The 72089-nt window shown below is 38.5% G+C and overlaps 2 protein-coding genes and 1 pseudogene across 2 annotated transcripts; all 3 read right to left on the reverse strand.

Moving 5' to 3' along the window:
- Positions 1 to 7236: 7236 nt before the first annotated feature.
- On the reverse strand, positions 7237 to 18034 carry LOC143878857 (tetraspanin-8 pseudogene; annotated as a pseudogene).
- A 14677-nt stretch (positions 18035 to 32711) lies between these two features.
- Positions 32712 to 33137, reverse strand: LOC143878858 (uncharacterized). The gene has a single exon (XM_077381073.1). It carries the CDS (start codon positions 33135 to 33137, stop codon positions 32712 to 32714), a length of 426 nt encoding a protein of 141 aa, XP_077237188.1.
- Positions 33138 to 35077: 1940 nt separating this feature from the next.
- On the reverse strand, positions 35078 to 38213 carry LOC143878859 (uncharacterized). The gene is made up of 5 exons (XM_077381074.1): positions 37990 to 38213; positions 37687 to 37893; positions 36741 to 37581; positions 36057 to 36410; positions 35078 to 35086 (listed from the first exon to the last, which is right to left on the reverse strand). Exons 1-5 carry the CDS (start codon positions 38211 to 38213, stop codon positions 35078 to 35080), a joined length of 1635 nt encoding a protein of 544 aa, XP_077237189.1.
- Between the last annotated feature and the right edge of the window lie 33876 nt (positions 38214 to 72089).

Genomic DNA, 72089 nt, shown 5'->3' on the forward strand with positions numbered 1-72089 from the left:
TTATATCCGAAGTGCCTTGAACATTTGGAGTGCGGATCAAGTAAAAGAAATTGCCAGATAAATACTTTATGCCTTTCACTTGCCTATCTATATAGTATATATATCATCATTGTTTGGTAGTATCTGCATGAATGAGATGTCAAACCTTAATCTTAAAAATCACTCAATTAGTACTCTTAGCCTTCTTAGTTCTCTGAGATGGAGAGGTACCTTCATCTTAATTAAAATACCTAACACTTTGGCATTATGCCAACATCTCGATCATGAACAGGTATATATGTGCATTGCTTGGCTATATATTTTGTACCATAAGCATTGATTTAGGGGAAGTACCTCACTCAATCATCATTTACACTGCTTATCATGCTAAGGTTTCACACTTGTAATATCTCATGCTATGTTTTTCTTTTAAAACAAAAAACAAAAAAAGGGGGAGTTTGAAGGCTAAATTTACTACCACATGCTTATACATCTTAGTTTTACTTCATTCAAAAGCCTAAGGGGGATTTTTATAGCTAATCAACATGAATTACTTCTTGAATATATCCTTGTTCATGTATGCGCTTAAAACTTGATAAATTCACCTTTTTGTCGATGACAAAAGGGGGAGAAGTTTGGAAATTGATTCCATATATACTATATGTTTTTACTTGTTATCGTTTATCATTGTGCATATATTGAGGGGGAGGTCCTACATTCACTTGCCTATTATGTCACTCCACATACACCTCATAATCAATTTTGTTTGTCATCATAAAAAAGGGGGAGATTGTAAGCCCAAGGGTCTACTCTCTTATCTTGTTTTGATGATTCTAAACACAATTGATTATGTTTTTGAATACTAATCAATTTGCCTTGAAGAATTGTGATAAGATAGGTTGATCATAGAAGGAACTATCACATCACCTGGTCGTGCTTGAAGATGTACCACATAAGAGTCAAAGGAGCTAGAGACCGCATGGGACAACTTACCTTGGAAGAACAATTAATGTGGAGCTCACCTCAACACACTCAAGCAAAGCAAGCACACAATAGAAGATCTATGAAGACCAAGACCAAAGAGGAGCGTAGTCATATTTAGACTTGTTGTACATCCTCTCTCTTTGATTTCTAAGTCAAGGCAAACTTTTCAAATGTATTTTTTTAAAAAGACTAACACTCCCCATATTAAACTTAATTGGTTAAGTGAATGGTTATGTGGTGGACCAACATGTTGGGACCCTCATAACATTCCAAATTATCATAAGAATAAGAGTTCCAAAATCCCAAAATGAATCGGCAACAAAAAGCAGAAACAAATTGCTACTTTAGGCTTCTCGGAACTCCGAGATTTTTCTCGAAGCTACAAGCTCGGAACTCCGAGAAACCTTCCAGGAGGTTTTTTAAAAGTTCTGTTTGATTTCTCGGAACTCCGAGAATCCTTCCAGAATGTGTTCTGGTTGTATTCTCGGAACTCCGAGAGTTTTTCTCGGAACTCCGAGAACGTCGTGAAGCAAAAAAAAAGTCGTTTTAATTCAACGGCTAGTTGCCTTTGGGGGTCTTTTGATACATACACCCCCAAACGGTCATATCTTTTTAAGGGGTTATAAATACACATTCAAGAGGTCAATCTACCTCTCTTGAATGATTAGAAAAACAATCTTAAGCATTCAAAGCATTTGAAAATCCTTTTAGCTTGAGCTTTTGTTTTCTTCTCCACCAAATTTGGCTTGTACTTGCAAATCATTAGTGTTTGGATTTAGGACCTTCACTTTAGGGCTGGCAATTTCACCCGGGAAAGCGGGGATCCACCCCGACCCGTCCCGCTTGGGGAGGGGATTCCCCGATTTGAGAGGGGAAGGGGAAGGGGAAGGGGATTTAAAAAATTCCCCGGTGCGGGGAAGGGGAGGAGAAGGGGATGGAGTTGGCCCCGCCCCGCCCCGCCCCGCCCTGCATTAATGCCATTTTTTTTTTAAGTGTTTTTTTTTTTTTTTTGGGAAAACTACTAGAGACCCCTTGGATCGAAACATATCTACAAGATTCCCCCAAAATTTTCGTAATTTCCATTAGTACAGTTTGGTCCCTGAAATAGCTTTTTATGTTTTCTTTTTCCCATAATCCATTGGGCATTGTCCCTCATTATATTAGTATATTACCCTTAGAAATCCCTAAAATCTCTCCATCGAACCATCGTTGTAAGGCAACATTAAATCATTTGAAAATCCCCCTCCCCCAAATAAAGGCAACATCTCTCTGATGAGTGATGAGATTTTATATGGTGTGTGCTCGTATAGTCCATTATTTTTCAAAAAATAATGTATGGGCTACGCCATAGAATGATCCAAACCGTCCATTTGATAGGCTACAATTTAAAAGTACTTTATAGGCCACACCATAGATATCCAAACCGTCCATTTGTTGGGCCATAACGTAAATAGATTGCGGCCCAATAATCATTTCCATAGGCTGATTGCAACCCTCCGATCTATAGAAGGTACCATAATATGCAATTCCTCTATAGATCCGAGGGTTGGGATTATCCTATGGAAATGATTTTTTGGGCCACAACCTATTTACGTTGTGGCCGATCAAATGAACAGTTTGGAAATCCTACAATGTGCCCATCAAGTAGGAGGTTTGGATCATCCTATGCCTATGGTAGTATGGTGTGCCCATCAAATGGACAGTTTGGATCTTCCTATGGTGTGGCACGTACTTCTTTTTGGCAAGTGGGATTGGGAATTAGGGATCTGCTAGGGACTATCGATCAATTAAATGAATATGAGAGCTACCACCTTGGTCGCCAGGTCAATAAAATGAATAAGACAAAATCTTAGCCTGTGTGGGTTGTGTGGCTACTCTCACATGCAACAGCCAAGCCGCAACATGCCTGAAGTGATTGTCCCTAGCAAATCTTTAGTTTTAAACCTAACATTTAACAAAGTAAAGTGATTGTCCCCAAAGGATGCGGGGCGGGGAAGGGGAGGAGATGGGGATAAGATATTCCCCGTGGGGAGGGGAGGGGGATTCCCCATGATCCCCGCAGTGGGGAGGGGAAGGGGAGGGGGGGAATTCCCCGCAAAGGGGAAGGGGTAGGGGACCCCAACATCCGGCCCCGACCCGCCCCGTTGCCAACCCTACTTCACTTGCAACCCTTTCTTTGTGTGGAGAATATTCAAGGAGCAATCATTATGCATCAAGCCTTCAAGAGAGGCCAAGCAATCTTCTTTCCATTTATTGTAAACGTGGCTAGGGCATCCTATTCTAAATACCCTAGGGAGAAGCGCTTAGAACTCGGCGAAGAAGGAGAGTCGGTGTAAAGGTTTAAGGGCACCCTCATTTAATACCATTGGAAGTGTAATCGCCTCGGAGCCGGGCGTCGTGGAGGTCTCATATAGTGGAAATCCTTGAGGACGATCTCAAGAAGAGTGGAGTAGGGCTTTGCCTGAACCACTATACATCGGTGTGTTTTTCTTTTATTCTTGCACTTTCTTTTTTGTATTTGGTTTAGCACTTCCTTTGTATTTTGATATTAGGTGAACTAACCTAAACTAAGCAAGAAAAAGAAAAATTGAATTAGGATAAAATTGTGAATTCAAAAAGAGATAAATTTTTGTTAAAACCAATTCACCCCCCTCTTGGTTACATAGACCCATATTTCAATTACGTAATTCACAAGGGTTGACCTTTTATATCTCTTAGGCATTGTGATTGTCGCCCCTATGCGCTAAGCCGTGATTTTCCATCTCTCGCGTTTTCCGAGTCATGGTTTGTTTTGTGCATTTTATTGTTTCATCTTTCTATCTATCAAATAAACCAATAGTGGTCCCTGCCTAGCTATCCCCTGCTTACCCATTAAAAAAAAAGAGAGAAAACCGCTACCAGACCCTTGTTCAGGGCTAAGATGTACTAAAAAAATTCCCATATAAACAACTTCAAGTGAGTTCCACACTTATATTTAATTTATAATTAAATATTTTAAAATCCTGTTTAATTGCTTTGGGGCCGGGTGTTTCAAGAGGGATAAATATAGTAGAAATATCTTTCGTTTGGAAACCTAGCCCGAAAAATGGGAACTAAATGGATAAAGAAATGACGGGGCTAACAAGGTTTGTCACTTTCCTTATTTTTTAAAGAATCTTCATTTCAAGAAAAATGAAATCCAGGTTAAATGAGTTAATCAAATCACAGAAAACTTATTATTTTAAGGAAAGTTCTTTTCAAGAAAGAAGAATCCGTAGATTCCAACATGCCCTAACAAACATTTTTTTCCCACAGAATAATAGTTTATCAAGTGCTGAGAGAGTGCTTGAGAAGAGGGTGTGAGGTGAGACATGAGAAGGCGTGAGTAAGAAGTGGGTAAGAAACCGCGAAAAATATGGAAAAATAAATTGTATGAGCCGAAAAAATGGCACAACAACCACATATAGTAAAAGGGAAAACTACACAAATCATATTCTGCCACATCATCACTAAATAGATTTTGAAAATCCGAAAATGCTATTCTCAAGTGCTATATTTGAAAACCTTGAATCTCAAATGGCAAAAGTGTGTGATTGGGACGGTTGATCTGGTAGGCCATTGCGAGGCAACCCACGTGGTTTCGATCCCATTCATAGTAAAAGAAATTCCATGAAAAAGTAAAACGTTAACTGATTTTTTGTGCACACCCTATCTATGTAAGGGCCTTTCAAATGAATGCTTTGGATGATCCTACCAATGTGGGCCCACATGAGTTTTGGGCCCTCTAGCGCATGGAAACTATATGCGCTCGAGCGCACAATCTTTTTCCTCATTTATGTATATTATTTTCCTCTTGTAAACTTTTTTACTATCAAACATCGGAAACGATATGAGGACACCCTCGGGGAAAGGTTGTCCTAAAGCACACTCCTGATATTGCCGAAGGTGTGTGATAGTGAGAATATGTTTCGTTGTGTTGAGATAAACTAATGTGTTTTGAAATGCTGCCAGCTGCCATTTCGTTAGCTGCATGCATTTACTTCCTCAATGACAAGACCAAAAGCATAGCCAGAGCTTCCATTCTTGCGTACTCCCATGATCCCATCTGTTCTATTGCAGCCCACTTGGACGCTTGAACTCCTCACCGCTCTTGTTTGCTATGTTTTCTTGTTTCTTGCCTCTACTTTTCTCAAGTGAACATCTCTACACTTACATTCCCTTCCTTCCTGTTAAGCTAAATCAGATGAGATTTTTTTTTCTCTACGATTCTTGTTTCAGTGATAATCAAGGAAGCAGGGGCCGGTACTCTTCGGAGGCCATGCACCCGTAATGGATGCGTATTGGGTGCTGGTGAGCCCGGGTATGCCCCGGGTGCGTAGTGTACTGGGTACGCATCCAAACATCATCAGGTGGATAAAGGCATACCCGGGCACACTTGCACTCTTCAGAGGCCCTCATAATTCGCCATGGGTGTGTACCGGGTACTCTCCGGAGGCCCACTCACCCGTATTGGTAATGTTATTGTTATTTGATTGTTCTCCAATTAAATTGTCTGAATTCTTTAACAAAATATTCATTTTTTTAATTTTCATAAATATATAATAAAATATAAAAATATATTATATTCAGTGTACCCCACAACGTACCGGTATTCTATTTTTCTTTTAAATCACATATCCACGTACGTGTATCGTGTCCTACCCACACCATGTACCCGTATCCGTGCTTCATAGGTGATAATAAATCATGAGATGTGAGGTCTTATTTCGGGTAATTATGTTAGTATATTAGGTGCCTCACTGCTATTTTTCTTTATAAAATTTAACATCCTTTTTTAGTTTTCGCAGTTCGGTTGGTCGCAGGCAAACCCAAATAAAGCATGGGCAGGCCTTTCACCGGTGGGTCCCCCGATTTCTGCCAATAGCAAAGTAATAATTTTATATTTATTTCTTTTATTTTTTTAATATTTTCTTTATGGATTTGCTAGCGTCCATCGCAGAAGGCATTTCACGGATGGTTTGTTGCATGTGTGGGCCACCTTGTGAATGAAGACAAAAATCTGCTGAAAAGTGAACCTGTGGCTTGTCTCACATGTAACAGCCCATCCGCGAGTTTGCAAGCCACTTTTGCACCCCAGTTTGGGATGCTGGTTTCCCATACGTGAACTGACACACCACAGGTCGCTTATTTATCGGATAACGTCATAGGTTTTCATGTGCAAGGAGATGGAGTCTGGGCTCCCTTATTTTGATACTGGCACTGCTCTTTCTTCTAAAAGAGGAGTGTCGATATCAAAATAAGAGAGCGTGATAACATCTCCCATGCTTAATTGTCTGTTGAGTTCAGAATTCTTGCTAGATAAAGGGAAATGTTATCAACACTACTGTATTTTGATGAGGGCACTCCTTTGTTTATTAAAAGTACGGTATGGCCCGCACCATAGGATGATCCAAACCGTCCATTAGATGGGCCACAGCCAAGATAGGTTGTGCCCAAAATCATATCCATAGGTTGATCCTAACCCTCCACCCTCTAGCGTTCAGATCAGAGGGTTAGGATCAACTTATGGAAATGATTTTGGGCACAACCAATCTAGGCTGTGGCCCATCTAATGGACGATTTGGATCATCTTATGGTGGGGGCCATACCGTAGTTTTAATAAAGTGAGGACTGCCCTCATCAAAATACACTTAGATAAAATGTGAAAGAAAAAATGAATTTAAAACATTACCCTCCGTTCTTCAGCCTTCTCATTCTCCTTGGAACATAGGAAATAGGTGGGAGCAGAATTGCTTGGAGAGAGACTCAGCCTCTACTGAAAAAGCAATGGTAACCAGCCAACCACTATGCAGAAAGTCACTTTTACAGACATTTGTAAAAGGCAAATTTCGATTCTCTGTGAGAGATCAAGACTGATGATCTTGTAGAATACAGTCAGGGAAAACCAATCTCAATTGCTTATTACCTTGATCGATCTGGACCGTCAATGAGGTCGGCCCCACCTTCGACAATCCTTAGCATACAATAAGTGCCTGTATTGTTATTTTGGACCACATGAAAAGATCAGAAGGTCCACTTTCAATACGCAGAAAAAATACTAACTGGACGCTAAAGATCATCAAAGCAGAGTAGAGTTTTAAACATGGGAAATCCACAGTGGGCCCACTAAATTGGGTTAGTCACATAATTGCAAGACATAATAAACGAAAACCATTCAAATTTTTTTGTAAATAAATTAAGAAGGAAAATTCAACAGTGCAACGATCTAATACGGGCTACTCTGTGATAGGGAGATCAAAGTCTCTGGTAGCGGTTATGGAGTTGATTATTCCTGAAAGCGCAACATCCAATGGAGTAAAGAACAACGAGGAAGATGAGGATGGAGACATTGAGGATCAAAAGCTTCCTCCATTGCTTCTTAAGGTTGGCAATAAATCCAGCTTTGCATGATGAACAGTCATAACACAATTCATCTTGATTGTTACTCCATTTCCTACAGTCGCCGGAGGGATCGGCCACGCTGGATTTCGGAGCAGTCCAGTAAGTAGCATTTTTGTAAGTGAAACCACAGTAAATAGGTGGTTTGCAGCAACCTGACTGCAAATAAAGAAGACAGTGCATGGATAAAATTGTAAAAATAATTTACTAATTACAACAAAATCTCCTTAATGAAATTAACTAGAAGAACCCAATTAGAGCCATGATTAGAGCCGGGTAGATTCCTTTCACATTTTTCATGAAATTTTTCTAAAGGATTCATTTAGCCGACCCCAATTAGTTTGGGACAAAGGCTTTGTTGAGTTGAGTTGAGTTGAGTTGAGTTGAGTTGACAACAAAATCTCCTCTCTTCATATTAAAAGTCTTGAGCCCCATCTTGGATTGCTTATGGCCCAAAAAATTTTCCCTGTTTAAATGATTCTAGGCCTAGAAAAAATGGGGTTTAGATATATACCAGAACATACTAGTCTTCTCTTAGATATCGAAATGAAGGTGGGGGCATACTTGAATTGGATAGATAAGCTGGTCCGAATTTATCAATCAAGGGCCTTAAATTTTTAATCAAAAAGAAAAGAACCAAAACCGCAATAGTATAAAAGTAAAAAAATACTAATCATAAATAAAATAACATTCAAAATTTGTAGGGAAATGATATCAGCACAACCATATTTTGATATTTGCACAAACCCATCTGTCTTTTCTTCTTTAAAAGATTATTACATTTCCCAAAAAGCTCTCGCGAGCCAATTAAGAAAGAAAAGACAGCTGGGTTTGTGCAAATATCAAAATTCGGTTTTGCTGATAACATTTCCCAATTTGTAAATATACATAGCTGTTGGTTTTTAAGCTAAAACTCTTTATGAGTTTCAAACGTTTTTAAGCTAAAACTCTTAATGAGTTTTAAACCTTTGAACTTTGAATTTATGAGGCTCTAATAATGGTAAATATTCTACATTCATTGAAAATTAATATTTTAATAGTTTCAATGTATGTGGAGATTCATGCATTACTCTTGGGATTAAGGATTCATGAATGACTCTTGGAATACTTTGAACCTATGAAGAGTCCCCTAGAATTCTATGAACCCATGAATAGTCACACTAAATGAGTGTGTCTCTTCAAGAAGTTCTTTCGTTTTCCAATGAGACCTTTGGGTTGCTATTTGAACTCTATAAATATAGCTATCAATCTAGCATCCAGAGATAAGAAAAAGAGAGTACTCTAGAGCCTCTAAAATTATAGAAGGTGTCTGATTTCAAAGAAAGCTTGCCTTATCTGATTGTTAGGCGGTGCATTACAACAATCTATTTTCCCGGTGTTCCTGGAGGTGGTTCGGTCGTGTGATCCCTGCACTGGAGTTGGGCGTTCGAGGACGTACGACAGTATCACAATCGAGATTATTCATCATCCTCCATTCAAGTTAGTAGATTTTTATATTTTGCATTGTTTTTTCCTAGTTCATTGTTTTCTACTGCTTGCTCCAACAATCTTAAAGTGTTACTTGTTGGAAAGCAATGGATACTACTACTATGGGTTTTAGCAAATTGGAAATGTTTGATGGTTCTAATTTCAATGATTGGCCCTGAAAAGTTGTTTTTGGCATGCAATTGCTTAAAATATATTATACTGTGACCGACGCCTGACCTGTGTTTGGGGAGGATGATGCTGCCAAAGATGCTCAATGGGAACATGACAATGAATTCTGCAAGAGCTATTTGTTAAATTGCCTTTCTAACCATCTAGCAAATGTCTACACCCAAAAGGATTCCGCTAGGAAAATTTGGGATGGTTTCGTCCAGCAATACCAGGATGGGGAGAAGCTCTCCAAAACCCACCTCATTGACAAATTTTTTGATACGAAATTTGAAGATAACAAGGAAGTTCTACCTTAAGTTAAGGGATTGGAGAAACTCGTTTAGAAATTAAGGAAGAGAAGGTGGAGCTAGACAATATTTTTGTCGCTGGAGCAATTGTAAATAAGTTGCCTCCATCTTGGATGTCTTTCTCCACTGAAATGCACCACAGAAAGAACGAAGTGTCACTTTCTGATTTGAAGTGGTTCATCAGGATTGAGGATGAATTAAGGATTCAATCAAAAAATGAATTGCTTGCCAATCAAAAGGCTGTTGAGTTAGTGCCCTAAAACCCAGTATATTTCGCATGTTAATCAATAAAAGTTTCTTTTATATGACATTTATGGGTACTAAAAGTTAAATATGTGTGATATGTTACTTGTTATTGACACATATTTGTCCTTAGGTAGCAAAGTAGGAAACCCATGCTCATGGATTCACATATCCTAGAGAGCAGGGAGATATGGGATTTCGGTTCTTTGCAGGCCTTTGTAGTTCCTAGTTGGGGTTGAGGTTGGACACCTCCTCCTATATACAACTAGCATCTATCTTGCCTACATGCACGAGAAGTGAAGTGACTTATCTCAATCACCTATTTACATGCATGAGATTGTGTACTGAACAGGACCACATTAGAATAGCTTGTCGACAGGAGAACATTGAGCTAGTCTACCAGACAGGACCCTTTACATGTCCTTTGACTTGAGAGGTCATATTGGTCATTGACGAGTCTCTCATTTTTTTATCTATCTAACCGTAATTCTTATTTGAGTCACCAGAGAGTAGTACGAGAGTGTTGGACAAACCTTCGAGATCAATAGTGATACTCGACATAGAATTATCTGCCTATTTAATAGCATAACATCTATAGTTTTAGTCAGAACAGTAGGCCTAGAAAAATACCTGGCCAGGTGGATTTGATAAGGTGTTTATCAAAAATGATTTCACAAAAAAAGTTTTGAAATGGTTTTAGAAAATGCATTTGCGGGCCGACACTACTTGACTAAAAGGTATACCATGAGTGAGCCCAGGGGGTAATTAATGTCCACCCCCCGTAGGACTCAACTCGGTAGATGTAGACTTCGAGAAATGACTTGCACATTTGATGTGATTAGGGGTATGATGATTTGACGGTTATCTTCAGGGTTATGTCTCGATGGAAACCACTGATTCAATGAGATTGTAGCATTAGCTATGGAGCAATAATCGCAGTGGGGGCCATTTGTGGGTTCTGCAAGATCTACTGTTAAATCCCTGCCACGATCCCACTCACTACTCGATTGACCTATTATAATCTATTAGATAGAGGTCCTGCATTTATTTAGTTGTTCACACTAACTAGTTTTGTGGCAGTGGACGCATTGAAAGGATATACACAATGTATATATTGTATATACACTATGAGATACATTGGGAATACCAAAATGGTTAAGTATTAACTATAAGGGTATTTTGGGAATATCATAAATTATATTGGAGCATTAATCCTATTAGATAGGATTGGATTGCATTAATTTAATTGGGAATTAAATAAAATGCAATGGAAATTTGAATTGGATAAGTGGACCCACATGGGGCGAATTTGGGTGGGACCCTTATCCACACGCCACATGTGATGTGCCATTATCAATTTGAAATTCAAATAATATTTGAAATATTATTGCTAGATTTATTTTTCCAAATTAAAGCAACACATGTGATGAAATTGGAAAGAGAGAGAAGGAAACAACTGAACAAACAAAATTAGAAACAATGAAACCACATGAGGCAACCCAAGGTTGGTTGGGCAGCAAGTGACACCACCCTTGGGCGTCCCATGTGGGTTTCCTAAGTGGGGTGCTTGTTTCCCCAATTGGAGCTTCCAATTTTGACTAGTTTCCTTAATTTTTGGGATTTCTCTAGAAACTTTGGATTGTGCAAATGGAAATTGAAAACTCTATAAATATAAGACTTACTGCCAGAGTTTTTTAAGAGCTCTCCCATAATTCCATGTGCTAGAAATTGGTAGAGACACCCCAAAGTCGATCTTTCCTCTTCTTTTTTCTCTCAATTCTATCAACTAGTTTTGTCTTTTGAAGGTCAAAGACAATCATCCAACTAAGCTCCATTGATCTAAATATATATTCTCATATCATAATCTGATTTAGATCAGATTATAAAGTGAACAAATGGTTGTACACAAGATCCTTTATGCAACAAAAGGAATCCATCGATTCAACTTGTGATTTCGCGTCGATTAGATTGCCGGCGAATTTTTGAGGAGTAGAGGTCAAGCGGACGTGTTATTCTTTACAGCAACTAAAGGTATTTGATTTATATTTATATCTATTAAATCACCATAAAATCAATTAGTCCCTAGGAATCCTGGGTTAGAGTAAAAATTTTATTCTGCTCGGTTTATTTTTCCGCTACGTATAACGATTTTGCTCGGAGTTTTTCAACCTTTCTAGCAAAGGCAACTATGAACATGGTCGTTCAGAACACTGGTGAAAGCCAGAAGAATAAGAAGAAGCAAACCAAGTTCCAGTAAAAAAAGGCGGTAGACCAAAAGTCTAACTTAAATGTTCAAAAGAAGACTTTCAAGAAGAAGGGAAACTGCTACAACTGTGGAAAGCCTGGCCACTATGCTAGTGATTGCAAGGCACCGAAGAAAGAGTCTGTACCTGTAGAGGAGAACTTCGTGGCAATGGTCTTGAAGGCAGTGGATCCCTCTAATGTTACGGACTGGTGGCTAGACATGGGTGCTACATGTCATGTCTGTGCCAACAAGTTCCTCCACCTACACTGCACAACCAAAATCAATGGCTTTGGCATACCGATCTTCAGTTGCTGTACTCGGGGTCGGAACCGTGGTAGTGAAGCTCACATCTGGAAAAGCTCTTAAACTGAAAGATGTGAAACTTGTCCCCTCAATCGCCAAGAATTTGGTATATGGGAGTCTGCTTTGCGTTGCTAGAATGCGCTTGGATTTTTAAGGCGATAAGGCGGTGATATCCTTTAAGAATTTGTACTTTGGAAATGGGTACAAGACTAATGGAATGTTTAAGATGAGCGTTGTAACTTATGCCCCTGATTTAATAAATGAAGTTTCTGCTTACTCCTTTGAGTTGTGGCACAATAGGCTAGGTCTTGTTAATTACAGAAAGTTACATGACATGTGTAAGCTAGGTCTTCTGTCCAACTGCGGGTGTGAGAAACCAGGCAAATGTGAGGTCTGTGTGAAGGCTAAGATTACGAGGAAGCTTTCCCCAATGTCTCGAGGAGTACAAAGGTGTTGGATGTAATCAACTTTGATACATGTGACTTCAAGAGTTTTGTTACAAGAGGTGGCATGAAGTACTTTATCACCTTCATCGACGACCGGACAAGGTTCTGTCATGTCTATCTACTAAAGTCCAAAGATGAGGCTTTCAACAAGTTTGTCATGTTTTGAACTCGAGTTGAGAAGCAGTTGGGGCGTTCAGTCAAGAGGCTTCAAAGCGACAGAGGAGGTGAATACCGCTCTAAAGATGCTGAGGCATACTTCAAAGAACATGAGATTGTCGCTGAAATGACTGTCCCTGATAATCCTCAGTCATATGGGATAGCAGAAAGGAAGAACCATACTTTGACCGAGATGATGTATTCTATGCTTCTAACGGCTCGACTTCCAACTTGTTATTGGGGTGAGGGGCTTCTTGGGGCCAACTTCATCTTGAATAGAGTTCCTTATGCCAAGACGAAGACCTCTCCATATGAACGCTGGTTCGGGTATCCACCATCTTTTGGAATGCTCAAAGTGTGGGGGTGTCTGGCTTATGTTCAAGTGCAAGATGTTAGAAGGCCAAAGCTTGGAGCCAAGGCAAACAATTGTGTTTTTCTTGGAGATGCTGTGGACAGTGATGCCTGAAGATTTCTTCATATCAGCACTAACTCTATCATTGAAGCTTAAGATGCTGAAATCTTTGAAGACAAGTTCATGAACGACAAGTCAAACTGTTTAAAGGACTCACCTGAGAATGTTAGAGAAGTGGTTCAAGCTAACCTGACGCTCTTGCTCCTCCCTCTACCTCTCAACAAAATAAAGTCTATGATGACCCTGTTGATGTTCATGTAGAAGAAGCTGATGAGCCGAGGCCTAAGCGACAAAGGAAGCCCACGTCCTTTGGCAATGACTTTATCGCCTTTAATATTGAGAGTGATCCTCAGACGTTTGAAGAATCTATGCAATCCATAGATGCTCTGCTCTGGAAAGAAGCTGTGGAAGACGAAATGAGCTCTTTGATGGAAAACAACACTTGGAAGCTCGTGTATCTTCTAGAAGGTGCTCGACTTATTGGCTGTATGTTGATTTTCAAGGGGAAGCTACGTGCGGATGGTACCATTGAGAAGTATAAGGCAAGACTAGTTGCTAAGGGTTTCACTCAGAAAGAAGGCATTGACTTCTTCCACACCTTCTTACCAGTCTGTTGGATTGCAACCATTCTAGTTCTTATAGCGATAGCTGCAATCGAGAAGATGATGACACATCAGATGGATGTAAAAACAGCCTTTTTAAATGGTGACGTAACTAAGGAAGCGTACATAAAGCAGGTAGAGGGTTTTGTGGTCAAAGGTCTTGACAACAAGTCTGCAAGCTTATCAGGTTTCTCTATGGTTGAAAGCAAGCTCCAAAGATGTGGCACGAGAAGTTTGACAAGGTTGTCCATGGGTATGGCTTTCGAGTCAATGGATCTGACAAGTGCCTTTATAATAAAATTGACAGAGGCAAGGTGGTGATCATATGCCTGTATGTTGAGGATATGCTCATAGTTGAGAGTGACATACTAATTGTGACATCTATAAAGAAGTTTCTCTCCACACAGTTCAGAATTAAGGATCTTGAAGCTACTGACACAATCCTTGGAATCATGATCTTAAGGACTAAGTCTGGGATTGCTCTATCAATCTCACTACATAGAGAAGATGCTTAAGAAGTATGGATACTTCAACTTACCAGAACTGTATGTGCCGTATGATTACAACAAGGATCTCAGATCCAACACTCGGAGGATGATCAGACACCTGGAATACTCGAGGATGATTGGCAGTTGATGTAAGCCATGAGTTGTACTGGACAAGATATAGCCTTTGCTGTTGGGATGTTGAGTCGGTTTAGTAGTAATCCAGGAAAGGCACATTGGGATGCTATTCAAAGACTGATGAGATATCGAAAAGCTACCTTTAATCATGGCTTGATCTATTCTGGGTATCCTGCACTGGTCGAAGGATTCTCAGATGCTAGTTGGTGCTTAGAACAGGATGAGTGCAGATCGACGACAGATTTGTGTTCACCATGGGTGGTGCAGCCGTGTCGTGGAAGTCTAAAAATCAGACTAGATAGCACAATCATCCATGGAGTATGAGTTCTTCGCCCTTGCAAGTGCAAGAAATGAAGCATAGTGGCTTAGAGATCTCCTGTTGGATCTTCCATTACATAAGGAGCAATTGACTGTGATCACAGTGTATTGTGACAATCAGGCTGCTAGTGCTGTTGCTGAGAACTCGTTGTTCAATGGAAGGAAGAGGACAGTTCAGCTGAAACATGGCTATCTAAATGTGCTGATAAGTCACAGAGCATTGATGTTATAGACGTCCGATCTTCAGTGAACTTTGCAGATCCCTTGACAAAAGGTTTGAAGAGGGAACTGATTGAGCAAACGATTATCGGAATGGGTCACATGCCTATGTAATCTATTTGTATTTGTATCAACCATTGAACTATGTTAATGGTTCAAAGTTTAGTCTACCATCCAATATAGTTCATGGTTCAAAGAATGAAATATGAATGAATTTGTTTTGATGCACTTTAATGTAAATTGTTTGAGACCATTCTTGTGTTAGTGCACTTAACCTGTCGGAGTACAGGATAAATGTAAGCCTTAATGAGCCCAAAGCACTTTGTGTGCGGGATGCACGACAGATGCATGCCCTGAGAGACTCACATATGTATGGGTAGAGGCATATCACCTCTTATATAGTCTGAGTATGAAATGCTGCTAGAGCCCATGCAGAAAGATGAATGAGTTGAGATCTCATTATTGCCTTAATGAATTCTGAGTATTGTGTATAGTCTGAGAAGCTCACCTATGTGAGGGTGGACATTTGCCGTCTCCTATGTAGTCTGACGAAATGCTAGAGTCCACACAGAAACCTGTCATAGCAAAGAGGTTACCTTTTAAGCCTTAATGTGCTTCGAAGTACTTTGGGTACAGGGTGTTTGACAGGAATACACTAAAGGACACACCTATGTTACGGTGGACACTGTGTGTCTCCTATGGAGCTGGCATACTCCTAGAGCCGTCGCAGAACCAGGATGAACATTATGTATGCTAATTATTTCAAGCAAGTTTGTGAGTAGCGTGATAGTTCAAGGCTTGTTCCACTATGCACACATACTCTGGATCTAGTCATGTGTGATTACTGAAAAGTAGAAAGGTGCTGGTTCAAGACAAAGTCTACCATGTACTTCCACTACAATTCAGATAATCCATTTGGAAATTCAAGTCTTCGGACAATTTTATTATGCACTATGTGACAGGTGCTCTTTATACTTGGATTATGCACAATGTGACTAGTGCTCTTTATACTTGGATTATAGGTTTGAAACTTGTGGGAGATTGTTGGTTTTTAAGCTAAAACTCTTTATGAGTTTCAAACCTTTGAACATCTAATTTATGAGGCTCTAATATTGGTAACTATTCTACATTCATTGAAAATTAATATTCTAATAGTTTCAATGCATGTGGAGATTCATGCATGACTGTTGGTTAAGGATTCATGAATAACTTTTGGAATACTTTGAACCTACGAAGAGTCACTTAGAATTCTATGAACCCATGAATAGTCACATTAAATGAGTGTGTCTCTTTAAGGAGTTCTTTGGTTTTCCAAGGAGACCTTTGGGTTGCTGTTTGAACTCTATAAATAGAGCTCTCATTCTAGCATTCATAGATACGAAAAAGAGACTACTCTAGAGCCTCTAAACTTATAGAAAGTGTCTGATTGCAAAGAGATCGAGCTTGCCTTATGAGATTGTTGGGCGGTGCATTACAACAATCTATTCTCTTGCTATTCCTGGAGGTGGTTTAGTTGTGTGATCCTTGTACTGGATTTGGACGGAATAACACTTTAAGGTGGGCGTTTGCGGACGTACGGCAGTATCACAATTTTGATTATTTGTCATCCTCCATTCAACTTGGTAAATTTTTATATTTTGCATTATTTTTTCCTAGCTAGATCCATTATTTTTTTGCATATATAAGTCTTCTACTTTACTTTATTTGCAAAAACAGTCTTCTAGTTTGACGATTTGATTTGCAAACAGAGTCGTCACGCTACCCGTGACCAAAATACGGAGAGGAGATGTATAACTCAGGAAAAAGACCAAAATGCCCTTAGATTTGAAAAAACAAAATTATCTTATAAAATGGCCAAAATATTGGTGTCGCTGAGCTATATGTTTTGATAGGGTGGGTCCTACCAATTCAACTCAAACCCATGCATCCGATGGGGCCCACCATTATATCGCATGTTTTGATGTGATAGGTCTCACTGTCTCCCCCAAGCCTATGCATAAGCTGGGGCCAACAATTTTACACCTCGTGTGTGTATCGATGGCGTAGGCCCATTATTTTAGGTACATGCCAAGAATGCTAGCATCAGTAGAAATGGAGAAATTATATTGTGTAAGGCCTTACCGCAATAAGGCCTTACAGCAATAAGGCCTTTGTACGGTGGAGGAACCATCCTAGATATTTGATCCAACAGCACCTAACTCAAAAGTGAGCTGCTGTTGGATCAAATATCAAGGAGAGCTGCTGTTGGATCAAATATCACGGATAGGTCCTCTACCGTATAGTTGTAAGGCGTTAACACTATATAAAAAATCATAGAGATGACATCTCCGCACGCTATCAAAAGATATCAGTGATGTATATTAGTCTTTTTAAAGGTAATTTTGTCTTTTCACTTACAATACATTTTTGGTCTTTTTTGAGTAAAATATCTACAATGGGATTTGCAGAATTCACTCAAATGTGATGACTCTGTTTGCAAATTGTTAAAGACTCTTTTCGCAAATAAATCAAAGTAGAAGACTTCATTTGCATATACCCCTAAAAATAACCTGCAAATAAATCAAAGTAGAAGACTTCATTTAAAAACAACCCAATAATCATAATAATAAATAAATAAATAAATAAAAATACCTGGATGGGCAAAAGCTTCTTATAAAAATCTGCGGCATTTTGATAAACACCATGACTGAGACTCCCACAAACCTTTGCATCATGCAAACAGCTATTAATCTTCTTCCAATTCTCTACATTTTCAACGTGCCTTTGCAACCAATTTGAATAATCTCCCAACCGATATTCCTTATAACCCCTCCCCGATATAACTTTTCCGACCCCCTTATTTGTGACAATAAATGCAAAGGCAGTGAAACAAAAGAGCCCGAGGATCAATACGAACATAACAAAGAGATAAATCCACAAGAAAAATGTGACACGGCAACATGTTCCGATCAGGCCAAATAACGAAACAAGGAATAACAAGATTCCGAAGATCAGGACATGAAAATAAAAAAACTTCTGGCAATCGGAAATCGAATGATGGTTTAAATAAAAGTACGAAGGCCACGCTATGATAGGGAGAGAAACTATAAGAGTGAGGAAGTTTAAGAGTCCTAACAGATTGTTGCTTTTGCTTGGTTGAACCATTGTTCTAATGAAAGACCAGAATGAAAAGGAGAGAAAACAAGAGATTTGAATAATATGGTTGTGAAAAAATAGGGAGAATCATGAACAGAGGTGAAGATCCCACAAATATGAGGAATTTGAGGGTAGCATTTATTATTATTCTGAAAATAGGGAAAGAGCTCTGCATCATTATCTGTTTTATGATTTTGTGTCTGACATTTCAGTAAGGCTGGGGGTTCTCAGTCTTAATTGGTCACCTCGGGTGAGTAATTAACTCGGTTCATGCATCTACAAGACGAGTTACCCAAGTTGAATTGATTTGCTTATAATTAGGGTTGCAACTTGGGTCGGGTTTTAGTGTTTTACCCGACCTGAAAATAACCCAGGTTGGGTTTAGGAATCATGAGTTTTGGGTTGGATAGGGTTTTAGGTTGAAAAACTCGGTCGGGTATGAATAAAAAAACCCGGAAACCCGACCCTACTCTTATAAATGTACTATGACTTTCTTAAATATCCCTTGAATAACATGGCAAATTATTTTACTGATATATTGATATAATTGTTTTCATTGGGCTGATCATGTTTCAGATGTGAAAAAAATAGTCTCATTCTTAAATTTATGCACTGGATGATATAAATTTAGAGATTTTTGGCATGAAAATTTGTCGTTTTCTATAATCTTTGAAATTAGTAATTATCCATTTTAAATAATAAAAAACTGACCCAACCAACCTGAGAAATTATTTTGCGTAGGGTCGGGTTTATGAATAAGGGCTTTTTCAAAGAAAAATAAACCCGACTCGAGTTGCAACCCTATTTATAATAAGGATTGACGTGCTGGCTGGACTTTCTCGCTGTATTTATTTGTTTTTCATTCTAAAAGTATATTTGTGCAGTGGGCCCTAATAAAGAAAATCTGAGACCAACTTTTGGTTAAATGAGAAGAGGCAACCAGGAAACCAGGCCACACGGTCAATCAATTGAAGCACCTAAAAATTGATATTTACACTCCAGCACATTTTTTTTTTTTAATACCGTCGAGCAGAACTAAAGCAGGAGGGGATACGAGTTCAATGATCCAAATAGTTTTTCTGCTAAGGCCAGGTCTTTCAATAGATGGATCATCCACCAAAATACACCCCCGTTAGGCTATTCTAAGGGACGAATTTGTGCATGTTTTCTTTGTGAATGTAGAACATTGTTTTCATATTTTCAGCCATCTATAATTCAAATTAGAGATTTTTGTTGATGATCCATCCACAGTAAGGCCCATCAAATAAATTGTTTAAATCATTGAATAAGTACCCACCATATTTTTGCATGCATCACACCATGAGTCACTTAAGGAGAACACTCACAAAAGGACCCTTATCGGAAAATAAATAGATAGGATGGTGAATAATGATCAATCACGGCTGCAACTTGAAATTGTTCACTAATAATCATCCCTTCTGCAAGGATGCCATGATACATTTTAGATCCAGCCTCTTCCATATACTATTTCTTTTGGAAGGCATTCCAAAGGGTTTTGGAATTCCTGGTGTGACTATAGAAATCGTACAATTTATCAGAAAGGCAATTAAGAATAAAATTCTGGCATATATTATCAGATTTTTTGGGGGGTATCAATATGGGCAAGGTGCTTCTTTGTCGACTCAGTTGACCAAATCTCTCATGGTCATCAGATCTCTCCCGTTTCATAGCTGGGCGCCCCACACCCAGTCCCAATAGGACGGACTGGACATGTAGTGTTGAGTGTCAGCGCAAAAGCCCTATAAATGTCTTCTAAACTTCGGAGACCAATACTCTTTTGTTTACTACACCTTAGGAGATGAGGTGGACTATCCCGGTAAACAAATTAAAGGGATTCTCCAAAGCGATAAATAGTCACTCCATGCCATCAGAATTAAGAATTGTAATAAACAAGTAAATGAATGTTTTTCAATAATTCACGAACAACATTTTTTTGATTTTAAAGATGTTTTAAGTAGAAAATCGAAAAATTGCATTTTATTTTCTTTAGAATATTTTAACATAGAAAAAAAAAATTTCAAAATTTTGTTTCTCCAGGATCCAAACACCCAAGGAATTTTATGGTATCCATGCATATTTTCCATTGGAGATTATAATATAACCTTTTACTATTAATTACAAAATGGGATATTATGTAAAGATACATTTGTCTCGACGTTGTCCAACATGAGATTTTGTATGGTCTGTGGCGTTTAAGTCCAATAATTTTCAAAAAGTACAGTACGACCCACTTCATAGGATGATCCAAACTGTTAGTTTGTTGGGCCGGTCCATAAATAGGTTGTGCCCTGAAAACCATATCCATGTTTTATTCATGGACATGATCAGCATACACAAGGCAAGGTGTTCAAGTCATAAATGGTAATTTTTATTAACAAAAATGATTATTGTCTTAAAAGATATTTCCTTCTGAGAAATAAAACAAGAGATTTATATTAAAATTTGTGAATATATGAAATTATGCATGTAAGAGTTTCAGGGTTTAGGGGTTTTTCTATATAAGAGTTGTTATGCCGAATTTTCGAGGAATGCGGAACTTTTTCGTCCGACTAGCGCCGTTGTTCTTCCGAATTTTAGGAGAACCTAAAGCTACACTGTTAGACTACCGCCATTGTTCTGCCGAATTTTCGGAGAGTTCGGAACTACACCATCCAACTAGCGCCATTATGCCGAGGGAGGCATCCTCGCTCCTTTGATAAAATTACATTTATTTCCCAGATTTCTGCATTTCTGTTATAAAATCCGTTATAGGGTAGTCATAGGGTCTAGGGCTCCTCTTGCCTCGGGACTTGTAACATAAATCCCATATCTCTCTTTGTAAATAGGGCTACATTCCCTCTCCTTATCTCACCACTCTATGTCCGGTCCTACCATAGACAAAAGAGATAGAGACGAGAGCCCTTGCACTCCAACGGTGTTGGACAAACTGAGGGAACAAAAAAACCACAATTTTCTTTCCTTTATGCTTTGTCATTTCCGTTCATTTTTGTTATCCTGATTGAGGCCATCGCTGTGAGATCCTCCAGGGACTCAAAATATGCAGCATATACCCTCAATCTGGATAACGTCCAAACCGATTCTTTTCTTTCTTTTGTAAATCCCATCCATTTACGTATAGGAATTAAGCCTAATCGTAATAAAGGATTAAAAGTTAAGATTTTTGATAATGTTTTTTAAAACCGCCAAATCAAGTCAAGAGACCGGGTTTACCCAGGCATGAGGGGTTCCTAACACCTTTCCGGAATGTAACCATAACCCTTACTCAAATTTCTGCAAAGACCATGCCTTAACATAGTAAAATTACGGGTTCTAGGCCCCAAACCTAGAGTACAACTTTGGTTACTACTCCTCTAATGAAACTTGGATCTCTATCCACTTTTGATTGGAAAAGCAGCCACGGGTCCAAGGCCCTAACCTAGGTGGCGACTCTGAGACTCTCTGTTTTGTGAAATTCGGATTCCGCTCCCAAGTTCACAGAAAACGTAGACAAACAAACACCCCTGCCTCTTACCCGATGTAGTGATCTCGCGCTACCCAAAGGAGCAGGGAGCGTGAGAGAACCGGCCCCCACAAAAAAGTAGTCCACAACAAATTACATCTTGAGAAATTGCAATCAATTGATTTTGATTGAACGACTGTTAGGTGTGGGACCGTTGCACCTAATCCGATGCAGACAACCGTTTGCGGATGCTTGAGATTATCAGATCATATTTGAACAACTAGAAATATCTAATATTGTAAATTTGTGGAAGCTTTTTAATGGAATTTTTTTATTTTCCTAACTAGTGGAATATAAAATTGTGGACCCCGATCCGAGAGAGGCGGCGGGGGACGGGCCCCCACGCGCTAACAGTCTCAGGATCATCCACGTGAATGGAGAGCTCCACCAAGGAACTCTCGAAAGAAGAATGCCTCTCACAGCATGAGTGGCGATAAAAAGGTGAGATACCTCTCGATTCGGGGACTAGCCCAGATTCGAGGCGTACCTTAAACAAAGAAGAGTCGCCATCCAAGGAAAAAGGCAAATGGGCCCTGGATCCCATACTATGCTCTGTTGCAACGGATAACCAGAGATATAAAATAAGGTTCGTGCCTGGTTACGAATTCGGAAGGTCTAAAGAGCACCTCATCCGCCCAAGTGCAAACACCTGGTCTCTTATGCCATTTACTTAATAATTTTGAAGAGTTTTGGGCGAAAATCATATGAAATGGGAACACAAATCTCCGAGAAGACGTCTATCTAATCATGCATGTCTCGGAGGAATAATAAACACACATAAAAAAATAAAAGTGTCACCTGAGAATAACTAGGTTATGAATGTCAAACCTAAATTGGTGTCTAAGTTCTGGTGTGCAAACACATGCATGCTACAGCTAAAAGCATAAGGTCTGCGCAATAGAGTAAGAAAACACTGCAAAACATAAAAAATGACTCGATACCATACAATCCTAAGACTCTAATCTATATCTAGGCCCGAGTCTTTAGATGATCTGATGTTCATCCAAAGAAGCCTTCGTATCCCCGCCTCCACGAGAATCAAGGCAACGTAGTTCTTCGCACCTATTCTAAGCTATGATGCCTAAGACATCTAGACCTCTATCCTAGACTCGATCTAAAAGACCGGACTAGTTTTTAAAGCTTCTTGTGTGATTATTTAAATTCCAATGGATTGTAGATTTTAGGACACCCTAAATGCCCTAACTAAATGCAGGTTAGCCCTAAGCTAAATGCAGGTGGGTCCTATAATCTATGTGTAACTAAGCTGTATATCCTAAGAAAAACAGTAGGATCTATCGCATCTTAGACCTAGTCATCAATTGGCAATGTGGATCGCCAACTGACCGGACGGAGGCGTTAAACTCCTAGCTAGGACTCACTCCTAACTCTAACACAAACAAATAAAACACACAACAAACAAACAACGAACGAGGGAGCAACTCCCGACCCAAAAACTCTCTAACTAGGACAACCTCCTAACTCTAGAGGAAGATCCTTTCGAAAAAACAATATTTTTAAAGATTTTTGTAATTTTGAAAGATTTAAAATGCTTATTTTTAAAGGTTTGGCTGGACTTGGGATGTGGATCCCAAGCTGCACTACGTACCCTATGGAAAGGGATCAAGCCAACGTAGTTCGGAAACAGAATTCCCTAACTACTCTGAAAGACTCAAGATTTTTGAGATTTTTGGTTTTTCAGATGTTTTTGATATTTTGGTTGTTTTATAGTGTTTTTTGAGTTTTTGACGCAAGAGGACTGAATCCTATCATCATAAGGGGAGGACAGACTCCGGATATCCCGCAAAGGTTGGACAGCATCCTATGCTTTGCGGGGGAAAAGAACAGAAACACAGCTCTGCAAGGGTTGGACAGCATCCTATACCTTGCAAGAGTGGATAGAAAAAACACATGATTTGATGAGAGGTTGGAAAGAATCCTAACCCCTATGATGATAGAATTTGATTCCTGAACAAGAGGACTGACTCTCTAGACTAAGGACGGATTCCTATGCTAGTGGACTATCAAACTAAGATAAAGCTCAACAAGTAATAAGGAAAAAGAGACCTTGTGCATATTTGGCAAAGGTAAAACACCCAGCCGGGCCGGACAGCTACCTAGCCCTAGGGTGCAACAAATGTGCAACCCAATACCCATAAGGGTAAGGGTATGATGCCAAGCCGAGTAGGATGTTCTCCCAAAACCAAATGATGCACAAAGAGGAGGTTTAACAAGAAAATGAGACTGGGTAAGTCTCTTAGACACAGAGGTAAGATAAAGAAAAATGCTAACAAGGAAAAAGAGACCTTGTGCGTATTTGCAAAGGTAAAACACCCAGCCGGGCCGGACAGCTACCTAGCCCTAGGGTGCAACAAATGTGCAACCCAATACCCATAAGGGTCGGGGTATGATGCCAAGCCGAGTAAGGTGTTCTCCCAAAACCAAAAGACGCACAAAGAGGAGGTCTAGCAAGAAAATGAGACTGGATAAGTCTCTTTAGACATAGAGGTAGGATAAAGAAAAATGCTAGCAAGACTGGGCAAGTCTCCTAAGCACAAGGATGGTCTCCAAGAGAGGTGCTGACGAGACATGGCATGTCTCCTAAAGGTGAACCCACTAATGAGACAAAGCTTGTCTCTAAAGGGTATAACTTTTCTTACATGAGACATAGCGTGTCTCTCTAAATTGAGGCTCTAAATGACAAAGTTTAAGGGTATCTCAAAAGACTGGGCACGTCTTAAAAAAACAAACGAGGGAAGGGCTACTCGGACTAAGAGAGTCCCCTAAGGATGGGCTTAGGCTAGCGCCTTCATCGCCCTACAAGAAAAATGGATTCTAGTATCTAAAGAAAATTAACAGCAATCTATAAGACTGTGTTAGTCTATCAAAAAGAGAAGAAAAGGCTACCAGATAATCGCAAATTCCACTCTATTCTTATAAAAATAAATCAAGTGCTAAGCAAAGAAGAATTTTCAATAAAGAAAAAAAAATACACAATCTATAGCAATCGTAAAATAATAAACAACATTAATTAGTCCAGACCAGCCGCTGGATAGCCTAATAAAGTGAAAGAAAGCAATATCAAACACTTCTATGCCCAAACACAAACACCACCCCAATATGGGGATGAAATCAGATGATGCTAAAGTAATCATCTGATATCAAATACACATGATAATATTTCTATATCCCGCCTTGAAATCAGACAGTACTCATGTCGATAATATCGAATAGAGTAGTCATCTGATTTCCTTCTTCCTATTAAACAATTTATTTAAATAAAAAGGAATGAGTATAATAAGCTTTGAAATAATCTCACCTGAACAATCTATTTATTACCGAATTTGGGATGCCCAAGAAGATTGTATATAATATTTTAAAATGATCAAATGAGATAATGATAAAAAAAAATGCAGGAGGATCTTGTTAAAAAAGGAAATATTGTAAACATTAAAATAATAAGATGTCAGCAGTCTATACCTTTCTTAAAGAAATGACATCATCCCAGCTCAAAATGTTATCAATGACAAGTCTTTTTTTAGAAAATTTAAACAAGCGTGAATTATCACCTAAGAATATAGCCACTTACAAAGGCAGCAGCTATGTTCAATAGCAAGCAATGAACAATAAAGGACAGCAGCTACGTGCAATAGCAAACAGTGAACAATAAATGACAGCAGCTACGTGCAATAGCAAACAGGGAACAATGAAGGACAGCAGCTACGTGCAGAAAAATGTGCTAAACTAGTAACAGACTTGTGTGCCATGGATGAGACAGATTATGTGCCAAAAGTGATAGTAAAAACATGCCATAGGTAACAGGTTATGTGGCAAAAGTAATAGTAATATGTGCCATGGGTGAGACAGATTATGTGCCAAAACTGTGGCGAAAATGAACAGATTTTGTGTCTAAAACTATGACCACAAGATGGACAAATTTTATACATAAAACGGGGTCGAATTGTACCAAAACAGGGGCTGTTTTGTGCATGATCCAGGGCTGAAATGGGGGTATCTCAAACAAGGGCTGACTTATGAGGTTGATACACACAGGTATGACATGGGACTGATACACACAGGGCTGACATGGGATTGACACACACAGGGCTGACATGGGGTTGATACACGCAGGGCTGACATGGGGCTGATACACGCAGGGCTAACATGGGATTGACACACACAGGGCTGACATGGGGCTGATACACATAGGATTGACATGGGGCTGATATACACATAAAAAATGGGCTTAGATAATAATGATACTTCTACATCTTAACTTTAATTTCATAATTGAATCTAGAATTTTTACCCCTGAAACATTATTACGATTTCTAAAAAGAAATCCTTACATAGCAACTACAAAATGGATAGATGAGTTTATGCCATTATTAGAGCAAAACTGAACTAGTATAACACCTTGGCTAAATGATATAAATAATCAGTGATAAGGATTATAAGGAAATATGTTTGAATTAAAATATTGTTCACATAAAAAACTACTTTGAACTGTACAAGTAGCACAACATGTCACTGATACAAGACTTAAAAATTTGAACCAAAACATGATCATGCTAATGCCATTTTCAGAAAAAATTCTAAAAATGTAATTATAGGATTTAAACTATGGACATAAAAAACCAAACATCTTGAGCCCACATAATTTCAGTCTTATACAATCTAAGAATTAAGAAGAGAAATAGACATAAGCAAAAGGAAATGATATTGGAAGCCTTGAGCTATGAGGTAACAGAGAGAAATATAAATGAGGTTTCAATGTGGCTGCCAAAACAATGTTATAAGAGATGTTATTATCAGAGAGACAGCTGACAACACAAAACCATAAGGGCTGTTATGATCAAGGGGATGGCTGCTACAAATCTAGAGGATAAGAGCTGATACAACCGTAAGTGTGTGAGGGGCTGTTATTCTCAAAGGTATAGGTAATAACAATGGCTACACTCCCATCATAATGTTCATAGCAGGCCCTCTTCCCTTTCAACTCATATTAAATAGCTCCCAAGACTAATATTTTTATGGAAATGAATGACTCAACTTGTAAACTCAGAATGAAACTATCTCATATCATGATAATCCCTAATATAACTGACAATGCGAAGGGAAAGCTCATATTTGCTCATTAAAAATATAATAGACTGTCTGACATCATCTTTTCAAGAAGACACAATGAAGCAAACATTTTTTTCTTAAAAAAATCCAGACATATATAAACTTCTCAAAACAACAGTCAGATAAAAGCGTAAGAAATACACCAAATAACAGAAATACAAAAGAAGATCCAATATATTAGAAGGATAAGCCTTAAAATTATTGTCTCTTTCAAATGTCATCATCTGACAAATCAATATGAACAAGCTAATTTCACACATTACTTAGAATTTCATAATGAAAATACCATGAATCAAAGATACTTACTTGTAATTGAAGAGATTGCTTGCACAAGATGCAAAATATAGGCAATTCCTTTCTTCTTCTCTGAAAATTGCTTTCAAAATTGCAGAGGAATGCTCACAGTTGCTTCATTTGAGATCATAGATCTCCTCTACTTCTAAATCTGAGATTTCATATCCAAAATCTACCTCTCCTTCTTCTTCTTGATTCCTTGGTTTGCCGAATTTTCACCTTTTCTTCTTTAATAGAAGATAATGACGAAGACAAACCAGCTGCTGTTGTTTTGAGGCTAGCGATTTTAGATCTGAAATTCCTCTCTTCGATTTCCGGCAAAAGTGACCGGGGAAGATGAAAATTCTCTTCTCGTTGCTTTGTCTTTCTCACAAACCCTTTTCTATGCTCTTCTCAACTCATTGTAGTGAACTAATCTCTCCTACTTCTCCTTCTTCCTTCTCAATTAATTTCCTTCCAGAAATATACAGATCGGAATAGATCTCGTCAGTAATGGCAAAGAATTCGAGTGATGAGAGTAGGTCAGAGAAAATGAAGGTTTCCAAAGGAGATTAGAAATTCTAGGGCAGAAATGATCGATTGGAGAAGAAGAAATGAGCCGGAATTTGACCGGAGAAGAAGAGATTTTGATCGGAAAAAAGAAGAAAAATGAGATTTAGGTTTTAGATTTGGGGAAAACTCTCTCTTCTCTTTTTCTCAGATCTGCTCGCAGATCTCTCACAGATATCTCTCTTCTCTGCAAAAATCTGGAGTTTCAAGGTTCAGAACAGAAAGGATGTGGATCTAGGGTTTAGAAGACTAGATCTAAGGTTTATGACTTCGGATTTTAGAAAAATTTAGGGTTTCAAGCACGTGCTTGTGATTTGAGGTTAAAGAACAGAGAAAACAGAGTGTAGAAAAGCTTGCTGACTACAAAAAATGGCAGAAATTTTGCCAGAATCTCACCAGCGATTGGTCGGAGAAGATAAGAAGAGGATTGATCGAAAAGAAAAAAAATGGGGATAAAACTTATCAAGAAGAGAAACAACTGCTAATAGCTTCGAATAGGAGCCTCCGGCAAAGATTTCAGCGAAAATTCCGACAATTCTCACCGGAGAAGACGATCGGAGAACGAGATCTAGTTTCTCTCACTAGGTTTCTCTCTTTTCTCACTCTCTCTCTCTCTAAACATACGAAAATTTTTTCTTTTTCTTTTCTTTAAAAAGGGGTTAATTTGCTATTTATAGACATAGAAAATGGTTGATAAAGGCACTTCAATTTGATGAAGCGCGCGGAATTGTATGTCCTTTTCGGCTCAGGTTCGTTTTTTCCAAAATAAATTCGCCCCCCTCTCGGATATATTCACCCCCTTTTCTGGTTTACACAACGGTCCTTTCTCGGCTCGTTCGCTAGGCAAACGTGCTCGGATTTCGACAAAATTTTGCAGGGAGCTAGCTGGGACCCTAACCTATACTAGGATGAAATTTGGGACCCTAATTCATTCATTTGATGGGGTTTTGCTCAAACTTGGAGGGTTTAGGGTACGGTCAAAATGGGGTGTCTACAGATGCCCCTCTTTGGCAGAGCGTGTTTGTCACGCGAATGTCAAAGCTGAACATACAGCACATTTTGACTGGCCCAAGATTAAAGAGTTTAAAATTTTTAATAATTTTTTTTTTAATTTTTGAAAATGATATCTACAAGATAACATGGTGAAATAGCCTTTCACCAGACTCTGACTTTGCAAACGCTGGTGAGATAGCCTCTCTCCAACTTTTAACTCGGTACATATTGACGAGATAGCCTTTCTTGCAAAACATTAAAGGATAGATTTGATTGTAAATGATCTTGAAATTTGGAGAGAAAATGGATTAGAATGCCGTGTAGAAACGAACTTGAATGATTTGAATGCCGTGTGAAAACGGACTTAGAGTGCCATGGTGAAAACAATTTTTTTTTTTAGTCTTTCAAATGGTGAAAGAAATGACCAAACTCCAAATCGCGGAGCCATTGGCGAAAACAGCTTTTAAAATTTTTCAAATGGTGAAAGAAATGACCAAACTCCAAATCGCGGAGCCATTGGCGAAAACAGCTTTTAAAATCTTTCAAATGGTGAAAGAAAAGACCAAACTCCAAATCGCGGAGCCATTGGCGAAAACAGCTTTTAAAATCTTTCAAATGGTGAAAGAAATGACCAAACTCCAAATCGCGGAGCCATTGGCGAAAACAGCTTTTAAAATCTTTCAAATGGTGAAAGAAATGACCAAACTCCAAATCGCGGAGCCATTGGCGAAAACAGCTTTTAAAATCTTTCAAATGGTGAAAGAAATGACCAAACTCCAAATCGCGGAGCCATTGGCGAAAACAGCTTTTAAAATCTTTCAAATGGTGAAAGAAATGACCAAACTCTAAATCGCGGAGCCATTGGCGAAAACAGCTTTTAAAATCTTTCAAATGGTGAAAGAAATGACCAAACTCCAAATCGCGGAGCCATTGGCGAAAACAGCTTTTAAAATCTTTCAAATGGTGAAAGAAATGACCAAACTCCAAATCGCGGAGCCATTGGCGAAAACAGCTTTTAAAATCTTTCAAATGGTGAAAGAAAAGACCAAACTCCAAATCACGGAGCCATTGGCGAAAACAGCTTTTAAAATCTTTCAAATGGTGAAAGAAAAGACCAAACTCCAAATCGCGGAGCCAAAGGCAGAAATATATTTTTTTTTAAAATGAAAGGAAAATTCATTGAAATGATTGAAGAAATGACCAACTTTGATCGATTTCACAAGGTGAATAAGTCATTCTTCGCCAAGAATGATTGAAAATGCATGATCTTTGCTGAAGATAAAACTCAAGAAACTTGAAGAAAATTTCAGGTATTAACCCTTTTAAAATGAGTGAAAAGCATTTTGCTGAGGGTTTGACAATTGCAGGAGCAAATTCTAGACTCCATTAGGGATAAGATTTTCTGAAAACTGGACTTCAAAAGAAAACAATTTGATTGAAGAGACTGACTCAAAGATTGTGCTCAAGCTTCTCTGGTTTTCATTTGCTGAGAATAGCTATCCCAGTTATCATCACGTTTGATATCTTTTATAACGTAAGTCATAAAAGATGCCCCTAGTATAATTTTACTTCCATGACAGATTCATAAGAGAGCAAAACACAGGGAAATGGTCAAAAATTTTCATTTCAATGAATACTTGAGGTTACAAAGCTTTCAGGTTTACAACAGGCTGTATCTGCCCGACAACTGCCTTTCAATTCTGACGATCTCTGCCATTTCATATGGGCTTGAAAGACTGCCATATGGACTTGAGAATCAATCATCTTCTGAACTTCACTCTGCTGCGCATCACCCTTGAGGGGATACAAATTCATCATTTTTTTTTCATCACCCCAGCCTTGGGAGGAATACTAACCACACAGGACTCTGGAATTTGACCTTGACTCGACATAGGAAAAGACTTGGACAACCAGCAAATGAGGACTTCGACGGGCACAATGACTTAAACTCTAAGAGAGACTGAATCTGCTTCTTAGTCTGATAAGTATTTTTTTTAAAATGGTACAGTCTACCACTCTTAGAATCTTTTGAAAACCGTATTTAAAGGTGTTTCATTCCTTTTTCCGGTATTTCCATCATGGTTATTATTCCCTTGGATTGCTTATTCTTAACCCCCTTAGCCTTGAGAGTGTCAGAAGAATTTCTGTCGGTGCTTACTCAGACTTTGGAGTAATGTCACCGAAGAAATGAAAGTCTTGCTGGCTTTCAGAGGTTCTGTCCTTTATGAAGTCACTGCCATGACCAAATCGCCTTTTCAGGTTTTCGATTTGGCGGACCGTATGCCTTAATTTTTGCCTGGACTGTCTGCCCTTGCAGATTTTCCATCCAGCAGGTTCAGCACCCTAATTTTTGCCTAAGCCGCCCTTGCGGGTTTTCAGTCTAGCGGGTCTAAGACTCCATCATCATTTTTTTTTTTTTTGTTTCTCTACAAACCTGGGCCTAAGTACACCAGAAGGACTTTTAGGTAGGCTTGGGTTCAAACAGGTTAACATTTGGTAAGTTTTCATGTATTTTCGACCGAATCTGACCCTCCAGACTGCCTACGTATCCCCAAAGAAATGGGAATCAGGTCCGCGTAGTTCGCCCATTTGGGTTTCAAAAATTGTTTATTTTGTTCTTTCTTTCCTTCTCTTTTTTTTTAAGGATTTGAAAGGTTTGAAGGATTTGACCGAACCCGAATTAATCAGGCTACCTACGTACCCTGTAGAGAGGGATCAGGTCATGACGTAGTTCAGGTTATTATCTTTTATGACGCAAGTCATAAAAGATGCCCCTGGTTTGAGTTTATCAAAAAATGAAAGTTTTTTTTTTTTATTTAGGCCCAAAGTGTTTGCAAATGGTTTTTGACTTTGAGGTTGTTGGCTTTTGAGCTCTGATCGATCAAAGACGGCCTCCTGGTGTATCTAAGCATAGTACTTTTTTAGTTGGTCCAGGTTTGTAGGTTCTGTTAATTTTTCTCCATTTTCATTGAGGAGTCTTACGGCTTTTCCAGGCAGGACTTCATCAACAATGTAAGGACCAGACCAATTTGGCCTGAACTTTCCTCTGGGATCAAATACCGGTGCTCGGTAAGACTTCAAGACAAGGTCTCCTGGTCTTAACTCTCGGACCTTAACTTTCTTGTTGAATGCCCTTTCGATTCTTCTCTGATACCCTTGGATGTGATACAAGGCTCTCAACCTCTTTTCATCAATCATCTGTAATTCTTGATGTCTGGCTCTTGCCCACTCAGACTCTGACAGATTCGCTTCCATCATAACTCTTAGGGACGGGATTCTCACTTCAACAGGGAGGACTGCTTCCATTCCATACACTAGAGAGTATGGAGTTACACCTGTAGAGGATCTGATCGATGTCCTGTAAGCCCATAAAGCAAAAGGAAGCTTGTTCGACCAGTCCTTATAAGTCTCGGTCATCTTACTGATTATGACCTTGATATTCTTATTCGCTGCCTCTACAGCCCCGTTTGTCTGCGGTCTGTAAGGAGATGACTTATGATGCTTGATTTTAAACTCTTCGCACAGGTGCACTACTTCTTTCTTGAAATGAGATCCATTATCAGAAATCAGTTCATGAGGTACTCCATATCTGCAAATGATATTCGCACGGATGAACTTCGCAACTGTATTGGAAGTTATGGAAGCATATGAAGCAGCTTCTATCCATTTTGTGAAATAGTCAATGGACACCAAGATGTACTCGTGTCCACTCGACGATTTAGGATAGACTTTGCCAATGATATCAATCCCCCATACTGAGAACGGCCACGGCGAGGTCATAGAATGCAGCTCCGACGGAGGCACATGAATAAGATTCGCATAGACTTGGCATTTATGACATTTCTTCACAAATGCGAAACAATCTGTTTCCATTGAGGGCCAATAGAAACCGAGTCTAAGGATCTTCCTTGATAGCATTTTACCATTCATGTGAGGACCACAAACACCTTCATGTGTTTGTTCTATGAGCTCTGCAGCCTGATCTTCATCAACACACAGAAGCTGTATCCCATCAAACGACCTTCTGTACAACTCTTCACCACAGATGATGAAGTTGGCAGCGAACCTCTGAAGAGTTTTCCTCTATTTGCTGGAAGCTTCAGGCGGATGCCCCTTGCCTGAAATGAAATTTCTGATATCTGTATACCATGGTTTTCCATCTGGACATCGCGCTGATATCTCAATGGCATTTACATGCGCTGGAGCCTATTGCGACCTCACAGCTAAAGGCTGGACCTCCATTTTCTCAGAAATATCCAACATCGAGGCTAAGGTAGCCAATGCGTCTGCAAAATGATTCTTGGTTCTTGACAGATGGGTAAATGTGATATTCTTGAATTTCTTGGCCAGAGATTCGAGATAGAAATTATACGGGATCAATTTTGATTCTCTTGTCTTCCAATTACCGTTGGTTTGACAAATTATCAGAATTGAATCTCCAAATACATCAATCTCTTGGACTTTCAAAATTAAAGCTGCCTCAAGTCCTGCGATACAAGCTTCGTACTCTGCCATGTTATTTGTACATTCGAATTGTAACTTGATGGATATCGGGATGTATTCTTTCTTGGGAGATACAAGCACTGCTCCTATTCCTTGTCCTCGATTGTTTACAGCTCCATCAAAGTACATTGTCCATCTGGTACTTGGAATTTCTTCTTCAAGTTCCATGATCTCTTCATCAGGAAACTCAGCCTTCAGAAAAGCATTCTCCTCAACAGGAGCATCAGCTAGCTGCTCAGCAATAACCCGTCCTTTGACAGATTTCTGAGTGACGTATGTGATGTCAAACTCAGATAACAATAGCAACCACCTTGCAGTTCTTCCTGTAAGGGCGGGCTTCTCGAATAAGTACTTCAACGGATCCATCCGTGAAAGCAGAAATACCTTATTCGATAATAGATAATGTCTAAGCCTTTGAGTCGCCCAGACTAATGCTAGACAAGTCTTTTCCAAGATAGTGTACTTTATCTCGTACTGTAGCATTTTCTTGCTGATGTAGTAGATAGGCTTCTCCTTCTTAGATCCTACATCTTGCTGAGCAAGCATACAACCCATTGCCGTATCCGTGATGGACAAATACATCAACAACGGTTGACCAGGAATAACTGGGGATAGAACAGGCGGCAAAGACAAGCATTGCTTGACCTTTTCAAACGCTTCCTGACATTCTTCATTCCATTTCTTAGAGGAATTCTTTTTCAATAGCTTGAAGATGGGTTCACACGTCATAGTTAAATGAGATATGAATCTCCTCAAGTATTGCACTTTGCCAAGGAATCCACAAATCTGCTTTTCTGTCTTTGGTGGTTGCATTTCTTGGATAGCCTTGATCTTCTGAGGGTCCACTTCGATTCCTCTTTCACTGACCATGAATCCAAGCAACTTCCCTGACGTGACCCCAAATACACATTTATTAGGGTTCAAGCGAAGCTGAAACTTTCGGATTCGCTCAAAGAACTTTCTCAAAGCGACTGTATGCTCTGGCCGAGTCCTGCCTTTGACAATCATGTCATCTACATAGACCTCGACCTCCTTATGAATCATGTCATGAAGAAGAGTTGTCGCAGCCCTCTGATAGGTGGCACCAGCATTCTTGAGACCAAACGGCATAACTCTGTAGCCATATGTCCCCCACTGAGTAATAAATGCCGTCTTCATCATGTCCTCAGGCGCCATTTTGATTTGGTTATACCCTGAGAATCCATCCATAAAGGATAAGAGTGCATGTCCAGCGGTATTGTCAACCAAGAGATCAATGTTCGGAAGCGGAAAATCATCTTTCGGACTTGCCTTGTTCAAATCTCTGAAATCGACACACATCTTGACTTTTCCATCTTTCTTGGGCACAGGTACAATATTTGCAAGCCATTCAGGGTACTCAACTACTTCGATGAATTTCACTTCGAGTAGTTTCTTAACCTCGTCATGAACTTTCAACTCCCATTCTGTTTTAAGTTTCCGGAGTTTTTGTGTCTTCGGCTTGATGCCAGGGATTAGAGGTAATTTGTGTTGGACAATGTCCTCACTCAATCCTGGCATGTCATCGTAAGAGCAAGCAAAAACCTCCTTAAACTCTTTTAGCAAGGTGATTAATTCTTCACGCTCCTCAGGAGATAAAATTTTGCCAATTCGTATTTCCCGAATTAAGGTTTCATCACCTATATTTACGGTTTCAATTTCCTCTTCAAGTGGTTTAGCGCGGCGACTCTCCTCTTGTTGAATCATATGCTTGATTTCAAGGGGAGTTTCATCGGCTTCCTCATTAGAGGGGGAGTCTTGATTGTTATTATTAGTTACTTGATCAAGTTCAGAAACAGAATCAGCAGAAGAGACAAGTACAGGAATATAAGCAAAAGAGTCTTTTATTTCATCAGAATCAATGATTACATCAGATGACTCGCCCACATCAGGCGTTACAGACTTTGAAACAGAATGAAAAAATAAGTCGACATCAGTATCGACACAACCAGAAATATGCACAGACGAAGAATCAATGAATACGTCCTCAGACTTGGACTCGACACCACCAAGAACAGACTCGTCACCCACTTCAGAGGTAGACACGACCTCTACAGTACCTGCATCAAAAGAAAAGTTAGAAATGACAGACTCTGGGACGGACTCAGAAACTGACACATACTTTGAAACAACTGACTCTTTTGAAGGGATTGGAATACACTGAAGGACTACTTGGGGTATAACCTGTGAGGTCCAGTTATCCAGAGGTCCCTCGGCTGGGGTGATATAGTCCTCTGGGTTCACAAAAGGTGCGTCTCTCCCAATCATAGCAATGACCGGTGCCTCGGTCTGGAACGAAGAATCTAGGAATTCTGGCTCAAAATTCTCAACCCAGTCTGAGTCTGGTTCCTCTGTCACTACTGCCTCTGTAATCTGCTTACTGTAAAATTCTGCTGGCAGCTCATCTGCAAAGAAAATCTCAAGACCCGGCAGCTTGGTCCCATTCTCATCATACCATGGCTCTGAGAAACCATAATAAGGGCAATCAGCTCCCTCTTTTCGGAATCTACCATTCATGACTTTGCTGAAAGGTCCCATTGGAAACTCTAAGCCTCTGCGGCGACATTCTGCCCATTTAAACATGTAGGCTCTCATTTCCTGCACCTCCTTGCGAGTCGGCTTGTATCCCAACCCAAACAACCCATCAGATGCTTTCAACTCGGGCCGCTCAGTCGGACCCTGCATATTCTTTCCCAAACCTGCCCCTGGGAGATACCCAAATCGGCGCATCATCTTGACTACCCGAGTATTGGTGCTAGAGAGAAACATAATTTCTTCACTCATAGCTTCTTTCATGGTGATAGCCGAAACTTCCACTGAAAATCCTGTCAGACTGATATCTCTTGTGTTTTCAGTAACAAGCTCTTGAGATATTTGTCCAACTTCTGGCTCGGGATCTCCCTTGACTGTGATCACCCAATTGTTTCGAATGAACTTCAATTTTTGATGAAGTGTAGAAGGGATAACTCCAACCTTGTGCAGCCAAGGTCGACCAAGCAAGAGACAAAAGGAAGTCTTGATATCCAATACTTGGAATTCAATGTCAAAGGTTTCTCCTCCGATGACAATCTCAGTAGCCAACGTTCCAATCACATCCCTTCGGGTACCATCATATGCTAGTATACCCTGCTCAGACGGAATAAAATCTTCAGGCCCAAACCCCAGAGTAGTGGCAGTGCTCAAAGGACACACGTTCAAAGCTGACCCATTGTCTACCAGTACTTCTGATACTTTCTTCTGATTGCAAAGCAGGGTAATCTTGAGAGGACGAGTATGATCCTTTCCTTCTGAAGGCAAGTCCTCATCTGAGAAAGATAAAGCTTTTGAAGCCTTGGCCATGGCCACCAAACCGACCAGCTCGTCAGGAGTGATCTCAACTGATACCTGGGACGAGTTCAATTCACGAAGTACAACCTGTCTGTGCTTCGGCGATGCCATCAGTAAGCCCCAGATAGAAACATTAGCTTGTGTCTTCTTGAGCTGATTCAACAAATTGTCTTCTTCTTCCTCAAGCCTCTGTTTCTGTTTCTGATTGTCAACCCCTCTTGCAACCTCAGCTGGATTATCAACTCTGAGTTCAGCTGGATTAAATACTCGTCCACCCCGTGTGACGTGGCGGAGTTCATCACATTGATCGTTCAGGAGCAACAAATCTTCATCTTCTATCTTAAGGATGTAAGGGGTTTTTATCTCTTCTTCCTCATCATCACTCACCCTTAAGACGTATAGAGATTCGGAATCTTTCTCCTCATCTTCACACTGAAAAACATATGATTGGTTTGATGGCCCAGCCACATCAGGGTCATTCCAGGATAAGACATATGGCTTTTCGGATTCTGCCCACTGATCTTCTTCTTTAAATTTCCAGACATAGGTTCCTTCAGATTCAATAGCGAATATGAAAGAAGCAGGATCAATGACAGACTCTTCAGCACAAATGACATTGACTGAAGGCGGAGGCGGCATTGCGTGTGTAGGAAGGGGGTTTCTAGTTACATTTGGTAACTCGATTGACAGCTCCTTCCTATCGATCATGTTCTGTATTTGGTGCTTCAAGGCTAAACACCTATCAGTGATATGGCCAGTGTTACGATGATAATCACAGAACTGATCCTCTCTCCAGGATCTCGGCAACGGGTTGAGAGGAGGCTTAATATCAGGCAGCTTGATCTTTCTGTCCTTCAACAGCTTCTTCAAAGCTACGGACAAAGAATATGGAAGGGGATCAAAATGACGAGGAGGTTTCTGCTCCATCGGCGGCCTTCTCACTTCAGTGACTACCCTGGGTGGAGGTCTGACATAATTAACATTATGTACTTCTTTCGGCGCCATTACAGGTCGCTTCCCCTCTCGAACATCAGATGGAATTCTTGATCTCAGGCCTTTAGCCAATGCATCTTCTATCTGGGTCCCAGTCTTAATGAGATGGTTGAAATCGAGGAAATACTGGATAGCCATATGGTGATAATATTGTGGTGACAGATTTTTCACCACAATCTTGATTTGATCCTCATCTGACAAACGATGAGTCATTTGTGCAGCTTTCCTTCTCCATCTGCGGATGAAGGAAGTAAAAGTTTCATTATGGCCCTGCTTCAAAGCCTTCAAATCTCTCTTAGTTACATCGATCCCCTCTTCCATAGAGAATTGTTCGACGAACCTATTTGCAATACTCTCTAGAGTTCGGATCTCCTCTGTTTTCAAACTCAGGAACCACTTCTTAGCTGTTCCAACAAGGGATCTAGGAAATAGAAGAGCAACTTGCTCTGGAGATAAACCATGCTGCTGAAGAAGCGGAAGGACAGACATTAGATGGCTTCTAGGACACCCGGTCCCATCGTACTTATCCATGTCCGGAACTTTGAATCTAGGAGGCAATGTGACTCCTGGATACAACATAAAATCGGCCATGTTCAACTTTTTCGGGCCTTGAAATTTTATGTTTTCCATCTCTCGGGCTAACATATCCATTCTGTCCGCCATCGCTCTGTCCTCATTGGCTCTATTCAGATTAGGATGACAATTTTCTTCTGCATATTGCTCATCATCAATATCGTCTTCGACATTTAAAACAGCAGGTCGGGCCATTGCAGGAGGGGGAGGAGGTATAGCTGAAGGGTGCTGAGCTACATGCTCCTTGGAGGTAGATTCTCTATCATTTTTCAGACGGGCTATCTCCTCATTCATGTTATTCATCTGTTGAAGCATAGCCTTCATCATCTCACTCATCTCGGCCAAAGCACTTCCAGAGTCAACCATCTGTGCAATAGGAAATTGGACGGGCGAAGGGATTTCCTGGAGATTGGAGAAAGGTAACGCAGGAGAGATAAAAGAAATTGGTGAGGAAGAAAATCGACTCAGCCTGGAATCAGCGGACTGACGGGACCAGGTTGATTTTGAAACAAGGATTTTCTTAGGAGCAATGGTTGCTCAATCAAGAATCCTGAAATGGAAGTATAATCACTAGATTAAAATTTTGATAATCGAGATAAACTATTTTGATCAAACAATGACAAAAGAAACAAAACACACTTTCATTAATAAGATTCAAATTGTGATTACAACGGATGAAAAATATTAATCTCTAATCACAACTGGATAAACAGACTGACAAAAAAAAAAGGAAATGCAGAAATCAGAATAACAAAACATGATACGGATCTTCAAGATTCCTCAATCCGAGCCCTCCGACTTGCGGGTTCTTCCGATATTTCTCCACGTCGGAATTTGCGAGATAAGCCTAACCTCCTTTCTATATTTTTGTTTCCCCAAGCAGCCACAATGGATCGGACAAGGTCAGGAGTGAGATCTTCACAAAGAGGAGGGACTATGATTCCGGGAGGACATGGAATTCCCGTAATCTGATGGAGAATTCGCATGGGTGCATAGAAGGAAGATTTCTCGGTACCCATGAGGTAAACAAATGGATGCGGGTAAGTGCTAGTAAAAACGTGGAAACATGAATGACTTACCCAGCGAAACTGGCTCTCCTTTACATGTTGTAACCAATTGTGCCATTCATCGATGGACTGAGGTTGATTGGCTATTGGTTTCCATGTACGGAAATTCTTCAGGATATATGGATTTTGGTTTTGTCGCTGAAGAATTTGAAATTTTTCACCAAGCCAGACATACAACAACTTCACACACCCACAGAAATTGTCTTTGATATTTTGGGAAGCAATAAGATCTAGTCCCAAAAAGGTCTCTGCTAACATGGTAGGAATGGGATTCCTCCCTTTGTTAATTTGGTCTACCACAGTTAACAAGGTTAACGGAGCAACACGAGGGTTTTTCCGAATGACATATCGCGCAAAGACACTAAAAATCAAAGCATTGCGTCGACAACTCTGAAAACGAGAGTTAGTAGGATCGACGTTTTCAGAAAAAAGGGTGATGAGGTTTTGAACTTGCACACATGTATCCGTTAAGCATGAAAGTGCATCAACAGTTTGATTTTTGAATAGCTTGCAAAAAATGGAATGAGAGGAATCTATGTTCGAAGATTGTATCCACAGTCCATCTGTTGGAAGTTCTAATAAAGCACACCAATCTTCGAATATAGGACAAAGCTCGAAGGATCCAAATCGAAAAACATGAAGATTAGGATCCCAGAATCTAGCGGCTGCTTGGAGAAACTTCCAATTTATATCGGATACACTCAAATGATTGAAGGCACAGATGAACCGATCAGCCATACTCCTGTTCGAAGATTCTAGCAGAAGAGCCCTAATAGTCTCGCTTATCCAGCCTTTCAACACATTATTCGCCATAATTTTAACTTAAACACAAAGAATAGAATTGGATAATTAGGGACTGGAGAATAACTTGGAATAAACAAAGAATAAGGATGAACTTAACCACTAATCACAAGAAGGATATAATTGGCGACATCAAATGTTCCATTGATGATCAAAGATGATCAGAAACTCAGGGAAGAGACCACGGTCATAAAATGACAAAAGTAGATCAATAGACCGGATCTAAATCTGAAAGGTGGACGACAAAAATGTATGATCAAGAAGATCAATAATGATAGACTATGGTCATAGAGACAGCAGACAAGCTATCGACCATATCTAAGACAGGACGAATAGTAATTTGAGTAATACAACAAAAGAATGGATAAATGAGGTTTGAATTTAAAGGATGAAAACAGGTAATACTTATCATCATTGGGTCAAGGAATAAATCATAGCTATGAGTGTGACAAGTAGAAGCCACTAGCTAGGTTTAGATCTGAGAGATGAATATACACGACTGATTGATTCAAGCTAGGAATCTCTACTAGAAAGTAGGTCCTAATCTTATAATCAAAAGATATATGGACAAAAATCTCAATGAATAGAGCAAAAGATAGGCCACGACCATGAGAGGGCAAGTAAAAGCCAGTGGTTGGGTCTAGATCCGAAGAACGGACTAATATGACTAATTTGATTAGATAAGGAAGCCTCACTAATGAGTAGGCTCTAATCTAATAATCAAAATATAGATATATACATATATATCCTAACCAGGGGCACCAGCCCTAAAGATGATCCCATAGAGTCAAGAAGCTTGACTCAAGACAGACTTGTGAGTGTACTAGGACTGCGTCTGTAGCCACATAAGGTGAACTACAATAATCTATGGATAGGACATGGCTCCTAAATCTAGGCTCCAACATGTGTAAGCAACATATGTTCGTCCTTATATGAATGCAATATATATATAAGCACATGCAGATCCTAATTGGGTTTTACTAAATCAACAAATATATCCATATACATAATATATGTAAAATGAAAGTAGAGCTCCGGACTCAATATATCAGGTACTATGCATATGATCCATACTTTAAGTATATAACACAAGTACACCGAGTGTTATATACAGTATGCTTCATTGCTCACCGGCTGCTGTAAACACAAGTACACCGAGTGTTTACGACTGCAGCACTGGCGCATAGCTTGGAAATAGATACAACAGTGCCATCTGGATAGTGATATCCCATGAGGCACGCATTATATCTATCCCGTGGAGCCAATAATAATAAAAATCAATAAAAGAAAATAAAGAACAAAATGATGTATGCTGTGCAGTGTGTGAATCCCTTGTTTTAAACACCTATTTGGTGCCCCTGGATTCTAAGCGATTGAATTCTCATTTATAATGACTTTCGCCCAAAATTCTTCAAAGTTAATAAAAAAATGACATTTTAACAGAATTAGGCAATATCTCGAAAGATTTCCCTAGCAGAGTTGCCAGCCTGTGGACCCCGATCCGAGAGAGGCGGCGGGGGACGGGCCCCCACGCGCTAACAGTCTCAGGATCATCCACGTGAATGGAGAGCTCCACCAAGGAACTCTCGAAAGAAGAATGCCTCTCACAGCATGAGTGGCGATAAAAAGGTGAGATACCTCTCGATTCGGGGACTAGCCCAGATTCGAGGCGTACCTTAAATAAAGAAGAGTCGCCATCCAAGGAAAAAGGCAAATGGGCCCTGGATCCCATACTATGCTCTGTTGCAACGGATAACCAGAGATATAAAATAAGGTTCGTGCTTGGTTACGAATTCGGAAGGTCTAAAGAGCACCTCATCCGCCCAAGTGCAAACACCTGGTCTCTTATGCCATTTACTTAATAATTTTGAAGAGTTTTGGGCGAAAATCATATGAAATGGGAACACAAATCTCCGAGAAGACGTCTATCTAATCATGCATGTCTCGGAGGAATAATAAACACACATAAAAGAAATAAAAGTGTCACCTGAGAATAACTAGGTTATGAATGTCAAACCTAAATTTGTGTCTAAGTTCTGGTGTGCAAACACATGCATGCTACAGCTAAAAGCATAAGGTCTGCGCAATAAAGTAAGAAAACACTGCAAAACATAGAAAATGACTCGATACCATACAATCCTAAGACTCTAATCTATATCTAGGCCCGAGTCTTTAGATGATCTGATGTTCATCCAAAGAAGCCTACATATCCCCGCCTCCACGAGAATCAAGGCAACGTAGTTCTTCGCACCTATTCTAAGCTATGATGCCTAAGACATCTAGACCTCTATCCTAGACTCGATCTAAAAGACCGGACTAGTTTTTAAAGCTTCTTGTGTGATTATTTAAATTCCAATGGATTGTAGATTTTAGGACACCCTAAATGCCCTAACTAAATGCAGGTTAGCCCTAAGCTAAATGCAGGTGGTTCCTATAATCTATGTGTAACTAAGCTGTATATCCTAAGAAAAACAGTAGGATTTATTGCATCTTAGACCTAGTCATCAATTGGCAATGTGGATCGCCAACTGACCGGACGGAGGCGTAAAACTCCTAGCTAGGACTCACTCCTAACTCTAACACAAACAAATAAAACACACAACAAACAAACAACGAACGAGGGAGCAACTTCCGACTCAAAAACTCTCTAACTAGGACAACCTCCTAACTCTAGAGGAAGATCCTTTCGAAAAAACAATATTTTTAAAGATTTTTGTAATTTTGAAAGATTTAAAATGCTTATTTTTAAAGGTTTGGCTGGACTTGGGATGTGGATCCCAAGCTGCACTACGTACCCTATGGAAAGGGATCAAGCCAACGTAGTTCGGAAACAGAATTCCCTAACTACTCTGAAAGACTCAAGATTTTTGAGATTTTTGGTTTTTCAGATGTTTTTGATATTTTGGTTGTTTTATAGTGTTTTTTGAGTTTTTGACGCAAGAGGACTGAATCCTATCATCATAAGGGGAGGACAGACTCCGGATATCCCGCAAAGGTTGGACATCATCCTATGCTTTGCGGGGGAAAAGAACAGAAACACAGCTCTGCAAGGGTTGGACAGCATCCTATACCTTGCAAGAGTGGATAGAAAAAACACATGATTTGATGAGAGGTTGGAAAGAATCCTAACCCCTATGATGATAGAATTTGATTCCTGAACAAGAGGACTGACTCTCTAGACTAAGGACGGATTCCTATGCTAGTGGACTATCAAACTAAGATAAAGCTCAACAAGTAATAAGGAAAAAGAGACCTTGTGCATATTTGGCAAAGGTAAAACACCCAGCCGGGCCGGACAGCTACCTAGCCCTAGGGTGCAACAAATGTGCAACCCAATACCCATAAGGGTAAGGGTATGATGCCAAGCCGAGTAGGATGTTCTCCCAAAACCAAATGATGCACAAAGAGGAGGTTTAGCAAGAAAATGAGACTGGGTAAGTCTCTTAGACACAGAGGTAAGATAAAGAAAAATGCTAACAAGGAAAAAGAGACCTTGTGCGTATTTGCAAAGGTAAAACACCCAGCCGGGCCGGACAGCTACCTAGCCCTAGGGTGCAACAAATGTGCAACCCAATACCCATAAGGGTCGGGGTATGATGCCAAGCCGAGTAAGGTGTTCTCCCAAAACCAAAAGACGCACAAAGAGGAGGTCTAGCAAGAAAATGAGACTGGATAAGTCTCTTTAGACATAGAGGTAGGATAAAGAAAAATGCTAGCAAGACTGGGCAAGTCTCCTAAGCACAAGGATGGTCTCCAAGAGAGGTGCTGACGAGACATGGCATGTCTCCTAAAGGTGAACCCACTAATGAGACAAAGCTTGTCTCTAAAGGGTATAACTTTTCTTACATGAGACATAGCCTGTCTCTCTAAATTGAGGCTTTAAATGACAAAGTTTAAGGGTATCTCAAAAGACTGGGCACGTCTTAAAAAAACAAACGAGGGGAGGGCTACTCGGACTAAGAGAGTCCCTTAAGGATGGGCTTAGGCTAGCGCCTTCATCGCCCTACAAGAAAAATGGATTCTAGTATCTAAAGAAAATTAACAGCAATCTATAAGACTGTGTTAGTCTATCAAAAAGAGAAGAAAATGCTACCAGATAATCGCAAATTCCACTCTATTCTTATAAAAATAAATCAAGTGCTAAGCAAAGAAGAATTTTCAATAAAGAAAAAAAAAACACAATCTATAGCAATCGTAAAATAATAAACAACATTAATTAGTCCAGACCAGCCGCTGGATAGCCTAATAAAGTGAAAGAAAGCAATATCAAACACTTCTATGCCCAAACACAAACACCACCCCAATATGGGGATGAAATCAGATGATGCTAAAGTAATCATCTGATATCAAATACACATGATAATATTTCTATATCCCGCCTTGAAATCAGACAGTACTCATGTCGATAATATCGAATAGAGTAGTCATCTGATTTCCTTCTTCCTATTAAACAATTTATTTAAATAAAAAGGAATGAGTATAATAAGCTTTGAAATAATCTCACCTGAACAATCTATTTATTACCGAATTTGGGATGCCCAAGAAGATTGTATATAATATTTTAAAATGATCAAATGAGATAATGATAAAAAAAAAATGCAGGAGGATCTTGTTAAAAAAGGAAATATTGTAAACATTAAAATAATAAGATGTCAGCAGTCTATACCTTTCTTAAAGAAATGACATCATCCCAGCTCAAAATGTTATCAATGACAAGTCTTTTTTTAGAAAATTTAAACAAGCGTGAATTATCACCTAAGAATATAGCCACTTACAAAGGCAGCAGCTATGTTCAATAGCAAGCAATGAACAATAAAGGACAGCAGCTACGTGCAATAGCAAACAGTGAACAATAAATGACAGCAGCTACGTGCAATAGCAAACAGGGAACAATGAAGGACAGCAGCTACGTGCAGAAAAATGTGCTAAACTAGTAACAGACTTGTGTGCCATGGATGAGACAGATTATGTGCCAAAAGTGATAGTAAAAACATGCCATAGGTAACAGGTTATGTGCCAAAAGTAATAGTAATATGTGCCATGGGTGAGACAGATTATGTGCCAAAACTGTGGCGAAAATGAACAGATTTTGTGTCTAAAACTATGACCACAAGATGGACAAATTTTATACATAAAACGGGGTCGAATTGTACCAAAACAGGGGCTGTTTTGTGCATGATCCAGGGCTGAAATGGGGGTATCTCAAACAAGGGCTGACTTATGAGGTTGATACACACAGGTATGACATGGGACTGATACACACAGGGCTGACATGGGATTGACACACACAGGGCTGACATGGGGTTGATACACGCAGGGCTGACATGGGGCTGATACACGCAGGGCTAACATGGGATTGACACACACAGGGCTGACATGGGGCTGATACACATAGGATTGACATGGGGCTGATATACACATAAAAAATGGGCTTAGATAATAATGATACTTCTACATCTTAACTTTAATTTCATAATTGAATCTAGAATTTTTACCCCTGAAACATTATTACGATTTCTAAAAAGAAATCCTTACATAGCAACTACAAAATGGATAGATGAGTTTATGCCATTATTAGAGCAAAACTGAACTAGTATAACACCTTGGCTAAATGATATAAATAATCAGTGATAAGGATTATAAGGAAATATGTTTGAATTAAAATATTGTTCACATAAAAAACTACTTTGAACTGTACAAGTAGCACAATATGTCACTGATACAAGACTTAAAAATTTGAACCAAAACATGATCATGCTAATGCCATTTTCAGAAAAAATTCTAAAAATGTAATTATAGGATTTAAACTATGGACATAAAAAACCAAACATCTCGAGCCCACATAATTTCAGTCTTATACAATCTAAGAATTAAGAAGAGAAATAGACATAAGCAAAAGGAAATGATATTGGAAGCCTTGAGCTATGAGGTAACAGAGAGAAATATAAATGAGGTTTCAATGTGGCTGCCAAAACAATGTTATAAGAGATGTTATTATCAGAGAGACAGCTGACAACACAAAACCATAAGGGCTGTTATGATCAAGGGGATGGCTGCTACAAATCTAGAGGATAAGAGCTGATACAACCGTAAGTGTGTGAGGGGCTGTTATTCTCAAAGGTATAGGTAATAACAATGGCTACACTCCCATCATAATGTTCATAGCAGGCCCTCTTCCCTTTCAACTCATATTAAATAGCTCCCAAGACTAATATTTTTATGGAAATGAATGACTCAACTTGTAAACTCAGAATGAAACTATCTCATATCATGATAATCCCTAATATAACTGACAATGCGAAGGGAAAGCTCATATTTGCTCATTAAAAATATAATAGACTGTCTGACATCATCTTTTCAAGAAGACACAATGAAGCAAACATTTTTTTCTAAAAAAAATCCAGACATATATAAACTTCTCAAAACAACAGTCAGATAAAAGCGTAAGAAATACACCAAATAACAGAAATACAAAAGAAGATCCAATATATTAGAAGGATAAGCCTTAAAATTATTGTCTCTTTCAAATGTCATCATCTGACAAATCAATATGAACAAGCTAATTTCACACATTACTTAGAATTTCATAATGAAAATACCATGAATCAAAGATACTTACTTGTAATTGAAGAGATTGCTTGCACAAGATGCAAAATATAGGCAATTCCTTTCTTCTTCTCTGAAAATTGCTTTCAAAATTGCAGAGGAATGCTCACACTTGCTTCATTTGAGATCATAGATCTCCTCTACTTCTAAATCTGAGATTTCATATCCAAAATCTACCTCTCCTTCTTCTTCTTGATTCCTTGGTTTGCCGAATTTTCACCTTTTCTTCTTTAATAGAAGATAATGACGAAGACAAACCAGCTGCTGTTGTTTTGAGGCTAGCGATTTTAGATCTGAAATTCCTCTCTCCGATTTCCGGCAAAAGTGACCGGGGAAGATGAAAATTCTCTTCTCGTTGCTTTGTCTTTCTCACAAACCCTTTTCTATGCTCTTCTCAACTCATTGTAGTGAACTAATCTCTCCTGCTTCTCCTTCCTCCTTCTCAATTAATTTCCTTCCAGAAATATACAGATCGGAATAGATCTCGTCAGTAATGGCAAAGAATTCGAGTGATGAGAGTAGGTAAGAGAAAATGAAGGTTTCCAAAGGAGATTAGAAATTCTAGGGCAGAAATGATCGATTGGAGAAGAAGAAATGAGCCGGAATTTGACCGGAGAAGAAGAGATTTTGATCGGAAAAAAGAAGAAAAATGAGATTTAGGTTTTAGATTTGGGGAAAACTCTCTCTTCTCTTTTTCTCAGATCTGCTCGCAGATCTCTCACAGATATCTCTCTTCTCTGCAAAAATCTGGAGTTTCAAGGTTCAGAACAGAAAGGATGTGGATCTAGGGTTTAGAAGACTAGATCTAAGGTTTATGACTTCGGATTTTAGAAAAATTTAGGGTTTCAAGCACGTGCTTGTGATTTGAGGTTAAAGAACAGAGAAAACAGAGTGTAGAAAAGCTTGCTGACTACAAAAAATGGCAGAAATTTTGCCAGAATCTCACCAGCGATTGGTCGGAGAAGATAAGAAGAGGATTGATCGAAAAGAAAAAAAATGGGGATAAAACTTATCAAGAAGAGAAACAACTGCTAATAGCTTCGAATAGGAGCCTCCGACAAAGATTTCAGCGAAAATTCCGACAATTCTCACCGGAGAAGACGATCGGAGAACGAGATCTAGTTTCTCTCACTAGGTTTCTCTCTTTTCTCACTCTCTCTCTCTCTAAACATACGAAAATTTTTTCTTTTTCTTTTCTTTAAAAAGGGGTTAATTTGCTATTTATAGACATAGAAAATGGTTGATAAAGGCACTTCAATTTGATGAAGCGCGCGGAATTGTATGTCCTTTTCGGTTCAGGTTCATTTTTTCCAAAATAAATTCGCCCCCCTCTCGGATATATTCACCCCCTTTTCTGGTTTACACAACGGTCCTTTCTCGGCTCGTTCGCTAGGCAAACGTGCTCGGATTTCGACGAAATTTTGCAGGGAGCTAGCTGGGACCCTAACCTATACTAGGATGAAATTTGGGACCCTAATTCATTCATTTGATGGGGTTTTGCTCAAACTTGGAGGGTTTAGGGTACGGTCAAAATGGGGTGTCTACAAAAATATAAATGGACAAGAGAATTTAAAGTGAAAGGGGTAGCAAACAGCCTCTCTGAGACAAAAATAGGCATCTTAGGCCAAATTAATAACTCTAAAAAGGAAACATCATAATTAGCAAGAGCACCCACATGATCATTGTAATAAACAAGTAAATGATTTTTTTTTTAATAATTGATGAACAACATTCTTTTGATTTTAAAGAGGTTTTAAGTAGACAATCAAAAAATTGCATTTTATTTTCTACAGACTGTTTTTTATACAAAATATAAATTTTCAAAATTTTCTTTTACGAGGATCCAAACACCCAAGGAGTTTTACGTTATCCACACATATTTTCCATGGGTGATTATAATATAACCTTCTACTGTTAATTAGAAAATGGGAAATTATATCTCGAGGTTGTCGGACATGAGATTTTATATTGTTTTCTGGCCTTGAAGTCCAATAATTTTCAAAAAGTACAATATGACCAAATTCATAGGATGATCCAAACCGTTAATTTGTTAGGCGGGTCCATAAGTAGGTTGTGCACTGAAAATTATAACCATCATGGACATGAACGGCGTACACGAGGCAATGGGTTCGACTCATACATGGTATTTTTTATTAATAAAAATGATTCTCGTCTTAAAAGGTATACCCTTTTGAGAAATAAAATAAGATATTTATATTAAAATTTGTTAATTTATGAACTTATGCATGTAAGAGTTTTAGGGGTTATGATTTTTCTATATAAGAGTTTTATATTATTTTAGGGTTTTATATCATATCATTGCCCTATATAAGAAAAAAGTATTTGAAATGAGTCTCCTTTCACCTACATCATCCCAACATATAGGTGATCTACATCTCCTCCCATAGAGGGCCTCAAAAGGCGCCATCTGAATACTGGTCTGATAACTATTATTGTAAGAGAATTCAATGAAGGGACGATGATGGTCCCAAGATCCTTTCAAATCCATTACACAAGCCCTGAGCTTATCTTCTAAAATTTGAATGGTTCTTTCAGATTGTCCATCTGTTTGAGGATGAAAAGTTGTACTGAACTTAACGGAAGATCCCATTGATGAATGTAAGCTATTCCAAAAATGGGACATAAACCGGGTGTCTCTATCGGATACAATGACTTTAGGCAAACCATGATACTTAATTATCTGATCAACATATAGTCTGGCCAACCTTTCGGGTGTCTGGCCAGTTCTAAGGGGTATAAAATGAACTGTCTTTGTCAATCGGTCCACAATTACCGACGCGGAATCATTGCCTGAGGGAGTACGAGGTAAAGCCGACACAAAGTCCATCATAATCTCCTCCCACTTCCATTCTGGGATGGGAAGTGGTTGCAGTGTTCCGGGTGGTCTCTGATGTTCTGCCTTAATCACCTGACAAGTTAGGCACTGAGATACATACTGAGCTATTTCCCTCTTCACGTTATTTCACCAGAAATTTCTTTTGAAGTCCTTATACATTTTCGTACCTCCAGGGTGTACAGAGTAACGCGAATTATGTGCTTCTTCAAAATTTTATTTTTCAAAATAGAGTCATTCGGAACACAAATGTGGTTACCAAACATTAAGGTACAATAATTGTGAATTCGGAATTCAGATTTAGATCCTTCTTCTAACTTATCCCTGATTTTACAAAGTTCTAGGTCGGAATCCTGAACTATTCTAATTCTTTCTTACAATGTGGGCTGAACTTAGACTGCTGCCATCAGTACCCCAAAGTCGAGACCATGAATTTCTATTTATGCTCTTCGGAGGTATTCCAAAATATGCTTCAGAGGAGTAATCAAAGTTGCCAAATTCACAGACGACTCCAGCTTAGAGCATCAGCTACCACGCTAGCTTTTCCGGAGTGATAACTTATGATTAGCTCATAGTCCTTCAACAGTTCTAACCAACGCCTCTGTCCCATATTAAGTTCTTTCTGAGTGAAAATGTATTTCAGACTCTTGTGATCAATAAAGATTTCACAAGGTTCTCCATACAAATAATGCCTCAAAATTTTCAAAGCAAACACAACGGCTGCCAATTCCAAATCATGGGTCGGGTAGTTCTCTTCATAAGATCTCAACTGGCGTGATGCATACGCGATCACTTTGCCATTCTGCATTAGCACACATCCTAAGCCTTTCTTCGAAGCATCACTGTAAATTACAATTCCCATTATGCTAACAGGCAGAGTTTGGATGGGAGCAGAAACTAGCCTTTGTTTTAATTCCTGAAAGCTCTTTTCACAATCCTCAGACCAAACAAATTTTGTCCCCTTCCGTGTCAAACGGGTCAAAGGGGCAGCTATACATGAAAAGTCCTCAACAAAACAGCGGCAGTATCCCCCCAAATCCAGAAAACTATGAATTTCAGGAACATTATTCGGTTTATTCCACAACATTACCGTCTCAATCTTCTTTAGGTCTACAGATATTTCGTCTTTAGAGACCACATGACCCAACCACTTCTTCAGTTTTCCATATAGCTTCTCTTTTCTTAAGGTTTCTATGACAACTCTCAGATGATGCTCGTGGTCGGACTGACTTTTAGAGTATATCAAAATGTCATCAATGAACAAAACCACAAACTGATCTAACAATGGTATAAATATCCTGTTCAACATGTCCATAAAAGTTGCAGGGGCATTAGTTAACCCAAACGGCATGACAAGAAATTCATAATGGCCATACCGAGTTCGGAAGGCCGTCTTTGGAACATCTTCTGATTTGATTCTTAGCTGATGGTAACTCGGTCGAAGGTCGATCTTTGAAAATACACATGCCCCTTGCAATTGATCAAACAAGTCATCCAAGACTGGTGCTCCCCAGGTTGAAACACTAGGTCACACGAAACCCTTCTCTAATAGTTCTTCCAACTGATTTTTCAATTCTTTCATTTCTAAAGGTGCCATACGATACGGGGCCTTAGAGATAGGCGCCGTTCTAGGAGCTAAATCAACAGTAAATTCAACTTCTCTGCTTCGAGGTAGACCTGAAAGGTCTTTAGGAAACACATTTTTAAACTCCCTAACTGCAGGGATATTCTCAATCTTCATATCATCACCACTTATTTCAACTACTGATGCCAAGAAAGCTTCGCAACTTTGTCTAAGAAGTCGACAAGCTTACATTGCAGACAAAACCATAGGAGTCGAGTGAGCTCCACTCCCTTCAAAACAAAATTTTTCTTCTCCAGAGATCTCAAAAGTCACTACCTTCTTATTACAATCTACCAATGCATAATGACTTGACAACTAGTCCATTCCCAAAATCACATCGAAATCAGACACTCCAGCAAGATAAGATCTGTTAGCATTTCTCTATTTCAAATTCTAATAGGGCACATCTTACTAATTTTGTTATCCAAATTTTCCTTTCCTACTGGTGTACTAACACACAAGTCATAGTCAAGGCGTAAAGTAGGTAAACAGTGTAGTGCAGCAAAAGTAGATGAAACAAAGGAGTATGTCGCACCAGAATCAAATAATGCATGACTATAAGACGATGCTATAGGCAAAGTACCTGATACTACTGTGCTAGCGACCTAAGCGTCCTGATGAGTGAGAGCATAAGTTCGTGCCGGAACACGAGGCCTGTCGGTCCTTTGCTGCCCTTGAGAATTTGATGGTGTAGCTCTGGTCTAAATAGTCAGAGTCTATTTTGTCTGAGCTCGAACCGTAGGCGTCCTCTGAACTGATTGGGCATCGCCCTCTGGATGGGGACATTCTACGATTATGTGGCCTACCTCGTCACATCGGAAACAAGCCCCAGTATTTCATCTACAAGTCTTAGTCGGGTGGTTCTTTCCACAACGATCACATTTAGGGGAAACTAATCTATTCGGTGTTGACTTATTCTGATAGCCCCCACGATTTTCTTGCTTTCCTCTAGGCTCTTTAAAAGCAGGAGGTTTGGGCGCTTCCTGATTCGGGGCTGATCCCCTAGGAGCTTGTCCTCCTTTGATTTCACTTTCTATATTCCTTTTATTCTAATTAGCTTGAGCATAGGCTCTTGCTTCCTGATGAACTGCTTCAAGTTTCTTCGCCCTTTCTACCAAATCTTCATACGATTTCGGGGCAGTAGATCCAGCTATTCCATTCTTCAGATACATGGCTAGTCCAAATTCAAACTTATTCCTCTTGCTTCATCGTCAGGTACCAAAGAAGATACAAAGATAGCTAGCCTATCAAATTTCGCTTCATAATCTTCCACAGTCATATCTCCTTGCACCTACTGGGTAAACTCCTGATGCATGCGGTACAGAGTACTACGAGGAAAGAATCTCGCAAGAAACTCGATACGAAACATCGCTCAAGTGAAAGGTCCCTGATGGTGCTCATATTTTCTTTGGATTCCTTTCCACCAATGAAGGGCTCTCCCTTCCAACATATAGGTAACATATTTAACCCTATCTTCATTTCTATTGCAGTTCATTGCCTCGAAGGCCTTTTGATGTATCCCATTTGATATCTTCGTATCCGAGAATCAACAAATTCGACTCCGCATTGTTGACAAAATTTCGAGTGCCTTTGCAGCATTTTTCAACCAGGACTCGGCATCATCTGCCGTAGTCGATTCCTTAAAAACTTTTGGTGCAAGCCTCATAAATTCTGAAATTCCAAACACTTGATGTGGCTGTCCTACCACTGGTGGTCCTTGAACTTGAGGTTACTGTTGTGGAGGTTGTTGACGCTGTTGATTTGTCAATCCAATCATGGCTCTCATGAAATTTCTCATCTCAGTCATTTCTTGTTCGATATCATCTTGAGGCGAAGGTGCCTCAGGATTCTCATTCGGTGCTTGGCCTCCCTGATTCGGAGGATCCTGAACAACTTCCTCATCTTGAACCCCTCAGTTCTGATTTTCCTGAATCTGTGGCTCTTCTTGAGCCACATCTTGATCTCCTCCCATAATGTCATGGAGGGCTCTAGTACGGTTCACTCGAGTTCTACGACCACCATGTCCTCCTCGAGTTGCCATAATCCTAAATCCAATAAAATGCTTAATCAGAAGATTGTCTAAAGCATAGCAACATAATATATTGTATTCATACAGTAATACAAAATATTCCCATTTGGAGCTCTGATGCCACTTTTCTATCACGCTTGAAACCCCCACCCTGGGTGTAGGACATGGCAGCGCTACACTGCAAGACAAGTCCCACAAATGTACAAGGCTACAAAGCAATAACAGAAACAAACCTGGCATTTCATAACTAAAATATTAAAGTCTCAATTAATGCGGACCTAATACCGTCAAATCAAATATCTTATATTTCTTGTGATTCTTACTAAATTGCAAACTCGCATACTTCCCAAGCGTCCCCAGGAGCATTTGAATTTATAATTGGGCCCTGATTGTGTGACTGATTTGTGTGTTGTTAGGCATCCCCAAAACACACAAACCCATGAAGTGCTTGCTAAGTGCTCCTTATCTAAATCCCCAATTCTCATCATCAAAGTCCTTTGTTCAAATGATTCTACCTAGAACCTAAGCCTAGGCTTTGATACCACTTTTCTATCACACCCCAAACCCCCACCCTGGGCGTAGGAGATGACAGCGCCGTACACCTGCAAGACAAGTCCCACAAATGTACAAGGCTACAAAGCAATAACAGAAATAAACCTGACGTTTCATAACTAAAATATTAAAGTCTCAATTAATGCGGACCCAATACCGTCAAATCAAATCTCAACACTCTCTAGAGTTAAGGGAAAATAAAATAATAAGGTCTTTACATCTTATTCAAGTACTCACTTCCTAATGAATCGAAAATAACTAAACTAATCTTCAAGCCAATGTCCTGTTCAAAAGCTAAGCGTCCTGTTCCTCGTTAAGCTCACGAGGGTCAAGACCTGAAAAGTAATATATACCCACAGCCAGCTGAAAAGCTCAGTACATAATAAAGCACTACTCTAAGTACAGGTCTAAGCATGCTAAGGCTCAATATTAGTCAGATAACAGAGTCAAAGCTGAATACTGAGGTCTCAACTGAACAATAGGCACAACAATAATTATAGGTGCATGTCAAATAAATTTCTAAGTTAAAGGTGCATTAGAGCAATTCAATATCAAAGTTATGGTCAAAGCCAAAAAGGTGTTCATAATTCAAATACACTTCAGAATCATCGGCATGGTCCAGAAGACATGTTATTACTTACACCGACAGTCCACGGTGTCGGAACTAGTTCCTCAAAGTTCAGATACAAGTTGACAGGGCCAGCGTTTTATCCCACTGACATGCCAGAAGTTCCAGTGTACTACCCGCACGGTGGGTTTCAGAATTTGCCAATTGTACTACCCCCATATGGCAGGGTTTCAAAAATACTCAAGCCTCCACGTAAGTGTCCAGATAGTGTCCAAGGTTCATATTCAAATAGTTCCAAATATTCAAAGTTCAAACTGATAGTTTCAAATGTTCAAAGTTCAGAATAGATATTCATAACAGTTACTTCAGAGGTTCAGAATAGAAACGGTGTCACACTAAATAGGTGAAGCAGAAATAGGCATGCTAGACTTAAGGCTATTTCAGAGGTTCAAAGTTATCAATACGAGGTTCCAAAGTCAATATCAATTCAAAGTTCATAGGCTTTTTGTAATACCCAAAGAAGTTCGTTATTACGTATCTCATTGACGAAAACTTTTCCTTTTTCTTAATCTCCTTAGTTACCTGCAATTAAGAGGATGGATATTCTCTATGAGTTTCGTTATTAATCTCACTCTTACCAGACATATATGTCCTCCTACTGACATAAGACACCCTTTGGTGTCCCTTCGGAAAAGAATCGGTAAACCGTCCTAGGGTTCTTTTAGTATTTTGAAATTCCCATCACTATAGAGTCTCTAAAACTTTTTAAAAATATTTTTAACAGAAAGAACAAATTTCCGTCATGTCCGTAGAGTACAAGAGCGTAAAAAACGGACAAGAAAGGAATAAGTTATGAATTTTCGAAGTGTGAACTGCCGGGGGAAAACATCTGCGCCGGACGTCCGGGAACTTTTCCGGACGTCTGGTAATCTCTCAGTCTGCCAAACTTATTTAGACAGATGTCCGCCATATTTTCCGGACGTCTGCCCCATGTGCGAACCCAGTTTTCCCCGAAATGCAATTTTTCACCGTTTTTTACACTAAAATAGCCATAACTCATTCGTTTGACATCCGATTCGCGCGTGCTTGGATTCGTTGGACTCGTATCGACAAGAGGAATCCATAAAGCCCAATTTTACACTCGAAGGTCCTCAGATCTAATTACCAAAATTTAATGAAATCTTTTTAGGGATCAATCTGAACCCTAAGTATAATTCTAAAATCAAGGTTCTCTTAGGGATCCATGAATTCATCACTTAGATCAATCATACACCAAGTTCTAATCGATTTAAACTTTTAACAAAATCTATAAATCTTGTTTTTAGTTCGTATCAAACGAAGAATACTCAAAGTTCTTACCTGGATTCGCGGTCGAAGGCTCTGAGATCACTTCTCTGATTTCTTGGTCTTGGTCTTCTTCTTCTCTCTCTCTGATTTCTTTCCCTAGGGCTGAACAAAACGTTTAGGGTTTGTTTTAGCCACGAAACAATATATTTATAGGACTTCTTAAGAAGCCCTAATCAAAGCCAAATTCCTAACTGGCAAAAACGCCCCTCTAATTAGAGGGGAATGAAAGTTTATAAGGGGGGCATTTTGGGTATATACACACGCCCTTATTAGAGGAACAGTACATGGGATTTTATGGATAATACTATTCCACCATTATAGTACAGTTCATGATGGTGGCACCCGACACTTATAGCACTTTAAAGAAGTCCACTATCACGCCCTTATTGGCAAGGTACACCGGACTTTTACCCGTAAAAGAGGATCATTTTTTCTTTTTTTGGTCAGGATCAAACCATTACCATTTAGGTCATTCATATAGTCAGACAGCGCGGTCGGATGATCCTAGCCTTAAGGCTTAAAACCCGCGACCAATGCAAACATTTTTGTCAGGATCAAACGGTTATAGTTGACCCGGATGGATCTAATGGTCAGCCAACAGAATCAATGATCCTGATCTCACCATCATCTAGCACGGGATTTGCTAGCATCCATCGCAGAAGGCATTTTGCGGATGGGCTGTTGCATTTGAGAGCAGCCACACAGGCTCAATTTTTAGCAGATTTTGTATTCATTTACGAGGTATCTGCATTCATGCAACAGCCCATCTGCAACATGCCTTCTCCAATGGACGCTAGCAAATCTCTCTGAAAATATACTGTGGATTCTTTGCAAAACGTGACCACATGTTCATTTACATTGAAACGTAACAAAGAGTCTTTTCTCATCTCATCTCCCCCTTTAAAACTCTCTCCACATTCAAACAATGTTCATTTTACTCCACTGCCCCTCTCTCTATTAGAAAACTTGGAAAACTAAAAGTCTACTCACTCAAGAAATCCTACTAAACCCGATACTTACTTTTAGGAATTAACAACGCAGCAGAATAACGATATGCAAAGATAAGCGAAAAATTTACACACACTCAGAACACACAGATTTACATGGTTCAACCAGTATGGTATCGGTTACGTCCACGGAAGAGCGATAAGCAAACGATTCCAGTATTCTAAATAAGAGATTGCATAAGCCTTCATAAGCTCAAATATGATGCAGTTTCAGACTCGAAGGATCAGAAAGCGCTTGAATCTATGTTAGTAGAGGACACCAGTAAAGTAGTAGGTGAAGAAGACATAGAAAGGGTAGATAACATATTGTTGACGGACCACGTGTCTGAATATGATGCACTGGCAACATATGAAGGCAACCGGCCTATGCCACTTTGAGCAATGATCAAAATCTGTCCAAATATGATGCACTGACAACATATGAAGGCAACCTACCCATGCCACTTTCAGCAATGATCAAAATCTGTCCGAATATGATGCACTGGTAACATATGAAGGCAACTGGCCCATGCCACTTTCAGCAATGATCAAAATCTGTCCGAATATGATGCACTGGCAACATATGAAGGCAACCGGCCAGCCCATGGCACTTTCAGCAATGATCAAAATCTCTCTATCGAGGGAAGTATACATTCGCCACACTCCGCCAATAATAGAGCTCCAATTTGTACCTTTTACGGCGAACGATCAAAATCTCTCTAGCGAGGGAAGTATACATTTGGCAGTGACTACGTCGATAATAGAGCTCTAATTTGTACCTCTTTCAGCTAATGATCAAAATCTCTCATGGGAGGGAAGTCAACATTTGCTAGTGACTCCGATAGATCTCCGATGTGTTGCATCCGAGAGGCCGGAATGGTTACCAGCAGGATGGAAGAACAAAGGATTGGACTTCCGGCGTGTCCGCTGGAATTAATAAAAGACAAGATAATCAACAATTGAGTTGTTTCTTCTCTGTAGTTCTTTATACTTTATTTTTTTCAACAATTTTTAAACCCTAGTTTATAAATCATTAAACTGTCTTTGATTAATAAAATTTTTGTTGAGCTTAAAATCTACATGCCTAATAGACAACAAATTCAATAAAAACATTGTCACATGCATTTTTTTTAGTGTTCAATCATACAATAAGAACTAATTTCTCATGAAAAGAATAACTTTGTCCTTTTAATAAAATTACAAATATACTGTTAGTCATGGAGACGTAAGTAAAGGGACAAATATATCGGCAGGTGTTCATTTCCGGACAATTGGATGACACCGTTTACACGGCGAAAATATGATACTTTCCCACCCTTATTAGTATCGCAACGGTTGCACCCACCACTTATACCACTTTAAAGAATCCCACTACCACTGTGCTCACATTTAAACAGCTTGGAATATTTCATACTAAGATTTTGTTTAAATATTGTAAACTTAAATATTTACTCTGGTAAGATACAATCAGTTAAAAGTTAGAAAGCCTGAGATCCATCACGGATAACTCCTGACAAGAATTCAGTTATAATTGATGTAAATAATTTGTAAAGTTGTCATTGATTTATGAAAGCTCATAAACTAAATCATCAAGACTTATCGACCAAAAATTTAATAAAAACTGGTCACATATTGGTTTTATAACTTTCATTAGACAAGGAAAGATTAAGTATAAAATGTCGTCCAGAAATTGCAATCAATCGATTTTGATTGAACGGCTGTTTTGCACCTAATCCTTTACAGACAACCATTTGCGGACGCTTGAAATTATCAGATCATCTCCGAACATCTAGAAATATCTAATATTGCAATTTTGTGGAAGCTTTATAGACAAAATATTTTATTTTCCCCAACTACTGGCATATAATATATAAATAGCCACGAGATTTTAAAGTCAAAGGGGTAGCAAAAAGCCTATCCAAGACAAAAATTGCAAAACAGGCATCTTGGGCAAAATTAATAACTCTGAAAACGAAACATCAAAATTAGAAATAGCGTGCACATAAATAGGTTGTGCCCTAAAAATCATAAACATCAAGGACATGATCGGCGTACAAGAGGCAATGGGTTCAATTCATACATGGTAATTTTTCTTAATAAAAATGATTCTCGTCTTAAAAGATATATCCTTTTGAGAAATAAACCTAGATATTTATAATAAAATTTGTAAATTTATGAACTTATGCATGTAAGAGTTTCAGGGTTTAGGATTTTTCTATATAAGAGTTATATTAGGGTTTTATATCAGATCATTGCCCTTTATAAGAAAAAATTATTTGAAATGCCCTAACCAGTTTCGTGTAAAAGGTTTCTTTCCTATAAAACTCCAAATTGTAAATATAAAAAATAATGTTGTACCTTTTCAAATAAATGTCAATGTTAATTAATTACATGTCGATTAGATCTTTTCAGAACCAGGTGAAATTTTGCTGCTGACAAAATCTCATCGACAGCCTACCCACTTGATGCCTAGTAATAAGGGGATGAGGCTTTGTTCGATGCTAGTCACATCCTGGCAGCATAGTTCTTAGGCGGCAGTAGGACTTGCCACTTATTTTTCCCTTCTGTTGGAAACATGACACATGTGTATACAATTTTTTTTAATAAAAAATATAAAAAATTTCATAGGATTACGACAACAAAATCTTTGGATGAAAACATTACCTTTTTAGCGTTACTCAAAAGGTCACGTTGAAGAAAACAAGTTCGTTTAATTCATGCAACAAAAATAAATACTTGTTAGATTTCTTTCAAAAAATTACTTTTTTGGCTAAATTATATTAACATTGGCTAAACGGAGTATATTTTATAAATTAAATACTTGTAGATAAAAATCCCTTTAAAAAATTCTTCATACAAGCACACGAAAATGCATGAGCAGACATGTGCGCACATACAGACATAGATATATACGTAAACATACAAACACAAATAATGGATGAATTTCTTATGATTACCTCCAAGTTGCCGACTAAGACAACCTTGCGTGGAAGTAGACCACCAGAAATCAAGCTTGCTTGCGAGATTCCCACATTTCTTTTCCTACATCACCCATTCCATAATGTCGTTTGGCAAGGACTATCTCTCGAGTTGGATCATTAGAAGAACCTCGTATAGAAGGGCCCTGCCACAACTTCTCAACTTCTCTAACATTGATGGCAATAGACCACGATACAAAAAAGGCTTGGTTTGGAGCCTTGGCATGACGGATATCTAAAGAAAGTAGAAAAGGCTTAGGTAGAGGTAGGGCAAGGGGCCTTGTTATATAGGGAAAATGATATCGAAATTGAGGTTAGATTCAGTGACCCTAATAAATTTGACAACCAAATAATATATGGCAAAGATATTGGCGTGCGAGGTAAATAGGGGGCCTTGTTATATAGGGAAAATGAAGTCGAAAGTGACGATACATTCAGCGTCACTAATAAATCGGACAACCAAACATAATCTGGCAAAGACATTGGCGTGCATTGAAACGTGGTGAAATAATCTGTATGGTGTTATCTTCTAGGATGCCATTTTCACAAATCTAGTAGGGGTGTCTGTAACCAGACGGTCCGATAAATCCAAAAGATCTGAACATTTGTCAAGGACCTTGCACGCAGTTCGTATTAATTTCTATTTTACAAGATTATATATTTTTACTTCATAGAAGTTTAAATTAGTCACACATGATGTCACGACAATATCTCAACTCTTACAATAAATAAGGTCTAATCCCAAGCAAGAAGATAGCTCATTTCCCTTAATATTCACCCCAAAACAAGATTATCATTTAATCGAGTAGCTCGATATTTCATAAAATATTATTTTCGAAATAAATGTATTTATCTTAGAAACAGTTTGCAAATCTCCAATTAAAATACTTAGCATTGTCAATGAATAAGGAACATAAGTAGGTTTCATTAATGTCTCATCATAACCAAGAAAGCCAACGATTGATTAGATCTATTGAGATTAGGATCTAATATCGTTGAATCTATCTCTCCCTGCATGTCATTTTATATCTGTATCGATGCTTTCCCTACAATGTCCAAATAAGTCGGATCAATCAAATCAATAGGTAAGCATGCCAAAGAAGTAATTAATCACCAAACTTTTACTTTCTATCTCTCATGCATGTCATTTCATAACATTGCTGAATCAGTGCAAAAATACATTCGAGAAGCTGAACAAGATGAGTTTTGGATGATGGCTATGCAAAAAGAGCTAAATCGGTCTGAGACAAATAAAGTATAGAAGTTGGTACCTGGACCTAGTGATCATCCTATCATAGGAACTAAATGGTGTGTGCAGAAACAAACTTGATGAATATGGTATAATAACTTTAAACAAGGCTAGCCTAATAGCCCTAGGGTTCTATCAGGAATAACGAATAGACAATGATGAAAGTTTTGCTCATGTGGCTCTATTAGAAGCCAGAATGCTTTTGGCATTTGCTTGTCACAAAGGATTAAAACAGAGGAAGTGTAAGTTGAGCAGTGTAGACACCTCATTTTGACCGAACCCTTTTACACCTTATTTTGAATAAAAACCCAAGTAGATTAATGATCTAGTGTCCCAAATTTCTTCCTAGGGTAGGTTAGGGTACCATTTAGGTCCCTTTAAAATTTCGTCGAAATCCGAGCATGTTTGCCTAGCGAACGAGCTGAGACGGTATCGTAGTGCAATTGCAGAAGGGGGTGAAGTTATCCTGAGACGGGGGTGAGTTTATCCTGTGAGAAGGGATTCAGGGCCATAATGGGACACAATTCGGTATTGCGCCCATCATTGTTTTCTCTCAAACCGCCCGCCTTATCAAAAGTGGTGCCAATATAAATTCTCAAAAATTCCTATAAATACCAACTTAATCCTCATTTTCCATTTTAATCTAGGTTTTCGTTTCCTAATTCCAGAGAGAGCTGAGAGAGAAAAGAGAATTCCCCAAATTGCTGAAACCCTAACCCTTTTTCCTTTTTATTATCTTATCCGATCGAATTCCGATAGATTTTTCGGTCGGCTAGTTTTTGTTTTTCTGGCAAGATAAATCTTCGGCCGGCAAGTTCATCCTCTCCGGCGAGTACCTTTTTGTCTCAAACTTACCTCATATCTTTTAATTTCTTCTTTAAAGCCATTGATCTTCTCTGTTTTCTTTCTTTAAACCCTAACTCCTCTTTTCTTCTCCGATCCTCATTTCCCAGCCAACCACTTACTAAAATGGTCATCATTCTCCTTAATACACTTGATACTTTTAGGACTTTCATGTTATTTCTTTCTATCTGTGTTTGTTGAGACCCTAACCCTAGAAGATCTGATCGTAGCTGTTTGAAACTGTTATTGTATGTGGAAATTGTGAATTCTGAGTAAATCCGAATGTTTTGATTGGAAAAAGATAGAGAAAAAGGAGAGCGGTTGAGAAATTTATATTCAAGCTCACAAATCAGAATCATTTTTAGAAGAGATTTCCTCAATTTCAGCTATAAACTAGCAGATCACATCTTCATCGGGTAACTTTCTTTTCCTTTTTAAATTTTGTATTGTGCATATGAATCTGTCAAGTATACTTGTTTGAGTTCAAGAATTTTATCTTTATTCTTTTCTCTTAATCTTATAAAGAAAGGTAGCAACCTGTTTTTAATTTTTTTAAGTTGATTTGATATTGCATATTGATGGGGATAATAGCAGTGGTGATGTTTATGCCTGCCCGCTTAGTTACTGATATAGGCGCTACAATATCTACTTTCCGTGCTTCGGATTTTAGCTCCAGCTAAGTCTTGTTGTGTCATGAGATTAACTTGTCACTCTTGTTTTCATTTTTTTTTATTATGGATTTTATTGAGCTGTAATGATGTAATGGGGATGGTAGTGATATGAAGTTTAGTAGTTTCAAATGTTTTTCTTGGTCATTTGGTGGTGAAATTTGAGGTGGGCTAGGTAGGAATGTTAAAATAGGGCAGTGACCACACTAGTCTTCCAATTTATCAATACTTGACACTGTCATGCTTATTAACTGCATGTGCTGAACTCTGATATTCTCCCATGCACTTTTGACATTGAAAATGTCATTCGCTATTGGCTTCCATATTGTTTGGTTTGTATTTGAGTTATTGGACATCGCTCCTTGAAGCATTTTCTCTTCATGTCCAGTATTGGGTTCCAACTTCCCTGATGATATGTTTCATCCAGATTTTTTTTAACCTGATTCAATGCCTCACTAATAAGATTAATAAAGTCTACTCTTATCATACATATGCTATGTTCTGTGGATATTATTTTTTAAGGAGTGTACATAGAAGTGGTCTTTACACTAGCATTTTGGTGATGGCATTGTTCATTCAGGGCCTTCATTGTAATTCGTCTGTGGATAGTCATTAACTCTCATCATTCACATTATCTAATAGTAACACTGATATAGTGGACCTCAGATTTAGAAATTAGGAGGACTCTATGTGAACCTTCCAAAAGCCAAGATTTCCTTTATCCGAAAACTCGAGCACGGCAGCACCCATAGTAATATTCTTGCATGTGGATATTTCTATTACCATACCTGATAACTACACATATCTTGTTTGTCCTTTTTAGTGTCATTTATTAGCTTGTTAAGGGATCTGTAGCAGTTATGGGGAGTTGATGTTTGCACCAAAAGAAAAAATACAATGTTTGGGGGTGTGGTCGAGCCTTGGAATGCATGTTTAAAGAAAACAAGGAGTGATTATGGTGATGATTTTCATAATGGGTTGTGAGTTTAATTTTAAAAGATGTCTTAGTATAGGATAACGAATTCTGTTGGTCTTGTTATGGTAGACATGACAGGCTTGTTATGTCTAATTACTCGTGGATTTAAATACTTTTCCAGTGTGACTTTTGAGGAAGTGGTGTTAGCACAAACGTGATTTTATTATATGCATAATTTTAACATGGCTTTTGTCTATTTGGAAGTAATTATCATGTTCTAGATATCTGTGTTGATGATGAAAGGAGCTTATTAGGAAGCAAAGTAGTTACAAGTAAGCGTATAGTTATGGTTATGCACTAGCTCTATAAAAGAAGAAAATTATAAGTTACTGATACATACTTCATGATGGATGAGCAGGCATTTCTTTTCCCGAACAGCCCTATAGGTGCTCTATAGCTTGCGTTACATATACCATTTTAGTGAGAAATCAGTTCATGCATCAGCTCTTGCACCGGTTCATGCATCAGTTCCTAAGTTATGTGTATCCGTCCTTGTATCTTGAACCAATTGATAAAACTTTTTTAGTTCCTGTTTCAGCCCTATCTTGGTACAGCCCTTGCATCCTAAACCAATTGATGGAATTTTTGCATTCCCAATTTTAGCCCCTGTCTTGGTTCAGCCCCTGTTTTGTTCTAGCTCATGACATTAAATTAGTTGTAGTGGTAGTATGGAATGGAGTTGTTATTGCTTGCTTGCTACATCTCTTTCTTGATAGTTTAGGATACCATCTTGAAGTAATCTATAAGATATGGTTGTGCGCATAGCAGTTTATCCGTTTGAGACATGGTAATAATTATAGGAATTTATCCTTTTTGTTGTTGACAAGAGCATGGTCATGTTTGAATGTATGTTCTTCGTGGTGGTAGTCTCATAAAAAAATGGGCATTGTGTCCTCTGTTTCATGCCCATTTGATGCTTCGTGTTTTTTTCTTGTTTTTGTAATAGAGTTTACAGACCTGTAATAACTTCTTGGCCTCATTTATTTTATAATGTTGAACCTTAGTGCTTACATGCCAATATTTAAGCTGAAATTGTGCCGTCATATATGTAGTTTTTGTATTGCCTGATCCTTTTAGCTTTAGATTAAATAGGGTAAAGTAAGAAGTTTATGCCGGTATATACTTGTTTTATTAATTGTGTCTAATGAGATCTTTCTATTTAAAATTTAAGGAGCATTCACTTATTCCTAAAATAAAATTGGTTTGGCATAATATAATTATACATGACTTAGATTTCTATGGAGTATTGTTAAGAAAAAGATGTTTTCACCATGATATGTGAGTAATATTACTACACCGTTCTATGCTTAAAAAAATCTTTTATAGCCAGTTCAAGCATGTACTACGCCCATCACATAATCAACATTCCACTTAATAACAAGATGAATATTATCATGGTCAGCAATTAACACTAGGCTTAATTGTTATCTTCAAACCCATTCATCTAAAGGCCATACACTGCTAGATCATTTTTCTGTTTTCGCATCTTTAGAATACACCTTGCTTCGCTATTTGTATTGTTACATGCTACATGTATTTGGAGTTGGTTTTGCATATATATAAAAAAAAAGAGAGAATGAAAAATGCTTTAGCTGGTATCTTTGGGTACTTTTACTTTAGCAGGTTTATAAATTTGGTGGTTTTCCTAAGAAATACATGCTTTAAATGATAACAGATATGTATTGAAATAATCTGATCATTCTCATTTTTTGGATTTGTTGAGTTGATGGATCTTTATTGGTACTGTGTATATACTTCCTTCTGTATAGGTTATTAATAGTCCCTTTTAGATAAATTTACGTCCTTGAATAAATTGGTTACCTGTTAAGGCCTGTTATGCATAATTGTGTGTTTTCAAAGAGGAGATAGATGTAATTTGAATCATTGAGGAGATAAGGTATCTTTCCCTTGATTAGTTTGTGGAGATATTGTTGTAGTTGAGATGAATTTAATGAGTTGATGCTTATTATGCTTGTGATAAAGGTGTGGTTTATATTCGAGTCTGTTTGATAATGTGCTAATGGTTATGTCACTAAGAAAAGCTAATGTAAATGAGTCAGGTGGCTCATTTCTGGGTTTATATATATATATAAACCCAAGTGTGTAGGAAATGTTCTCTCTCTCTCTCTCTCTCTCTCTCTCTCTCTCTCTATATATATATATATATATATATTCTAACAGCTTAAAGAATATATCTTTCACCCATATAAAAAGAACATGATCTTTTGTTTCTATAGTTAGGTGAAACTTGAATGGATAGTTGAATGAAGACATATACTCATTAGATATTTCAGCATCTTCTTGTTTTCAAAAAAAAAGTTATATAGGGTTGATGTTATTGTTACATAATTTAGGCTATATTTAAAAATTGACAAAGAAAGCAGAAAGTATTAAGGATTATAATCTTATTTCTTCATATGATAGGCCTATGTTGATTCTTCCAAGATTTCTTTGTGTATTCCTCTCCATTCATGGTAAGGGCGATGAAGGCGTTAGCCCAAGCTCAACTTTAGGGCAGTCCAAGAAGCGCTCCCCTCTTTTGTATAGTAGACTTACTTAGTTTTTTGAAGACCCTTAAAACCTTAGGTTCCCTTCCTCATTGTAAGGGCGATGAAGGAGTCATCCCAAGCCCATCATTAGGGGACTAGCTTAGTCCATATAGCGTTCCCCAGACTTTTACCCATAAAAGAGAATCATTTTTCTTTTTTGGTCAGGATCAAAGCATTACCATTTAGGTCATAAATATAGTCAGACAGCGCGGTCGGATGATCCTAGCCTTAAGGCTTAAAACCCGCGACCGATGCAAATTTTTTTGTCAAGATCAAACGGTTATAGTTGACCCGGATGGATCTAATGGTCAGCCAACAGAATCAATGATCCTGATCTCACCATCATCTAGCACGGGATTTGTTAGCGTCCATCGCAGAAGGCATTTTGCGGATGGGCTGTTGCATTTGAGAGCAGCCACACAGGCTCAATTTTTAGCAGATTTTGTTTTCATTTACGAGGTATCTGCACTCATGCAACAACCCATCTGCAAAATGCCTTCTGCAATGGATGCTACCAAATCTCTCTGAAAATATACGGTGGATTCTCCGCAAAACATGACCACGTGTTCATTTACATTGAAACGTAACTAAGAGTCTTTTCTCATCTCATCTCATCTCCCCATTTAAAACTCTCTCCACATTCAAACAATGTTCATTTTACTCCACTACCCCTCTCTTTATTAGAAAAATTGGAAAAGTAAAAGTCTACTCACTCAAGAAATCCTACTAAACCCGATACTTACTTTTAGGAATTAACAACGCACCAGAATAACGATATGCAAAGATAAGCGAAAAATTTACACACACTCAGAACACACAGATTTACTTGGTTCAACCAGTATGGTATCGGTTACGTCCACGGAAGAGCAATAAGCAAATGATTCAATAAGAGATTACATAAGCCCTCATAAGCCCAAATATGATGCAGTTTCAGACTAGAAGGATCAGAAAGCGCTTGAATCTATGTTAGTAGAGGACACCAGTGAAGTAGTAGGTGAAGATGACATAGAAAGGGTAGGTAACATATTGTTGACGGACCACGTGTCCGAATATGATGCACTGGCAACATATGAAGGCAACCGGCCTATGCCACTTTCAACAATGATCAAAATCTCGAATATGATGCACTGGCAACATATGACGGCAACCTGCCCATGCCACTTTCAGCAATGATCAAAATCTGTCCGAATATGATGCACTGGCAACATATGAAGGCAACCGGCCGGCCCATGGCACTTTCAGCAATGATCAAAATCTCTCTATCGAGGGAAGTATACATTCGCCAGACTCCGCCGATAATAGAGCTCCAATTTGTACCTTTTACGGCGAACGATCAAAATCTCTCTAGCGAGGGAAGTACACATTTGCCAGTGACTACGTCGATAATAGAGCTCCAATTTGTACCTCTTTCAGCGAATGATCAAAATCTCTCACGCGAGGGAAGTCTACATTCGCTAGTGACTCCGATAGAGCTTCGATGTGTTGCATCCGAGAGGCCGGAATGGTTACCAGCAGGATGGAAGAACAAAGGATTGGACTTCCGCCGTGTCCGCTGGAATTATTAAAAGACAAGATAATCAACAGTTGAATCGTGTCTTCTCTGTAGTTCGTTATACTTTATTTTTTTCAACAATTTTTAAACCCTAGTCTATAAATCATTAAATCTGTCTTTGATTAATAAAATTTTTGTTGAGCTTAAAATCTACATGCCTAATAGACAACAAATTCAATAAAAACATTGTCACATGCATATTTTTTAGTGTTCAATCATACAATAATAACTAATTTCTCATGAAAAGAATAACTTTGTCCTTTTAATAAAATTACAAATATACTGTTAGTCATGGAGACGTAAGTAAAGGGACAAATATATCGGCAGGTGTTCATTTCCGGACGAATGGATGACACCGTTTACACGGCGAAAATATGATACTTTCCCGCCCTTATTAGTATCGCAACGGTTGCACCCACCACTTATACCACTTTAAAGAATCCCACTACCACTGTGCTCACATTTAAACAGCTTGGAATATTTCATACTAAGATTTTGTTTAAATATTGTAAACTTAAATATTTACTCTGGTAAGATACAATTATTATATACTTCTAAATGAAATTTGAGGTCTGACATCTTACGATTAAACCGACACAATCAGTTAAAAACTAGAAAGCCAACTCTTAGAGATCCATCACGCATAACTCCTAACAAGAATTCAGTTATAATTGATCTAAATAATTTGTAAAGTTGCCATTGATTTATGAAAGTTTCTCATAAACTCAATCTTCAAGACTTATAGACCAAAAATTTAATAAAAACTTGTCACATATTGGTTTTATAACTTTCATTAGACAAGGAAAGATTTAGTATAAAACGTCGTCCACACCAAATTACATCTTGAGAAATTGCAATCAATCGATTTTGATTGAACGGCTATTTTGCACCTAATACGATACAGACAACCATTTGCGGACGCTCGAAATTATCAGATCATATCCGAACATCTAGAAATATCTAATATTGCAATTTTGTGGAAGCTTTATAGAAAAAATATTTTATTTTTCACAACTACTGGCATATCATATATAAATAGCCAGGAGATTTTAAAGTCAAAAGGGTAGCAAAAAGCCTATCCAAGACAAAAACTGCAAAACAGGCATCTTCGGCCAAATTAATAACTCTGAAAACGAAACATCAGAATTAGCAATAGCGTGCACATAAATTGGTTGTGCCCTGAAAATCATAACTATCAGAATTAGCAATGGGTTCAATTCATACGTGGTAATTTTTCTTAATAAAAATGATTCTCGTCTTAAAAGATATACCCTTTTGAGAAATAAAACTAGATATTTATAATAAAATTTGTAAATTTATGAACTTATGCATGTAAGAGTTTTTGGGTTTAGGATTTTTCTATATAAGAGTTTATATTAGGGTTTTATATCAGATCATTGACCGTTATAAGAAAAAATTATTTGAAATGCCCTAACTAGTTTCTTGTACATTTTCAAATAAATGTCAATGTTAATTAGTTAAATGTCGATTAGATATTTTCAGAACCGTGTGGATTTTTGCTGCTGACAAAATTTCATTGACAGCCTACCCACTTGATGCCTAGTAACAAGGGGATGAGGCTTTGTTCGATGCTAGTCACATCCTGGCGGCATAGTTCTTAAGCGGCAGTAGGACTTGCGGCTTATTTTTCCCTTTTGTTGGAAACATGACACATATGTATACAATTTTTTTTAATAAAAAAATATAAAAAATTTCATAGGATTACGACAACAAAATCTTGAAAACATTGCCCTTTTAGCGCAAAAGGTCATGATGAAGAAAACAAGTTCGTCTAATTCATGCAACAAAAATAAATACTTGTTAGATTTCTTTCAAAAAATTACTTTTTTGGCTAAATTATATTAGCATTGGCTAAGCGGAGTATATTATATAAATTAAATACTTGTAAATAAAAATCCCTTTAAAAAATTCTTCATACAAGCACTCGTAAATGCATGAGCACACATGTGCGCACATACAGACATAGATATATACGTAAACATACAAACACAAATAATGGATGAATTTTCTATGATTACCTCCAAGTTGCCGACTAAGACAACCCTGCGTGGAAGTAGACCACCAGAAATCAAGCTTGCTTGCTTGATTCCCACATTTTCTTTTCCTAGATCACCCATTCCATAATGTCGTTTGGCAAGGACTATCTCTCGAGTTGGATCATTAGAAGAACCTCGTATAGAAGGGCCCTGCCACAACTTCTCAACTTCTCTAACATTGATGGCAATAGACCACGATACGAAAAAAGGCTTCGTTTGGAGCCTTGGCATGACGGATATCTAAAGAAAGTAGAAAAGGCTTAGGTAGAGGTAGGGCAAGGGCCCTTGTTATATAGGGAAAATGATATCGAAATAGAGGTTAGATTCAGTGACCCTAATAAATTTGACATCCAAAAAATATCTGGCAAAGATATTGGCATGCGAGGTAATAAGAGGGCCTTGTTATATAGGGAAAATGACGTCGAAAGTGACGATACATTCAGTGTCACTAATAAATCGGACAACCAAACAATATCTGGCAAAGATATTGGCGTGCATTGAAACGTGGTGAAATAATCTGTATGGTGTTATCTTCTAGGATGCCATTTTCACAAATTTAGTAGGGGGTGTCTGTAACCAGACGGTCCGATAAATCCAAAAGGTCTGAACTTCATTTTACAAGACATGGGCACAATAGTTGGATCCGCCGGATCTAATTTGGACCAATATCATATTGTCGAAAAATTACATCAGATCAGGATCCAGAAAATCATTTGGCGTGTCTTAAATTGTTTAAAGTTAGTTATGTATATGCAAATATCCTTCATTTTATAGAAAAAAAGTGTTTTTGTGAAGGACGTTTTTATCATATAAAATTCTTGATCATAATCATTTCCATCATAAATAAGTTGTGCCCTGAAAATTATATCCATTTTCAAAAAGTATTTGTCAAGGACCTTGCACGCAGTTCCTATTAATTTCTATTTTACAAGATTATATAATTTTACTTCATAGAAATTTAAATTAGTCACACACGATGCCACGTCAATATCTCAACTCTTACACTTAATAAGGTCTAATCCCAAGCAAGAAGATAACTCATTTCCCTTAATATTCACCCCAAAACAACATTATCAATTAATCGAGTAGCTCGATTTTTCATAAAATACTATTTTCATAATAAATGTATTTATCTTAGAAACAGTTTCAAATCTCCACTTAAAATACTTAGCATTGTCAACGGATAAGGAACATAAGTAGGTTTCATGAATGTGTGATCATAACCAAGAAAGCCAACGATTGATTAGATCTATTGAGGTTAGGATCTAACATCGTTGAATCTATGTCTCCCTGCATGTCATTTTATATCTGTATCGATGCTTTCCCTACAATGCCCCAATAAGTCGGATCAATCATATCAATAGGTAAGCATGCCAAAGAAGTAATTAATCACCAAACTTTTACTTTCTATCTCTCATGCATGTCATTTTATAACATCGTTGAATCAGTGCAAAAATACATTCCAGAAGCTGAACAAGATGAGTTTTGGATGATGGCTATGCAAAAAGAGCTAAATCAGTCTGAGACAAATAAAGTATAGAAGTTGGTACCTAGACCTAGTGATTATCCTATCATAGGAGCTAAATGGGTGTGCAGAAACAAACTTGCTGAATATGGTATAATAACTTTAAACAAGGCTAGGCTAATAGCCGAAGGGTTCTATCCGGAATAACAAATAGACAATGATGAAAGTTTTGCTCATGTGGCTCTATTAGAAGCAGAATGCTTTTGGCATTTGCTTGTCACAAAGGTTTAAAACAGAGGAAGTGTAAGTTTAGCAGTGTAGACACCCCATTTTTAGCGAACCCTTTTACACCTTATTTTGAATAAAAACCTGATTATATTAATGATCTAGTGTCCCAAATTTCTTCCTAGCGTAAGTTAGGGTCCCATTTTGGTCCCTTTAAAATTTCATCGAAATCTGAGAGTGTTTGCCTAGCGAACGAGCTGAGACGGTATCGTAGCGCAATTGCAGAAGGGGGGTGAACTTATCCTGAAACTGGGGTGAGTTTATCCTGTGAGAGAAGAATCAGAGCCATAATGGGACACAATTCGGTGGTGCACCCATCATTTTTTCCCTGAAACCACGCGCCTTATCAAAAGTGGTGCCAATATCAATGCTCAAAAATTCCTATAAATACCAACTTAATCCTCATTTTCCATTTTAATCTAGGTTTTCTTTTCCTAATTCTAGAGAGAGCTGAGAGAGAAAAGAGAATTCCCCAAAGTGCTGAAACCCTAACCCTTTTTCCTTTTTATTCTCTTATCCGATCGAATTCTGGTAGATTTCTCGGCCGTCTCGTTTTTGTTTTTCCAGCAAGATAAATCTTCGGCCGGCAAGCTCATCCTCTCTAGCGAGTACCTTTTTGTCTGAATCTTACCTCATATCTTTTAATTTCTTCTTTAAAGCCATTGATCTTCTTTATTTTTTTTCTTTAGACCCTAACTCCTCTTTTCTTCTCCGATCCTCATTTCCCAGCCAACCTCTTACTAAAATGGTCATCATTCTCCTTAATACACTTGATACTTTCAGGACTTTCATAATATTTCTATCTATCTGTGTTTGTTGAGACCCTAACCCTAGCAGATCTGATCGGAGCTATTTGAAACTGTTATTGTCTGTGGAAATTGTGAATTCTGAGTAAATCCGAATGTTTTGATTGGAAAAAGATAGAGAAAAAGGAGAGCGGTTGAGAAATTTATATTCAAGCTCACAAATCAGAATCAATTTTTAGCAGACATTTCCACAATTTCAGCTATAAACTAGCAGATCATATCTTCATTAGGTAACTTTCTTTTCTTTTGTAAATTTTGTGTTGTGCATATGAATCTGTCAAGTATACTTGAGGTGGAGGATCCCAATA

The sequence above is a fragment of the Tasmannia lanceolata genome, unplaced genomic scaffold (assembly GCF_043159265.1).
Source record: "Tasmannia lanceolata isolate RefF3 unplaced genomic scaffold, GAP_Taslan_0.1 ptg000006l, whole genome shotgun sequence".
Classification (NCBI taxonomy): Eukaryota; Viridiplantae; Streptophyta; class Magnoliopsida; order Canellales; family Winteraceae; genus Tasmannia; species Tasmannia lanceolata.

Excerpts from the sequence above, each read along its gene's own strand:
- LOC143878858 (XM_077381073.1), bottom strand. The coding sequence starts at position 33,137 with ATGTACTTTGATGGAGCTGTAAACAATCGAGGACAAGGAATAGGAGCA.
- LOC143878859 (XM_077381074.1), bottom strand. The coding sequence starts at position 38,213 with ATGAATGAGGAGATAGCCCGTCTGAAAAATGATAGAGAATCTACCTCC. Across the intron at positions 37,582-37,686 it reads CTAGAGAGTATTGCAAATAG|ATGGAGAAGGAAAGCTGCAC; the intron begins GTTCGTCGAACA and ends CTTCATCCGCAG. Across the intron at positions 36,411-36,740 it reads AATCTCTATACGTCTTAAGG|GTATCAGTTGAGATCACTCC; the intron begins GTGAGTGATGAT and ends AACTCGTCCCAG.